This window comes from Zeus faber (assembly GCF_960531495.2).
Source record: "Zeus faber genome assembly, chromosome: 5".
In the NCBI taxonomy this organism is placed as follows: domain Eukaryota; kingdom Metazoa; phylum Chordata; class Actinopteri; order Zeiformes; family Zeidae; genus Zeus; species Zeus faber.
Window position 1 is genome coordinate 147,169 of NC_137192.1, and position 72,089 is coordinate 219,257.

Here is a 72,089-nt window from a genome sequence, read left to right on the forward strand (position 1 = left end):
CTCCTTTCCCTCATGAAAATGAGGGAGTGGATGAAGGTAGAGTGTACAGCTCGATCCGGCGTAGTAAGTTGAGTAAGTAAAGGACGTTTATGAAAATGAAAGATGAAGTTGGTTAAAACCCATCCCCCCATCCCCAATTGGTTAAAACCAATTAGGATTTTTATTGGAAGAAAACAAAGAAAATAAAAGGAGTTTATTCCAAAAAATGGGTGGAGCTATGCCCCATAAATTCAGATGTGCCGAGGAGCTAACTTCATTCTGAACCTACAGAAGACCCTGACACAAAGTAGGAACACAAGACACCTCTAAATACTTACCTATTAAACGTAACCTTTTATTTTTTTTTTATAATTTACCATACCAACCTTGACATGGCATAATTGCATGAAGCATTAGTAAATTGGTCATTCAAAATTAATGTTTAGCAAAACTCTTAACATAAATCATTCTAAATTAATGCTTAGCAAAACTCTTTGCCTACCCACAATCGAGCATAACCCAAATTGAACTCCAATTGGCTATGGGACACACTCCGAGGCTTGATCAACCACGGGAGGGCCTTCCTCAGGCGAGGGTGTCTAGTGATAATGGTCAAACACCTCATGGTCCTGGGGTCCACTACTGATGATGTGTCCCAAAAATTCAGACCCAATCCTGATACAGAAATACAGTTTCAAAACTGATTTAAAAGCCAGATTAAAAAAATCAGTTCCAATACAAACACAGAAATACAGTTAAAAACCAACTTAAAAGCCATACTAAAAAATTTAGATGCAACCAAAACACGGTTGTTCTGCCTCCCGGTGCGCCCCCCGCGCAGTCAGTATTGCAACATCATAGCATTTGGATGATAGTATAATAATATAATAGTAAAATCAGAACAGGCATAAACAGATCAAGGCACACTCAGCCAATCTGATCATGTCCCAGACCCGGATTAACATCTCTTCCATCAGCCTCTTCACTGCCCTTGAGAAAGCACAATTTGTGAGATAATTCATGTTATTGTTGTATGTATACAATGTGGGAGCTATGACAACGTATTAACACGTTATCTACATCTGCATAGAGATTGATCGTTTATCTGCATATTTCTCTACTGTTCCACAGTTTTACACCGCTTTCATTAACAATACCAAAAGTGCGCTCCTGTCTCTGGGTACTTATTGCAAGAGTGTTTAGCTCGCTGTATAGCCAAGTACAGCTACATGTGGTGAGGGCTTAAGAGTAAAAAGATTGGCCTCACCTCAAGGCATTGCTGAGAGCAATGATGTCAGAACACCCAGGGCCCACGGAACCCTCAGACCCCTCAGAAGGCTGAGGCTCCACAGAACTCGTGGGCCCAAACAGACAGCCAGGCTTGGAGGAACGGGCAAAAGGCCTGGACCGCAGTGGCAGTACAACTTTGAGTGCGCAAAGCGGGCTTGGCAACGCATCCAGCAGGTCCTTCAAGTCGGCCAACAAGGCCATTAAGTCGGGCCAATAAGACCCTTAAATTAGCCAGCAGGTCTATCAAGTCCAGAAGGTGAAACGTCAGTGCAATCACAGTGGCATGCGCTAGAGCCGCAGTTGCACGTATGTAGGCTGTGAGAGAAAAATGCACATGATCAACTATTTGAATGAGGTTTTACATGTTTTATACAGGACAATAGCCTTTTGTATGTTACTTAGTTATAAAACTCGTTGTCTATGGGTTTTTATGAGTCACTCAGAGTTAATATAAAGAGACAAAAAAATTGTCTGTGTGTGTCTGTGTGTAAAAACTGTCTAAAACATTTCAGTTGTAGTATTGGAAAAACCAGACCACATTCCATCCTTCACTTAACCTTGTGTGGAGATAAGGATAAGGACAAGAGGGACTTAAAAGAGCGTTGTGTGTTTGTTTTATGGTACAGTAGGATTGTGTCTGTGACCGAAGTTTGACTGTTAAATCACTGTTTGGGGGAACACCCAGGGATATGACTGAGGATCAGAGTTGTAAATGACACCTGACACACAACCTCTCTTTGGTATAAAGCCCTCTTCGTCAGTAATAGGGGTAGACTGATCAGAACACTGCTTTGAAGCATGACGGTATCTTTCTCTTTATTTTGCAGAATAAATATCTTTAATACTCTCAGTTTTGTTTTCCTGTAGCGGGCAGATTAACCTCACCGACCACCTAGGATAATTTATCCAACAATCTGGCGACGATGATGAGACTCTCTTCATGTCCAGGTTGTGTGCCCAGCGGCAGTCAGAGACCGGCCGTAAGATATCCAACAAGGAGTCGTCTGGACAGGTCCAGCAAAGGCAACACAAGATTCCCGAAAAGTGAAGTTGACGACTCACTGAGATATTGTTCCGATCAGGGAAGATCTGAGTAAGCTTAAAGATTGAATCAATCTAGAGCAGGGGTCGGGAACCTATGGCTCGCGAGCCAATTACGGCTCTTTTGATGACGGTATATGGCTCGCATACAATTTTGAGCTAAAATTTTTCATCACAATTAACAAGTAATAAATTATTATTCTGTGTCATTTTAAAGTAAAACAGGTAAGAGAAATTACAACTTGAAAATAAAATTCAAAATATAAATGTGGCGGACAAAGTAGTCAAGCACCGGCTGCGGACAACATAAAGACTCCGGGGCGCCATTTACTCGGCGCCCTGCCCCTACCGGGTCTCTGCTCAGGCGCAACTTGTGGAAGTCTCTGCCCACAGGTAAGGGCTTAGGGAAGGAGATGGCTGTGGTGCGCCGACATGGCGAAAGTTTTACTGTTCATTTCAACTTGCGGCACGCAGGCCACAATTATATGTATCACTGAGGATCATTATAATAATTGTGGATAATAATGATCCTCTTGGGAGCAGGAGGAATGGCGTTCCACTGCTGGACTGCTTACGAGCCCATGCGCCGATCCCCTCTGTAAGACAGACAAACATTAAGAAAACTCCCTGCCTCGAGTCGGACCAATCAGCTGAACAAAAGTGGACAGAAGTCGAAAAAACTTCAATATGTATGTGACAAATAATCTCTTGAACTTGAACTTGAACTTGAAACTGAAGACCAGCTGATTCTTAAAACTTGGAACGAGCGTCCCGTCACACAGCACACAATGCAGCGTGTGAGTAATGCCGTATTGACCATGTTTGGCTTTACAAATGCATGTGAGCAGTCTTTCTCGCATCTGAGAAACATTAAGACCATCCTACGCTTAAGTTTAACTGATGGAAGCCTCAACGCCTGCATTAAGCTTAACCTCACAACGTATGATCCAGACTAGAAGGCCATCAGCAAAACGAAGGAGCACCAGAAGTTGCATTAATGGTAAAAAGTATTTCATTTATTATTGGTTAGCTACAGTATAAGAACAATATTATGAAGAAGAATAAAGAGAAATGTATTATATAGAGGGCTTTTTTAAGTACTCAGAGATGTGTTGTACATTAAAAATGTATGCCTTACTTATGAAGTAGCCAATTTTGCATTGATCAAGAGAATCGTGGTTTTTGTCTGTTTATTTGCTTTATGTTATCCAATAATAAAATCGACATTATTAAATACATGATTATTATAGATTATTCTTGACCCATCCTAGCAAAAGCGTTGAATGAATGAATCCTTGGGTGATTGAAATGGTGTTTGAGGCGTGTGACCGCCTGGCCGATGGATCACTCTGGAGCACGTATGGATGAGATGAGTTCGGAGACATTTTATCAGTGTCTCGGGGTATGTTTAGCTACATGGCTGATGAAAATCGCGATTAAAAACAAGCAAATGTATAAATGTGAGATACAGTAAGCATAGTATGTGTGTTGTACACAACATGTCAAACTAGTTTCCCACAGGAGTCCTTGGTTTAAAAGTAGCGTTATAATCTAAATATCTGGTAGGATTTCTGGAAAGGATACTGTAAGGCTTTAAATTTATTTGAAAAAAATATAACAAGGCGAGAGAGCTGTAAAGTTAGTTGACAGGCTGAAATGATTATGGAAGTTGATGTGAAAGACAATGAAAGTGGGAAAGTTAGCAAATGATGCATTTGGGATTCTTTGTTAAGGATGGAAGTTGGAGCAAAGAGAGTTGTAAAAGTCATTTTAGTAAAATATTGGTTCAGCAGAGGAAGCTAGCTAACTTATGAGTTAACCCGGACTAACTTCCGGGTGCGCCGTAGTATGGACACACCGGCTCTGCATTCAACTCTTAGTTTTGTGTTTATTACTATTTGTATTGTTCTTATTTTTGCATGCAGTGCACTGTCGCTATTACAATATGAACGACAAGCACTCCTGGACGTCTGTTCGACACCTCATACGGACTTTTTCGCAACTTACCGGAGTACGTACTAAGATCTCTTTGTCCTGCCGCCACTGTGTTTACCAATACGCCGACGGAGGAGAAAGACAAGAGGAAAACCTGCCGGAATTCTATGCAGATCTCGGAGGAGATACTAAAAAAGTGAATAGGTTTGATCTTGAGTGTGTAAAGTTTTGTGATTTTTCGAGTTTCTTAAGGCCCCAAAAGTCAGGTTAACACTTCAATTCAACACAGTGCCATGCCCACATTGTGTGACGAAAACCCAATGTTTTAATAAATTTAATCCCCAAAGTGTCTTGTAGACACTCGCGAACTTTGAAGTCGATCTGATGAATCCCCTAGGAGTTTGCGCACATTAAATCCAATATGGCCACCTTCCTGTTGGTTGGGTGTCGGTCATGGCGGCAATATAATTTTTTTTGAGTCTAGTGATGTTACATTAATATACCCAATTTCATGTTAAAAAGTGAATAGGTTTGATGTTTTGAAATTTTCAACAGGGCGTGTCCGGTCATTTTGCCATGCCCAAGCACGGAACCCATAGAATATCAATTGCCACACTGGGACTGACGAGTGCACAAAGTTTCGTGAATTTCCAAGTATCTTTTGGAACATGAAATTTAACGTGTTGCCACGCCCACACCGTGTGCCAAAAAATATATATATTTTGATAATGTTAAGCTGTGAAGGTGTCTTGTAGACACTCGTCAAGTTTGAAGCCGATCCGATAAATCGCCAAGGAGGAGTTTCGCTAAAGTACAAAACATAAATATGACTAAAAAGTCAGGAAAATTAAAAATGGCCGACTTCCTGTTGGGTTTTGTGAGAAAAAAAAAAATATATATATATATACATATACTATAACTATTACGTACTACATATAACTATACTACTATAACTATAACATTACAGATTGAACTAATCCTCGATAGCAAAACTATATGTGTGTATACTACAGTATACATTACATAAATTTATTCATGTACATTACTATCATTCATATAGTGGGTAATTATGAAATACAGTTTTATTGATCAGTCAGAGCCAAAATTAAAACATGTCTAAAGACACTGGGTGTAACTACGCAACCAGTTAGAAACCGGCACTGAAACGGTTAATCTGGCGCACACACAGCGGGGAGTCTGAAACTAGATACTCGGGAGATGGGAAATAACAAAGGCGGGACCGCCTCGCAAAGGGGGGTCTGTCGTTTGTAACAAAGTGACGAGGAAACAAAGTTTCTGCAGACTCCTGGGTGAAATGTATGCTAGATGAGACACGCAGCTTAGGACTAACCACGTCGACGTAAAACGTTTTTTATTTTTTGGTAGATTCTCAAACCGTCCTATAAACTCTCCGTAGCTCAAAGTTCCAGTTTCATCCCATCATTCCGGATTTGGACATTTTGAACACGACAAATTGGTGACCCCGACGTGATCCCATTACAAGACTGCAGAGGAGTTCCGAAAGCCTGAACGGTTGCGATACTTCCATGGGTACCCGCTAAAAGGTGAGCAGAGCCATTTCATGAAGTCTGCATAGATTAGATAGGAATATTTTAGGTGGAAGTGTTGTACTGTTTAAGGCTGGACGAACAACTTTGTGGTTTTGGGGATGTATTGTTGAATGATGCATGAATAATAATTGTTAAATATTGTGGAGAGGAGAAATTGGATTGTTTGATGAGAACGGTAGTAAGGTAAGTTAAGGGAACGGGTTAGGAAACCCCCCTTCGAAGCGGCTGTGTGTTTAAATTGCGTAGTAATTCCACGTAACGTTTGGGCCCGTGTGTAGAGAATACATCCAGTATGCCTAAACTGAGCGACGTTTTGGTGATGAACAATGTTTAACTCGTGAAGTAATTCCGAATCCCGTTTAGGCCCGGTTGTTGAAAAGACCTCCGAAATGCCTAAACTAAGTGATGTCTGGCGATGAAAAATGTTAAACTCAGCCTTCAGAAGGGTAGTCGATAGTCGGTAATTTCATTTAAGGGTGAAAGGCCCGGAATCATTTTTAAAGTAAAAAGGAAGCCAAGCATTTAGGGGTTAAAGGCCCGGTTCTTAGAGAAACCAAATATTAAAGGGTTAAAGGCCCAATTCACGTGACTTAGCGTAAAATTGTATTGCCGGCTGTGTGAGTGAGAGTGTGCGCAACGAGGTACCTTGTGTGTGTGGAAAGAGAGGTACCATGCGTGTGTGTGAATGTGAGAGAGACCGCGGGCGTGTGTGTGTTTGAGACAGTCTTTGTGTTTAAGAGAGTGTGTGTTTGATAGAGTCTGTGCATGTGTGATAGAGGTTTTGTGTGTGTATGTGTATGAACAACCTCCTCAAATTGCCCTAGATAAAAGGGCAATATATAAAACAAAAATACAAATAAAAAAAAAAAGTTGACCCGTAATAACCTAAAAGACCACTAGTGGCGTAGCTGCACCAGAAACACATTGAGATCCGAACATTTGAGGTTTCCCCCTCCCACTTCTTCCCATGTCTTTTGTTCTCCTGCCATTCAAAAACATAATGGAAAAGACCCCATCCCCCAGACCCGGCACCAGTGAGATTCGTATTGAAGCTGTAGCTGAGCTCAAGAACAGAACAGAGCCAAAGTTCCATGCTTGAGAAACTTGGAAATTCCATAAATATGAACAAAAATGGATCAAAGCAGGGTGGTGGTCGAAAGACACTACCCCGACAGCAGAAAACCGCACCAAGGTGATAGAGGAAGAAAAAAGACTGCTGGCTGAAGCAGGAGTGGATGCAAAAAACAACCCTGGATTAATGGGGGCTTGAAAGCGCAAGTTAAACAAGCAGCGTGCACAATGGGCGCTGGTTCAGCACATAATGACGGCATGGATTCGAGCGGAAATGATTGTCGAACGTCGCAATAAAATCAGAAATGCCGCAACCAAGGCAGTGGTAGAAGCCCAGAAGGAACCCTACCCCCCACAAGAAGACAAGTTACCACCCCTCCCCGAACCCATCCCCCAAGGTCACACCCCACTCCAACCACACACCACCCCATCCCTCTACCCCTCCCTGCTGGCCGATGAAGAAACACATCGGCACCCCCCCTCTCCGTACAACCCTAAGACCGAGCACACACCTGAAGCAACAGCGCCCCCTGTGCTGAGCAACCAGAAAATAGCCACCCCACCCCCGCCAGAAATACAAGCACCCGTATTAGTAATGGAAGGCCCGATCCAAATCCATTTCCGAGTACAGCCCTCCCCAAAGCCATCTGACAGTGAGAACAAGGACAATGATCAGACATCGCCCCCTAACGATCAAACAGACACAAAGAGTTTCTCTCCTCTAATACAGAGGACGACGAATGCACTTGCCAGTCCTACAAACCACAAAAAGACATCAAGAAAGGAAAAAGAAATGTACCACAAGGGTTAGCCACGCAACTGTCACACTGACTGGACAATGTGGCCCACTACCAGAGGATGCCAACACAACCCATGTTCATCTCATAGCACCTCCTGCAGACGCTACAGCCAAACAACAACCCAAAGAAAAACAAAAGACCCGAAGCCAGCCCACACCTTCACCTACCCCTGTAGTCCCCAAATACACCTTTAAGAAAACAAAACAAAGACACCCCACCCCCCTCCGCTCCTGGGAAGAAGAACCCATGTCAGACCACGAGACTAAGACAAAAAAGTGGTCATTCAAAAACAGTGGCAGCTCCCGGGGAGAGTACACAAACGACAACAGAAGAAAAGGAACCCTTATAGCATCATCCAAAAGCCAGGCCAGAAGATCGTCAGCAATAGGGATAGTTACCCGCTCGAAAATTAGACAACGAGAGGAGGAACAAAAGCAGTCCGCCAAAAGAGAAACATTTGTTCCCTGGTACCACCGCGACATGCAGGCCCTCAAAGGCAACCTATCAGCGTTGGACAAAGGAGCTGCAGCATGGATCCGAATCTTCGAAAACCACACAGCGGCTGACACACTAGCCCTAAGAGATGTGCGAGCCATTCTCCGCGCCACAGCAGGAAACATCACCCTGACCTCCCTGGAAAGAGAAGTTAGAACCCTCACCATGGCACACGAGCACCCATTCGACCACATGCGGAATGACATATGGACAGCCATGAGAGAAACCTGGCCGACCAGACGCAACACAGTGGCCCTGGCAGGCCTGAGATTTAAAAATGGGGAAGAACCACACGCCTATCTCACATGAGCAAAGGAGCTCTGGAGTGATAGCACTGTAGAACGTCATGACCCCTGCCTAGTGGGTCTCCCCATGTACATGCAGATGCCAAATGCCAAAATGGCCTCCCAGGAGATGTCAGGCTGTAGCTCGCAGACACAGTTTGACTGTCAGACATGACCGAGAGACAGTGGGAGAGCCATCTCATCCATCACCTGGAAAGACACATCAAAAAGCAAGAAGACGAATTCCTGGAGAAAGATTCCATACAAACCAGACTACTAAAAATGCAGGTAAAAAAACTGGAAGATGAAGTCAATACGGACAAAAAGAAGAAAGCAACTGTGCAAGCAGTAGTCACCACCCCTGAAGCACAGGCCCCGCCCCAAACCGCGCCACTACAATGGACAGGACCACAGCCCCTAACTGTAACCCCCGCCTACCCACCAGCCCAGCACCTACCCCAATGGCAGCAGGCCTGGACTCCCTATGAATATCCCCAGCGGCAGTATCCAGGGGCCCCCGCACCCTCATACCCCCAAGGCCCCCCCCAATGGCAGCAACTGAGAGGGAGAGGACAATTCCAATCCTCTAGAGGATGGGGAGGACCCGAGAAAACTACAGGATGTTTCATCTGTGGCCAAAGTGACCACTGGGCAAGGGAATGCCCCCAGAACCAACAACCCCAGCAATTATATAGAGGATCCTACCGCCCCCCTCAGAGAGGAAGAGGAGCTTCCTCGAGAGGAAAGGGAGGACCCCGCATGGACACCCCGCCATGGCATGGAGCATAGAGGCGCCCAGGGGACATGGAAGTGGTGGTACAGACAAAAATAAATGCCGAACCAGTAGTGCCATGTACAATCCAAGGAATCACTGTCACTCCAAGGAATTACTGTCACTGTCACTGTCACGTGTCTTGCTTGAAGAACCTGGCCGGCAACATACTACGTACTACATACAACTATCCACTCGGAAATTACGGACTGTTGGATTCTCTGGGACGACACAAGTCCTTCACCGCACCCCTCCCTACCAAGATAGGTCCTCACAAAGTCAGACACCAATACCTCTACTCACCAAGCTGCCCCACCAACCTAATGGGAAGGGACCTTCTCCGAAGAACAGGGGCATCTGTGATATGTAACCTCCACGGTCTGGAAGTTAGTTTCTCTGAGCCAAAAGAAGAGCTAATACCCCTCGAACGTATACTCGTCTTAGGTGGAACTCCTGATACCACCCCCGACCCCACACTCACCGGCTGGTGGCATTTTGTAAACCTACCAACTCTGGAAAAAGTCGATGCTGGACCTGTACACTGCACTCTCTGTTTCACACGCCACCGTGATGACATCTATGACGAAGGCTGGGAAGCGAAAAAGGAGGGACGACAAGAACGACTCCAGACAACAGACTTCTATCTGGGCCACGAAGGAGTTGCAGCAGCGGTCCGCCTGACACCAGACCAACAATCCTGGTATCTACTTCACGACACCGCAGTTCCACATGTGACCCTAGCCGTAGAAGCCAACCATGCAGCCAAACAATTGGGCCCCATGGTCAAAAGAGCCCTCGCCAACCCACCTGGGTCCCCACAACGAACCCCCTGTTGCAACACACGCCAGACAAATCGGTTTGGAGAATAGGACACAACAGCTACGAACAAGGCATATATGAAAGAAATGTCCTGGAAAGAACTTATCAAGGAAGCATCGAAGAACACCCCCTGGCAGCAGAAATGTTCGCCCAACTACCGCCAACCCTCTGGACCACCGGCCCCTATCACGTTGGCTGCACACCACACCACAATATACACATCAAAGTGAAAGCCCACGCTGTGCCCATTTGGCAAGGTCAGTACAAGGTCAAGCCCGAGGCAGCTGCTCGAATAGCCTCCACCATTGAAGGCCTCTTACAAGCAGGAGTTCTACGACCAGCGGATTCACCGTGGAACACACAAATTCTACCAGTACCCAAGGCTGGAGGACACTCATGGCGCCTGGTCCACGATCTGCGACGTATCAACCAGGTGGTCCAACCCATTACTGAAAAAGTGCCCAACCCCCATGTCGCCCTGCATGCAGGCTCCCCGAGTCATCAATTTTTCACCGTCATCGACCTGGCCAACGCATTTTTTGGCCTCCCCTTGGCCAAAGAAAGTCAAGATATGTTTGCATTCACATTTAAAAAATGCTCTTAGACCTACACAAGAATGCTACGAGGATTCACATGCACGCCAACCATATTCAACGCCTGCCTGAAGGCAGATCTCAAGGAACTCCTACTCATCCAGTATGTCGACGACATCCTCATGGACATCGCCACAGTAGAAAATTGCCTCACGGCCACCAAATCCCTGCTATGGCGCATCGCAAAATGTGGCTACAAAATCAGGAAGGAAAAAGCACAGGTCTGCCGCACAGAAGTGGTATTCCTGGGAAAAAGGATCACGGGAGATAAGAGATACATCAACCCGGAAAGACAACAGGCAATGCTCCAGTACCCTAAACCCACCACCGTGCAGCAAATGCTAGCATTCCTGGGACTCACTGGCTATAGCAGACACCACATAGCTGATTATGTGGACCACACTGTTCCCCCACGCGAACCCATTGCGGAAGCTGGCCATCGGAACGTCAAGGCACCACTCAACTGGACCACAAGTGCGGAGGAAGCGTTCATAAGATTGAAACAACTCATGGGGAAGGCCGAACACCTATGCACCCCAGACATCTCTTCCTCGTTCCATTTGGACGTTACTGAAAAGCACGGAATTGTCAAGCTGTGCTCTGGCAGCCTCGACACGGTGAGCGCGCGATCCTGGCTCACCACAGTTGCAAACTCGACACAGTGGAACATGGACTCTCCGGATGTGGACGACACACGGCTGCCATCGCACACGCCCTACGAGAACCGACCACATTACTTTCTACCACCCCACCATCGTGCATACCACTCATGGAGTCAAATCCTACCTCGATCAAACGGATTTCACCTTTACCACACCAAAACACAAGATGCGCTTGCATGTCACCCTGGAAAGAGACAATGTCTTGTACACAGCCGATGGAATCAACTTGGCCGGCGGACTACAGTATGCAGATGGCACCCATGACTGCGTACAGCTCATGAAACTGGAAGCAAAGGGCCGCACAGACTTGGATGGAACATCTGACCCCGATGCAGAAATTGTCCTGTTTATAGATGGTTGTTGTTTCAAAGAAGAAGAGGGAAATAGAGCATCATACGCAGCCATTCAACAAATTAATGGACACCACGTCACCCTAAGAAGTGGGATGATAGAACAACCAGCATCAGCACAAAAAGCAGAACTCGACGCCTCGGTGAAAGCATTAAAAATCTCAAAAAACAAAAATGCAAACATATTCACCGACTCAGCATACGCACACGCTGCAGCTCACGTGGATGTAGCCATATGGATGAAAAGAGGACTCCAAACGTCAGCAGGAGCCCCGGTAAAACACAAAGACCTCATACTCGCCCTCCTGGAAGCTATACATCTCCCCCGAAAAATCCAGATCATCAAATGCAAAGGACACTCCAAAGGAAATTCAAACGCAGCCGACACAGCAGCAAAAGAAGCAGGAGGGAACCTAAAAGAAAGCGCAGCAATGATGATTGTATTTACTGAAGACAACGCCCTCAATTTGTCAGAGGAACATCTGAAAGAAGTGCAGAAAGAAGCGAAATGGAACGAACACTCGCAGTGGCAGAAGAAAGGAGCCACATGCACCAGCGGCCTATGGAGAAGCCACGATGGGCGCCCAGTAGCACCAGCCGCACTCCTGGTCTACCTCATCAAGGATGCACATGGACAGACTCATGAAGGACCCAAAAGAACCACCAACAGGCTCAAACAGGACTGGTGGCATCCCTACCTGGAGGAAATGGTGGCCAACCATATTGCAGAATGCGTCGTCTGTCACGAGCTAAATAAGAAGACAGTCTACCAAAGACCTTTGGGAACATTCTCAGTGCCCCCCTACCCCTTCAGAGAAATATGCATAGATTACACCGGCATGGGCAGGGACAACAGAGTACAAGGGTACAGATACCTACTCGTGATGGTAGATCGATTCTCCAAATGGGTAGAAGCAGTCCCTTGCAAAAGAGAGGATGCAGTATCTGTGATTAAATGGTTATGGAAAAAACGCATTCCTCGGTGGGGTTACCCCACAGTTATCTGCTCGGACAATGGATCTCATTTTACCAGCGATAAAAAACTCAGCCAGGTAGAACAGGCATTAGGTATCTCCCATAGATCTGGTTCAGTCTATCACCCCCAGTCAAAAGGCCTAGTTGAAAGTGCAAACCAGACGTTGAAAGAAAAAATGGCCAAGGTGCTGATAGAGACAAAACAGCAACTCAGTATGTCTCTACAGAACATCACAAAAACGACTAAACTAACGTGGGTAGATGCCCTACCCCTAGCATTAATATCCATGCGAGACCTCTCCCCATAGTCAAACACATCTTAGCCCACACGAGATATTAACAGGCCGCCCCATGCCAGGTCCTCACAACCTACCAGCTAAATCACCCGCTTTTGATGATTTCCAGGAAGGTTTACCTGAATATGTCAAAGCACTAACCGCAGTATCTCGAGTTTTGTATTCACAGGTCAAGAACACTGCCCCAGACTGCCCCACACCCTGGTGGTCAGCCCCGGAGACTGGGTCCACATCAAGGTCCACAAACAGAAGTGGCCTGAGCCAAGGTGGACTGGACCTTGGGAGGTAGTGTTGGCCACCTCACATGCAGTAAAGCTCAAAAATAAAACTGGTGCTCCCTGTCACCACCTCTCCCACTGCGCCCCTGTCACCCCACCCGCAAGAACTCTCACAGAAACAAGGATCCAGCTGAAAGACGTAAGCATTCTGTAATTAACCATGTAAAAAAAAAATAATATTTTTTTTGTTTACCCTAGGAGAAGTCCTGGACCCTACACAGTATACATATTCTTACCAAGTGGGACCCCAATTATCGTATGACCAGTATATGACAAAGGTCAAAGAGTGGGGCCGAATGAAAGAAACAGTTCTTGTCATTTATGCCTATGAAGGACAAATCCTGGCATTCAATGTTGATTTCTGTTCCATAATAAAGTGTGATTCCACAGGGTAGGAGCAGTACCAGTGGAATGAGAAATATGCGTGGTCCACCAACCCTAGACTAACAAGTGACTGGTGGCTGGACGAGGTTTAAGGTACCCATATTGATTGTGGGGCATGGAGTAATGTGCTTATAAACACAGGAACCAGTAGGAGGAATTGCTACTCCACTCACGGAGCGTAGAACTAAAAGAAAATGCAGGAATGGATGATCACATCACTGGTTGGTTGGACTCTATGTTTTCCAAATGAAAAGGCCTCATTTTATCATGCATAATCAACGTTGCTATCATTGCTGCTCTGTTAATTGTATGTGGATGTTGTTGTATACCATGCATTTGTACTGTAGTGAAAAATGCATCATGACTGCGTTGGGAAAACCAGAAATACAAGCGTACATGGCATTGAGACAGAAGGAATGTGGCGACACCTATGTTGCTATAGGTATGGGCCTCCTTTCCCCAGCACCAGGACCCCGACATCCTCATCCACGATAACTGCATCTAGTTGATCATTTTGACACGCCCATGTATAGGACCCATAGAATATTAAATGCCACACTGGGACTGAAGAGTGTGCAAAGTTTTGCAATAATTTTGTAGTTTCTCAAGGCCCCAAAAGTCACGTAAACTGTTTTTTTTAACATAAAATTCAACGCGTTGCCACACCCGCATCGTGACGAAAAAAAAATGTTTCAATAACTTTTAATCCCCAATGAGTCTCAATCCAAAAAATCCCCCAGGAGAAGTTCACGAAAGTACAAAGCATAAAAAGTGGATAAAATATTACAAAAACACAGCTTTTTTTGGAACACGAAATCCAACGCTTTGCCACGGCCACATCGTGTGACAATTATTATTTTTTTTAATATCTTTTAATCGTGAAGGTGTCTTGTAGACACTCGCCAAGTTTGAAGCCAGATAAATGGCCTCGGAGGAGTTAACGAAAGTACAAAGCGAGAAAATGAACGGAAAGTGACTAAAATTACACATTTAATCCAAGAAGTTACAAAAGTGTCCCGAATTTTGTTAATTTCATGGTAAAAAGTGAATAGGTTTGATGTTTTGAAATTTTCAACAGGGTGTGTCGGGCCATTTTGCCACGCCCATGCAGGCAACTCATACAATATCAATTGCCACACTGGGACTAACAAGTGCGCAAAGTTTCGTGAATTAGTATCTTTGGAACATGAAATTTTACGTGTTGCCACGCCACCCTAGAAAATAAAATAATAATTTTCTGACCTATTCACCTTTTTCCACGTAAACTCCCAAAATTCGGTACACATTTGTAACCTCTCTAGACTTGGAAAAAATATATATTTCCGCCATGACGGAAACCCAACAGGAAGTCGGCCATTTTGAATTTTCCTGACTTTTTAGTCATATTTATGCTTTGTACTTTCGCGAAACTCCTCCTTGGCGATTTATCGGATCGACTTCAAACTTGACGAGTGTCTACAAGACACCTTCACAGCTAAAACTTATTAAAATACATATATATTTTGGCACACGGTGTGGGCGTGGCAACACGTACAATTTCATGTTCCAAAAGATACTTGGAAATTCACAAATCTTTGCACACTCGTCAGTCCCAGTGTGTCATTTGATATTCTAGTGGTGCCATGCATGGGCGTGTCAAAATGGCCGCCTATTATCTCCTACATATTAGACATTGTGATAATATTATTCTGTTGTTACACGAGTGTGCATACATTCATTTTTGTACTGAGCCTGTAGTCTGCTATTCAACTATTTAACGCCCATTTAACAATCTTGGACCTATACCAAACAATGTTGTCAAAATGTGTCTCTCACCCAAGTGTTAAGTATGTGCCCAGGTCAAAGCAGCCCTACCCGTCCCACTTGAAGGACCTCTACACGGCCGCTGACCAGGTGAATGGGTGGTGATCGCGACTTACAGAGGAAAAGCTGGAACTCTGCCAGATTCCTAGGACCTTTCCAGCAGGGTTAGGGACCCGCACCACTGCAGCAGCAGTTAAGGTGGTAGAACGACCAATATGGATACACGTATCTCATCGCAAGAAAGTTCCTACTCCCCTCTAGGTACTCGTTGAGGAGACAACGTGAGTGTACGCTGAACGCTGCTCACCCTGCAACTGCGATGGAACCACTTCAACCATACCTACATAGGCTACTTGGGTTACTGCCATTCCCCTTACCACAGCCGAAGAAATGTGTGTTTTGGAAGCAGTTATCGAAGGGGCTTTCTACACCAACATTGGCGCCCCACAGACGGCTCCACCGCTGGACTTCTGCTCCACATTTGATTACACCTGGCCACTTCCCACCTTGTTATATGGTCATCATTTTCCTTGGCCCCTCCATCAAAAGGACACAGATAAAACAATATCTCTGTATAAATGTATTGTACTCAATTTATACATCATTTTCTGATCCCTTTGCCTCAATTATATTATACTTAAGCATTATTGCATTTTCCTTTTGTATCATTCCACTGGGAACAACAGAAGGGAGTGTGAGAGAAAAATGATGATCAATGTTAATGAATGATATAATTCTACCACCAAGTGATGTCTGAATGCTGAGGCATATGTTTGTTTGGTGACGCCCGACTCTTTCACAGGAGATCTTACATTCCTGTATATCACTGTCACGAAAGTTTTAGTCGTTATCTCAGTTTTTCTAGATCGTAAAAGGACCATTTGTGTAAACACTCAACGTATGCTTTCCCGGCACTGAAAGTGTTCTACGTTTTTCTTTGTTAAAAAATGTTCTCAGCTATCACCTGTTCCGCTGATAGAAGTGACATCAATTGTTCCCATGACAGAACTGCTAGCGTCAAGCTCTGCTGCAACATCAGAAAACACTGTAGCACTCTCCATATCAGGATAATAAGGAGCAGCATCACTCTGACCTTTGACAAATGTTTGAGAGCGCTGCTATTCCTTCACAAGAACTGGCACATCACTGGCAGGTGTGGCTTTGAAGACACCTCCACAACGGTTGGTGCTGCCTTCCCCTAAAAAAAAGCAAGAGAATGAAATGCATGGACAAAATAAAACTAAAATGAAGTACTACTATCAAAAATGTCATTGAAAAAAGAAGAAAAACAACGAACAAAGCAAACCTGCTCCGTTCCCAGTGTCCTCTTGGAGGCAGTAGCTTTCTGCCAATGTCCCACCGTGGCTTTCCCATGTAAGCAAAGCAAAATTTTCTTGATATAAAATTGATATACAATTGTTGATATAAAAACAATATAAAATTCTCCACACTGGACAGCGCTAGAAAGATGCGATGGAACAAGTTGATAACGGGATGGATCATTCCGGCGACGCTACTGGTGTTGTGTCCACCTGTGAAATCATAGAGCAAAATGTCGATTTAAGACAATGTCTTGACAAAAGGCCAACTAAAAGCACTAACTACTAAACTAAACTCAACTAAACTACTAACTAAAAAGAGAATAAAAAAACCAACAAACTGCAGAAAATCTCCTGGATACAAAACAATAGAGGACGGTTGAGGGGAGCCGACAGCAGAATCAACTGTAGCCCGGAGCGCTCACTGGTAAGTTGTTCAGTTAATTAAAGTGTGTTAGACATGTGTGTGTGTGTGTGTGTGTGTGTGTGTTAATGTCCATATGTTTCATAACAAACATATTAAAATTGTTTAATGAAAATCGGTACACTTTGAGTGAATATCAGAGACTATCACAGTTTCCAGAGGGTCTTACCCCAACAATAACAGTGTGCAACCGATTATCTTTCTGCCCCTTCCAACCAGTCTCCACTCAAAAGGGTTAGGTGAAGGATGAGGCACGATGAGCTCTCCCTTCACAACCACTTTTGGAGAGAATGTTGGAACTGACCTGCCGGGAGAAACCTTTGACTTTCGTGCTGTTGGCGGCGCTGTTGTCTCCAGTTGGCGATAAGCAGCATTTCACAGCAATGTCACAGGGCCATGGTTTCACAACATAGCAAAGTTATTCATAAAATAGCCATCACGTGACATGAAAACAAATTGTACAATTGTACTTACACCATCTCTGCTTCACAGCTCTGGGTGGTTCAATGGGAAGTGGTTGGCTGCAGAAAAGTACTTGATGCCTTAAAACAACGATTAGGACGAATAGAAATATGCATACATAGATGTCAACTTTGTTCATTAGAAATATTTATTGAATTGGTTTGTCTAAAAATATATACTCCGTTATACATTTAACTGTACTAAAATTAAAATATGCTTCCCATGCATGCCGCCACAGGATGGTATTCCTCACGGAGCAAATAGTCAGACGCGGAAGGAAGTCCAGGACAAACACCTATACAAACACACAAAAAAAAAAAGGTGTTTATTACAGTACATTTGTTTTCAAAATGTAAAATATGTTCTGCAGAGCTCACAAAGCAAAAGTATTAATAGTACCAATACTACCAAAAATGTACTAAACATGAAGCGTAACGTTGGCCAGCGACTGCAGACACTGACCAGGAGGCTGCGAAAGTCTACTGCTGCCTCGTCGATGGTCCTGCTGGCCGTCAAGTCGCTGCTAGGGGCTACAACACAAACTGCGTCAGGTCTCCGAGACAAAAAAGCATTCAGTACCTCGGTCCCCTGGCATCTTCACAAATCCATCCACAATGCTCCGTAGATGGGAGTCACCAACAAGAAGTACAAACTAGAAACATAGAAAGTCTTTTTTTTTCATGAAAATCACAACTTTTGTCTTCAAGTATGGTTCATAAATAATCAAACAAAAATACCTTCTTATCTGGAGACTCTGCTGTAATGACCAGCTTGTGGCTTCGTCCAGTCACGGTGGAAATTGGCTACAGGCGCACTTTCTGGTGATCACCTGTTTCTTAACAGACAAAAACCCAAAATAAATACTACTGACTTTCCACGAGGCTTCTAAAAGTGTTGAGGCACAATAGATAAATAAGAACAGCACAAGACACTAATTCGACAATAACATTTTGAAATGGCTCCATAACTTAGAAACTGATCATTTTCTAGAACAAGTGTACTGCAATTTAAAGCATCCAAAAACCTTACTGCTGGCTGTAAAGGTGAAACTATTTTTTCTATTGATTGGTCTATAGACCATCATATCGGTTAGTCAATTAACTCTACAAGTACCAGCAGAATGTAGAGAAATAGCTGTAGCTTGAATGTTATTCTCCCTTGTAAGTCGCTTTGGATAAAAGCATCTGCTAAATGACTAAATGTAAATGTAAATGTAAATAACAAGAATATAAACAATTAACAAAATGCGGACAAATAAAAGACAGGAATACGAAGGTACGCCCCCCATTGCATGCTGGGGTTTTCACATGGCATAGCCCATGCTAACGCGTCCTTGTGTCTCGTAAAATGTTTAGTGTTGAGTACATAAATCACGGATCATTTTTTGATGATACAAAAACTACTTTAAAAAATGATAACCCTCAAAAAGATTTTAGACCTGAATTTTTGAGCCTCATGGGAACCCCATCTGACTTTTTGATTACACAGGGGACCCACCATGTTATGGTCTACTGACATGCAAACTTTGACACTGAACACTTTTTTTAATCAATAGGTCAGATTCTGATTGAAAAATATAAACCTTCCAAAAGTATAATTATTAATTTGAAAGGATATACAACCAATTTAAGAAATCAGGCCTCAGGCCAACACCACTTAAACATATCAAAAATTGGAAAGTAAAGATTATTTTTCTACCTAAGCACGCTGTAAGTAAATGTAGTAAATTTGAGCATATTATGCAGATCATTTTCGACTTAAATACCGGTTCATCAATTGATTTCCAGATAAGTATGACAAATACCACATATACTTTAAAAGAGAGCACAGAATCAATTGTTATTTAATTTGATGGTTTTGACAGTATAATATTTTCTTCCAAACTTAATCGAACGGGGAATAAACCTACACCCACTGTACAAAATGTAGATAAAAAATTACAATTATTTATTATAAAATAAAAAGGAGCAGATGGCACAAGAAAACAAACAAGGGCTCACACAGGGCTCAGTAAGTCTCCTGATATGCTTTGTAACAAAGAAAAAGTGCAATGTATTCACGCGGGGGAAGAGTAGTATGGTGGTAAACCCTGACCTTTGGCCTTTGCCTGCACCTAACTATCCATTTTCAATTAATCTGCTGATAAAAACCTACCCTACGGTGGTCGGCACGAAAACTCACTGCAAATAGACAAAACACAAGCAAATTCAGAAAACATCATCATCAATTTGACAACACAGGCAAGAGATGCAAAACAATGGAAACATTTGCACAGAAACAAACTTAAAAGCAATTCACCACGGACACTTCATTTGGGGAATATATCAGATATGATACACAAACATTTCTTGATGTTTTTATTTTAAGTTTGTTCCTTCGTGAACTTTTCCATTGTGTTGTTGCCTGTGTTGTCAAATTGATGATGACATTTTCTAAATTTGCTTGCGTTTTGTCTATTTACATGTATTTTCTTTAGTTGCAGAGTTTTCCCGTTGGCCACCGTAGAGTCAGTTGTTATCAGCAGATGAATTGACTTGCGGCCTTTGACTGCACCTAACTACTAATTATCAATGTTTTCGCCTGATAAAATCAATAACTAGTTGAACTCCAGTGTATACCTGGGTACTCAGGATGCCAACGAACAACACAAACATCATCAAAAATGAAGTTGCATCAAATGAACCAACATTTTTGAGCAACGTGAACCAACATGTTTGAGCAAATGCTTTAACAACTCTATTAATAAATTCTTCTCGCACTTTCGCATTGGATGGCAGTGATACGATTTTTTACATAGTACTTCAATGCAGTCCAGCTTCGCTGGTTTAGAGCTTCAGGTGAAGCTCTAATACATGCATCACACTCAGTCCTTCCCGGCACTTTACCACTTTCAATGAAAGCCTTCAGGTTCTTTTCCACCGCATGGACCTCCTCAGGTAACCACCTCCTTCTCTCAGAGATTTCTAAGATAGAAATAGAAATGTAAAAGGACAAATACAATTAGGAGTGTAGACCAGGTCTTTCAATCGCTGTATCTTTTGGTTACTCTATTCTCAATTCAGAATCAGAAATGGAAAAAATGGGGTATGAGTGGTTTTCAAATTTTGCTCTTTTGGAGATACAAAAATCAAAATTGAAAAATTATTTTTCCATTTCATGACCAAAGGATGAGTGAAATTTAAAATCAGGTTTGACTTTCATTTTTTTTTATTTCAATAGGAAAAAATAAAATCACAACAACATCATACAACAACATACACACCGATCAGCCACAACATTAGAACCAGTTACAACTATTTAGGACTCCAAAATTCAGTGGTACATTTCTCATGCTGCTAAATCACCTCCATACAGCAATGTGTATGAACCAGCAAAATGGGATGCTGTGATTGTTCCAGATGTCCCACATGATCGCGACTTTATAAATGTTATCTTTTACTGTTTATCCTTAAAGTCAGGCACTGCCCGAGGATAACAGATATCATTGCAGAAAATATTCTATTTCAGCAGGCAACCACTTGTACAGCCGGCCCACCCAAATGACAGAGAGCACATATTGCTTTCATAAGTTAAAAAACAAAAAAACAAAATGCACAGCACAAACACAGTAAATATGAAAAAAAAATCGATAAGCCACGAACAACGTGCACACACGATGTAGGTCGCCCGCTGACTGACGCCGACGCGCCAACTACAAATTTCCACGGTCGTATCTTGGAGCAGTCAGTCGTAAGACGATGCTAATTTTCGCGACTATCGTATCTTGGATTAGTAAGTAGATGCAGTCATAAGTCGAGGTACCATTGTACCTTCAAATAAAGTCTAAACTGGCAAAAAACAGTCCGGACTCTCTTAGCACGCTTTGGTGGAGAACCGATCAAGTGAAACTTAGCTAGCGGGTCCGTCTGTCTGTTTGAAAACCGTCTCTCTCTCACAGTACCGTCTCCCTGCACCAACACACAGTAAACTAAATCTAAATGCTAGTTAACACTCCACTCCAACACACATTTAACTAAAGCTAGATACTGTGCATGTTAAAAACGGCTTTATAAAATAAAACAAAGTCATTAACTTTTGCATGCATAATCTCTCCGTGTTATATCGTGTTATAACACAAAACTGCTAGCATTTAACAGCAAAAACGTGTAACAATTGAAAAGTTAACTTTCTAAAACATTTTTTTTTCGTGCACTTACTCTATATCCATTTTATTGCCCCCGTTCTTCTTCTGCTGTTTCAATATTGGGCACAGTCACGGCATGAGGAGATAGGGTAAATATAGTGTGCTTCTCTCAGACGTTCTCCTCCCGCAATGCGGAAGCTTCTCCAAAAAATTACTCCATCCAAATAAATTATTTTAATATATTTTAATAATGCATTCCCAAAATTATTATTACATCATGCTAATGTGATCGTACAAAATATACCATTAAGATATTAAAAAAAACGTCTATAATGACGCATTTTGATAACCAAATTATTATTTATTATTATGAATACGTGGATTATTCTTTGTAAAGAAGAACGATTGGGCATTAATTTAATGAGATTAAGTTTATCGCTGTTCGGCATAATTATTAAAATTACTACTATTCATTGTAGGATAAGATAGTAATCTTTATTAATGAGGGCATCAGACTCCCTGGACTCCTGCCGAAACGCTGACGGAGGGAGAGCGAGGGGTAACGCAGGTAGCCGAGCTCGCTAATGATCCTTCCCCGTAAACACCCCGTGGAGGTGATTTAGCTACGTCGCCTTCAGCCGTGCGCCACATTTCCCGGCCCCGCTCCTTGTAAAGCTCTGAGTCTGCCTACCCCCACCACCCGACTCCACTACCGCCGCCAAGCTTGCACGTCAATGCCGGGCTTCGTCATCGTCGACAGGTGAACCCAACTTGGCCCCTGTAACCCGTGAGATTGTTCCGCCACACACACACTTTGTTTATCCCCCCTATTATAAAAAAAAAACAACACAACGGGCCGTGTCGGCCAGGGGATGTGTGCAGCGGTGGACTCTGGCCACACACAGAAGCAGGATGGCAAGCTCCCTGCTAAAGGGGGGGGGGGGGGGGGGGGGGGGGGGTCAGAAGGACCCTGGATGGCAGGGGAGCTCGGAGGGTGGGGGCAAACGAGCGTCCGCCCGCTGAACGTTGACAGCCTTTAGCAGCAGAACAACTGCACGGCAGCTCTGCTGGGACACGAGGAGCTGCTGGAGAGCTACTGGAGAGCTGAAGGCTGCGGCATGAGAGGAATTCATAACACAAGGCGGCTTCAGCTGTGTTGATATGACTTGCATCATTGTGTGTGTGTGTGTGTGTGTGTGTGTGCCGGGACGGTTTGTTATGTGAATGTGTGTGGTGGGAGAGGATATACACAGTGCTGTGAGTGCATATGGGTAGTACGTAGTCCTGTTTAAACCACAGTGTATAGGTTAACATGACTGTGTGTGTATACATACTGGATGTACTGTCACGACCAGAACAGGGAGGAACCCAAACGCACGACACAGGGACACGGGAGGCAGGCAAATAATAAAGTGATGTTTATTAACCGGGACGGTGGAGCTGGCCGGGGGGACCTGGTCGGGGGGGGATGGAGCAGGGCAGGACAGGGACGATGATGACCAGGAGATGGGGTCCAGGATCCGGGTGGAGAGACGGGGAACCAGGCTGGGTGGAGAGTCCTGGTCGACCAGCGGAGACAGACAGGTGAAGGGAAGGCGAGACAACAAGACATAAACTAGGAACTTGGAACTTGGAACTGGGAACTAGGAACTAGGAAGGGAGCCAATCGCTGACGCGGCTGACGCGGCTGACGCGGCGATGCAACTCGGGGAAAGCTAGTTGCTAACCTCCCGTTAATTAGGGCCTGGAAGACCGCTGGGGCATTTGACAGCCCAAAGGGCATAACAAGGTACTCAAAGTGACCGAGCGGGGTGTTAAAGGCAGTCTTCCACTCGTCCCCTTTGCGGATGCGGACCAGGTGGTAAGCGTTGCGGAGGTCCAGCTTGGAAAAGTGGGTGGCCCCCTGGATGGGGACGAAGACTGAATCCATCAGGGGCAAGGGGTACTTGTCTTTGATCGTGATATCGTTCAGTCCCCTGAAATCGACGCAAGGACGGAGGGTCTTGTCCTTCTCCGCAACAAAGAAGAACCCTGCGCCTAGCGGAGAAAACGAGGGACGAGTAATCCTGGCAGCGAGAGAGTCGCGGATGTGAGTCTCCATGGCCTCCTGTTCAGACCGGGAGACGTTATACAGGCGACTGCAGGGGAGGGGGGCGCCTGGCAGGAGGTTGATTGCGCAGTCATAGGGGCGATGACGTGGTAAGGAGCGGCCGGAGCGTAGCCCTACCGAGGAGTCGCCCTCTCGTGGCCGGACCGGGCAGGTGGCTCAGAGGTGTCCCAGCCGACCGCAATACAGAGAGGCACCGGTCTGTAGGCGGTGTGCTCGCTCCTCTGGGTAGATCCGGGAGCGACCAAGCTGCATTGGCTCGGCATCGGAGAGAGTCGGGGGACTTGTGCGGCGCCCAAGAGTAGCGGGCGCTGGAGACTGGGGCGTGGCCGCCCAGGCGGGAGGCACGGACTGGAGGCTCGCCCCCTCCCTCTCGCGATGGCGCTCCCGTAGCCGGTTGTCCAGGCGGATTGAGGTCTCCACTAGTTGGTCCAGGTCCGTGGGCTCGTCCCGCCGTGCCAGCTCGTCCCGCAACTCGTCGTTCAGGGCACGCTGGAACACGTCCTGCAGGGCTCCGTCATTCCAGCCCCTTTCCGCGGCTAGAGTCCGGAACTCGACGACGAGGGAGGCGACGCTACGGGAACCCTGGCGGAGGGAGAGGAGTCTTCTGGCGGCCTCCTTGCCGCAAACTGGGTGGTCGAAGACTCTCCTCATTTCGCGGGTAAACAGATCGTAGGAGAGACTCACGGGACCCCCCTGACTCCAAACCGCGGAACCCCAGCCGAGAGCCGCCCCTCTCAGGCAGGAGATGAGGAACGCGATGTGGGCACTATCGGAGTCGTACGACGACAGCCGCTGTTGGAAAACCACCGCGCACTGCACAAGGAAGGCGCGGCAGGTGCCGAAATCGCCGTCGTAAGGCGCTGGAGCCGGAACGTGGGGCTCAGGGGGAACGAGAGAGGCGCTGGGAGCCCTGGTGGGGGAAGGAGGGCAGGTCGGAGGAGCAGGGGAGGCCACGGGGGCCGGAGGGCCCTGCAGGCTGCTGACGGCCGCAGAGATGGTCCGGAGGTGTTCCGCGATGTCCCGGAGGACCCGGTCATGTTGCCCAAGCAACACTCCTCTGTCCCGGAGTGCGCGGCGGAGCCCTTCTGTGTCGGCTGGGTCCATGTTTTCCTGGCCAGACCGTACTGTCACGACCCGAACAGGGAGGAACCCAAACGCACGACACAGGGACACGGGAGGCAGGCAAGGGATGTTTATTAACTGGGACGGTGGAGCTGGCCGGGGGGACCTGGTCGGGAGGGGATGGAGCAGGGCAGGGCAGGGACGATGATGACCAGGAGATGGGGTCCAGGATCCGGGTGGAGAGACGGGGAACCAGGCTGGGTGGAGAGTCCTGGTCGACAAGCGGAGACAGACAGGTGAAGGGAAGGCGAGACAACAAGACATAAACTAGGAACTTGGAACTGGGAACTGGGAACTAGGAACTAGGAACTAGGAACTAGGAACTAGGAAGGGAGCCAATCGCGATGCAACTCGGGGAAAGCTAGTTGACGGTCTGGCAAGGAATGGCTAGGAAGCTGGGGCTAAATACAGTGCGGGTAATTGATCCCAGGTGTGTGCAATTGGGTCTGAGTAGGGAGCTGCAGATGGGGCAAGGGCGGCCTCTAGTGGCGCTGGGAGGCCGTGGGCCTAACATGTACGGGTACATTTATTCCTGTGCTAGTGTGTGTGTGTGTGTGTGTGTGTGTGTGTGTGTGTGCATGTACGCATGTGTGTGTGGGTGTTGGGAGGATTGGTCATGTGAATGTGTGTGGGGTGGGAGGGGAGAGATGCAAGTGTGTATGGCATTTAATCCATAGGACAAATGATTTTTTTAAAGTGACTAGTACTCATTTTTTTTAAATCTTTCTTTCAATCTTTGTTTCTTTCAATCTTATTTTCAATCTTTCTTTCAATCTTATCATAGAACAATAAACACAATGGGGTTGTGCTGATGTTAATGGATCAACCTTTCTTTCGTTCTCCTTTATTTCAATCGTTCTTTCAATCTTTCTTTCAATCTTATCATAGAACAATAAACACAATGGGGTTGTGCTGATGTTAATGGATCAACCTTTCTTTCGTTCTCCTTTATTTCAATCGTTCTTTCAATCTTTCTTTCAATCTTTCAATCTTTCTTTCAATTTTTCTTTCTTTCTTTCAATCTTTCTTTCAATCTTTCTTTCATTCTTTCTTTCAGTCTTTCAATATTTCTTTCAATCTCTCTTTCAATCTATCTTTCAATCTTTCTTTCATTCTTTCTTTCAGTCGTTCAATCTTTCTTTTAATCTTTCTTTCAATCTTTCTTTTTTCAATCTTTCAATCTTTCTTTCATTCTTTCTTTCAATCTTTCTTACTTTCAATCTTTCTTTCTTTCAATATTTCTTTCAATCTTTCTTTCAATCTTTCTTTCAATCTTTCTTTCATTCTTTCTTTCATTCTTTCATTCTTTCTTTCAATCTTTCTTTCTTTCAATCTTTCTTTCAATCTTTCAATCATTCAATCTTTCTTTCATTCTTTCTTTCAATCTTTCTTACTTTTAATCTTTCTCTCTTTCAATATTTCTTTCAATATTTAAATCTTTCTTTAAATCTTTCTTTCAAACTTTCAATCTTTCTTTCAATCTTTCTTTCAATCTTTCAATCTTTCAATCGATCTTTCAATCTTTCATTCAATCTTTCAATCTCTCTTTCATTCTTTCTTTCAATCTTTCAATCTTTCTTTCAATGTTTCTTTCAATCTTTCATTCTTTCTTTCAATCTTTCAATCGTTCTTTCAATCTTTCTTTTATTCTTTCTTTCAATCTTTCATTTTTTCAATCTTTCTTTCAATCTTTCAATCTTTCTTTCAATCTTTCATTCTTTCTTTCAATCTTTCAATCGTTCTTTCTTTCAATCTTTCAATCTTTCTTTCATTCTTTCTTTCAATATTTCAATCTTTCAATCTTTCTTTCATTCTTTCTTTAAATCTTTCAATCTTTCTTTCATTCTTTCTTTCAATCTATCTTACTTTCAATCCATCTTTCTTTCAATATTTCTTCCAATCGTTCAATCTTTCTTTCATTCTTTCTTTCAATCTTTCTTTTGTTATTTCTTTCAATCTTTCTTTCAATATTTCTTTCAATCTTTCTTTCTTAAATCTTTCTTTCAATCTTTCTTTCAAACTTTCAATCATTATTTCAATCTTTCATTCTTTCCATTTTTCTTGCAATCTTTCTTTCAATTGTTTAATCTTTCAATGTTTCTTTCATTCTTTCTTTCAGTCTTTCAATCTTTTTCTCAATCTTTCTTTCATTCTTTCTTTCAATATTTCAATCTTTCAATCTTTCTTTCATTCTTTCTTTAAATCTTTCATTCTTTCTTTCATTCTTTCTTTCAATCTATCTTTCTTTCAATATTTCTTCCAATCGTTCAATCTTTCTTTCATTATTTCTTTCAATCTTTCTTTTGTTATTTCTTTCAATCTTTCTTTCAATATTTCTTTCAATCTTTCTTTCTTTAAATCTTTCTTTCAATCTTTCTTTCAAACTTTCAATCTTTATTTCAATCTTTCAATCTTTCAATCTTTCTTTCAATCGTTCTTTAGATCTTTCAATCTTTCTTTCATTCTTTCTTTCAATCTATAAATCTTTCAATCTTTCTTTAATTCTTTTATTCATTCTTTCTTTCAGTCTTTCAATCTTTCTTTAAATCTTTCTTTCAATCTTTCTTTCAATCTTTCAATCTTTCAATTTTTCTTTCATTCTTTCTTTCAATCTTTATTACTTTCAATCTTTCTTTCAATCTTTCAATCTTTCATTCTCTCTTTCTTTCAATATTTCTTTCAATCTTTCAATCTTTCTTTCATTCTTTCTTTCAATCGTTCTTTCATTCTTTCTTTCAATTTTTCATTCTTTCTTTCAATCTTTCAATCTTTCAATCTTTCTTTCAATCTTTCTTTCTTTCAATCTTTCTTTCAATCTTTCTTTCAATCTTTCTTTTATTCTTTCCTTCAGTCTTTCAATCTTTCTTTCAATCTTTCTTTTTTTCAATCTTTCTTTCAATCTTTCTTTCATTCTTTCTTTCAATCTTTCTTTCAATCTTTCAATCTTTCTTTCAATATTTCTTTCAATCTTTCTTACTTTCAATCTTTCTTTCTTTAAATCGTTCTTTCAATCTTTCTTTCAAACTTTCAATCATTATTTCAATCTTTTAATCTTTCAATCTTTCTTTCAATCTTTCAATCTTTCTTTCAATATTTCTTTCAATCTTTCTTTCTTTAAATCTTTCTTTCAATCTTTCTTTCAAACATTCAATCTTTCTTTCAATATTTCAATTTTTCAATCTTTCTTTCAATCTTTCTTTCAATCTTTCAATCTTTTTTTCATTCTATCTTTCAATATTTCAATCTTTCAATCTTTCTTTCATTCTTTCTTTCAATCTTTCAATCTTTTTATCATTCTTTCTTTCAATCTTTCTTACTTTCATTTTTTCTATCTTTCAATATTTCTTCCAATCTTCCAATCTTTCTTTTATTTCTTTCAATCTTTTTTTCTTTCAATCTTTCTTTCATCTATCTTTCAATCTTTCTTTCATTCTTTCTTTCAATCTTTCTTTTTTCAATCTTTCTTGCAATCTTTCTTTCAATTGTTTAATCTATCAATCTTTCTTTCATTCTTTCTTTCAGTCTTTCAATCCTTTTTTCAATCTTTCTTTAAATCTTTCAATCTTTCTTTCATTCTTTCTTTCAATATTTCAATCTTTCAATCTTTCTTTCATTCTTTCTTTCAATCTTTCAATCTTGCTTTCATTCTTTCTTACTTTCAATTTTTCTATCTTTCAATATTTCTTCCAATCGTTCTATCTTTCTTTCATTATTTCTTTCAATCTTTCTTTCTTTCAATCTTTCTTTCCAACTTTCTTTCAATCTTTCTTTCATTCTTTCTTTCAATATTTCTTTTTTCAATCTTTCTTGCAATCTTTCTTTCAATTGTTTAATCTTTCATTCTTTCTTTCGTTCATTCATTCTTTCTTTCAATCGTTCTTTCATTCTTTCTTTCAATCTTTCAATCTTTCTTTAAATATTTCTTTCGATCTTTAATACTTTCAATCTTTTTTCAAACATTCAATCTTTCTTTCAATATTTCAATCTTTCAATCTTTCAATCTTTCTTTCATTCATTCTTTCAATCTTTCTTACTTTCAATTTTTCTATCTTTCATTATTTCTTTCAATCTTTCTTTTGTTATTTCTTTCAATCTTTATTTCTTTCAATCTTGCTTTCCATCTTTCTTGCAATCTTTCTTTCAATTGTTTAATCTTTCAATGTTCCTTTCATTCTTTCTTTCAGTCTTTCAATCTTTTTTTCAATCTTTCTTTCATTCTTTCTTTCAATCTTTCTGTCCGTCATTCTTTCTTTCAATCTTTCTTTCAATCTTTCTTTCATTCTTTATTTCAATCTTTGTTTCATTCTTTCTTTCAATCTTTCTTTCAATCTTTCTTTCTTTCTTTAAATCTTTCTTTCAATCTTTCTTTCAAACTTTCAATCTTTATTTCAATCTTTCAATCTTTCTATCAATCTTTCTTTCATTATTTTAATCTTTCTTACTTTCAATTTTTCTATCTTTCATTTTTTCTTTCAATCTTTCTTTTGTTATTTCTTTCAAACTTTATTTCTTTCAATCTTACTTTCCATCTTTCTTGCAATCTTTCTTTCAATTGTTTAATCTTTCAATGTTTCTTTCATTCTTTCTTTCAGTCTTTCAATCTTTTTTTCAATCTTTCTTTCATTCTTTCTTTCAATCTTTCTGTCCGTCATTCTTTCTTTCAGTCTTTCTTTCAATCATTCAATCTTTCAATCTTTCTTTCTTTCAATCTTTCTTTCAATCTTTTTTTCATTCTTTATTTCAATCTTTGTTTCATTCTTTCTTTCAATCTTTCTATCAATCTTTCTTTCAATATTTCTTTCTTTCTTTAAATCTTTCTTTCAATCTTTATTTCAAACTTTCAATCTTTATTTCAATCTTTCAATCTTTCTTTCAATCTTTCTTTCAATCTTTCTTTCAATCTTTCAATCTTTCTTTCATTCTTTCTTTCAATATTTCAATCTTTCAATATTTCTTTCATTCTTTCTTGCAATCTTTCAATCTTTCTTTCATTCTTTCTTTCAATCTTTCTTACTTTCAATCTTTCTTTCAATCTGCCTTTCATTCTTTCTTTCAGTCTTTCAATCTTTCTTTAAATCTTTCTTTCAATCTTTCTTTCAAACTTTCAATCTTTCAATCTATCTTTCTTTCAATATTTCTTCCAATCGTTCAATCTTTCTTTCATTATTTCTTTCAATCTTTCTTTCTTTAAATCTTTCTTTCAATCTTTCTTTCAATATTTCTTTCAATCTTTCTTTCTTTAAATCTTTCTTTCAATCTTTCTTTCAAACTTTCAATCTTTATTTCAATCTTTCAATCTTTCAATCTTTCTTTCAATCTTTCTTTCAATCTTTCAATCTTTTTTTCATTCTATCTTTCAATATTTCAATCTTTCAATCTTTCTTTCATTCTTTCTTTCAATCTTTCAATCTTTTTATCATTCTTTCTTTCAATCTTTCTTACTTTCATTTTTTCTATCTTTCAATATTTCTTCCAATCTTCCAATCTTTCTTTTATTTCTTTCAATCTTTTTTTCTTTCAATCTTTCTTTCATCTATCTTTCAATCTTTCTTTCATTCTTTCTTTCAATCTTTCTTTTTTCAATCTTTCTTGCAATCTTTCTTTCAATTGTTTAATCTATCAATCTTTCTTTCATTCTTTCTTTCAGTCTTTCAATCCTTTTTTCAATCTTTCTTTAAATCTTTCAATCTTTCTTTCATTCTTTCTTTCAATATTTCAATCTTTCAATCTTTCTTTCATTCTTTCTTTCAATCTTTCAATCTTGCTTTCATTCTTTCTTACTTTCAATTTTTCTATCTTTCAATATTTCTTCCAATCGTTCTATCTTTCTTTCATTATTTCTTTCAATCTTTCTTTCTTTCAATCTTTCTTTCCAACTTTCTTTCAATCTTTCTTTCATTCTTTCTTTCAATATTTCTTTTTTCAATCTTTCTTGCAATCTTTCTTTCAATTGTTTAATCTTTCATTCTTTCTTTCGTTCATTCATTCTTTCTTTCAATCGTTCTTTCATTCTTTCTTTCAATCTTTCAATCTTTCTTTAAATATTTCTTTCGATCTTTAATACTTTCAATCTTTTTTCAAACATTCAATCTTTCTTTCAATATTTCAATCTTTCAATCTTTCAATCTTTCTTTCATTCATTCTTTCAATCTTTCTTACTTTCAATTTTTCTATCTTTCATTATTTCTTTCAATCTTTCTTTTGTTATTTCTTTCAATCTTTATTTCTTTCAATCTTGCTTTCCATCTTTCTTGCAATCTTTCTTTCAATTGTTTAATCTTTCAATGTTCCTTTCATTCTTTCTTTCAGTCTTTCAATCTTTTTTTCAATCTTTCTTTCATTCTTTCTTTCAATCTTTCTGTCCGTCATTCTTTCTTTCAATCTTTCTTTCAATCTTTCTTTCATTCTTTATTTCAATCTTTGTTTCATTCTTTCTTTCAATCTTTCTTTCAATCTTTCTTTCTTTCTTTAAATCTTTCTTTCAATCTTTCTTTCAAACTTTCAATCTTTATTTCAATCTTTCAATCTTTCTATCAATCTTTCTTTCATTATTTTAATCTTTCTTACTTTCAATTTTTCTATCTTTCATTTTTTCTTTCAATCTTTCTTTTGTTATTTCTTTCAAACTTTATTTCTTTCAATCTTACTTTCCATCTTTCTTGCAATCTTTCTTTCAATTGTTTAATCTTTCAATGTTTCTTTCATTCTTTCTTTCAGTCTTTCAATCTTTTTTTCAATCTTTCTTTCATTCTTTCTTTCAATCTTTCTGTCCGTCTTTCTTTCTTTCAGTCTTTCTTTCAATCATTCAATCTTTCAATCTTTCTTTCTTTCAATCTTTCTTTCAATCTTTCTTTCATTCTTTATTTCAATCTTTGTTTCATTCTTTCTTTCAATCTTTCTATCAATCTTTCTTTCAATATTTCTTTCTTTCTTTAAATCTTTTTTTCAATCTTTCTTTCAAACTTTCAATCTTTATTTCAATCTTTCAATCTTTCTTTCAATCTTTCTTTCAATCTTTCTTTCAATCTTTCAATCTTTCTTTCATTCTTTCTTTCAATATTTCAATCTTTCAATATTTCTTTCATTCTTTCTTGCAATCTTTCAATCTTTCTTTCATTCTTTCTTTCAATCTTTCTTACTTTCAATCTTTCTTTCAATCTGCCTTTCATTCTTTCTTTCAGTCTTTCAATCTTTCTTTAAATCTTTCTTTCAATCTTTCTTTCAAACTTTCAATCTTTCTTTCATTCTTTCTTTCAATCTATCTTTCTTTCAATATTTCTTCCAATCGTTCAATCTTTCTTTCATTATTTCTTTCAATCTTTCTTTTGTTATTTCTTTCAATCTTTCTTTCAATATTTCTTTCAATCTTTCTTTCTTTAAATCTTTCTTTCAATCTTTCTTTCAAACTTTCAATCTTTATTTCAATCTTTCAATCTTTCAATCTTTCTTTCAATCGTTCTTTAGATCTTTCAATCTTTCTTTCATTCTTTCTTTCAATCTATAAATCTTTCAATCTTTCTTTAATTCTTTTATTCATTCTTTCTTTCAGTCTTTCAATCTTTCTTTAAATCTTTCTTTCAATCTTTCTTTCAATCTTTCAATCTTTCAATTTTTCTTTCATTCTTTCTTTCAATCTTTATTACTTTCAATCTTTCTTTCAATCTTTCAATCTTTCATTCTCTCTTTCTTTCAATATTTCTTTCAATCTTTCAATCTTTCTTTCATTCTTTCTTTCAAACGTTCTTTCATTCTTTCTTTCAATTTTTCATTCTTTCTTTCAATCTTTCAATCTTTCAATCTTTCTTTCAATCTTTCTTTCTTTCAATCTTTCTTTCAATCTTTCTTTCAATCTTTCTTTTATTCTTTCCTTCAGTCTTTCAATCTTTCTTTCAATCTTTCTTTTTTTCAATCTTTCTTTCAATCTTTCTTTCATTCTTTCTTTCAATCTTTCTTTCAATCTTTCAATCTTTCTTTCAATATTTCTTTCAATCTTTCTTACTTTCAATCTTTCTTTCTTTAAATCGTTCTTTCAATCTTTCTTTCAAACTTTCAATCATTATTTCAATCTTTTAATCTTTCAATCTTTCTTTCAATCTTTCAATCTTTCTTTCAATATTTCTTTCAATCTTTCTTTCTTTAAATCTTTCTTTCAATCTTTCTTTCAAACATTCAATCTTTCTTTCAATATTTCAATCTTTCAATCTTTCTTTCAATCTTTCTTTCAATCTTTCAATCTTTCTTTCATTCTATCTTTCAATATTTCAATCTTTCAATCTTTCTTTCATTCTTTCTTTTAATCTTTCAATCTTTTTATCATTCTTTCTTTCAATCTTTCTTACTTTCATTTTTTCTATCTTTCAATATTTCTTCCAATCTTCCAATCTTTCTTTTATTTCTTTCAATCTTTTTTTCTTTCAATCTTTCTTTCATCTATCTTTCAATCTTTCTTTCATTCTTTCTTTCAATCTTTCTTTTTTCAATCTTTCTTGCAATCTTTCTTTCAATTGTTTAATCTATCAATCTTTCTTTCATTCTTTCTTTCAGTCTTTCAATCCTTTTTTCAATCTTTCTTTAAATCTTTCAATCTTTCTTTCATTCTTTCTTTCAATATTTCAATCTTTCAATCTTTCTTTCATTCTTTCTTTCAATCTTTCAATCTTGCTTTCATTCTTTCTTACTTTCAATTTTTCTATCTTTCAATATTTCTTCCAATCGTTCTATCTTTCTTTCATTATTTCTTTCAATCTTTCTTTCTTTCAATCTTTCTTTCCAACTTTCTTTCAATCTTTCTTTCATTCTTTCTTTCAATATTTCTTTTTTCAATCTTTCTTGCAATCTTTCTTTCAATTGTTTAATCTTTCATTCTTTCTTTCGTTCATTCATTCTTTCTTTCAATCGTTCTTTCATTCTTTCTTTCAATCTTTCAATCTTTCTTTAAATATTTCTTTCGATCTTTAATACTTTCAATCTTTTTTCAAACATTCAATCTTTCTTTCAATATTTCAATCTTTCAATCTTTCAATCTTTCAATCTTTCAATCTTTCTTTCATTCATTCTTTCAATCTTTCTTACTTTCAATTTTTCTATCTTTCATTATTTCTTTCAATCTTTCTTTTGTTATTTCTTTCAATCTTTATTTCTTTCAATCTTGCTTTCCATCTTTCTTGCAATCTTTCTTTCAATTGTTTAATCTTTCAATGTTTCTTTCATTCTTTCTTTCAGTCTTTCAATCTTTTTTTCAATCTTTCTTTCATTCTTTCTTTCAATCTTTCTGTCCGTCATTCTTTCTTTCAATCTTTCTTTCAATCTTTCTTTCATTCTTTCTTTCAATCTTTCTGTCCGTCATTCTTTCTTTCAATCTTTCTTTCAATCTTTCTTTCATTCTTTATTTCAATCTTTGTTTCATTCTTTCTTTCAATCTTTCTTTCAATCTTTCTTTCTTTCTTTAAATCTTTCTTTCAATCTTTCTTTCAAACTTTCAATCTTTATTTCAATCTTTCAATCTTTCTATCAATCTTTCTTTCATTATTTTAATCTTTCTTACTTTCAATTTTTCTATCTTTCATTTTTTCTTTCAATCTTTCTTTTGTTATTTCTTTCAAACTTTATTTCTTTCAATCTTACTTTCCATCTTTCTTGCAATCTTTCTTTCAATTGTTTAATCTTTCAATGTTTCTTTCATTCTTTCTTTCAGTCTTTCAATCTTTTTTTCAATCTTTCTTTCATTCTTTCTTTCAATCTTTCTGTCCGTCATTCTTTCTTTCAGTCTTTCTTTCAATCATTCAATCTTTCAATCTTTCTTTCTTTCAATCTTTCTTTCAATCTTTCTTTCATTCTTTATTTCAATCTTTGTTTCATTCTTTCTTTCAATCTTTCTATCAATCTTTCTTTCAATATTTCTTTCTTTCTTTAAATCTTTCTTTCAATCTTTCTTTCAAACTTTCAATCTTTATTTCAATCTTTCAATCTTTCTTTCAATCTTTCTTTCAATCTTTCCTTCAATCTTTCAATCTTTCTTTCATTCTTTCTTTCAATATTTCAATCTTTCAATATTTCTTTCATTCTTTCTTGCAATCTTTCAATCTTTCTTTCATTCTTTCTTTCAATCTTTCTTACTTTCAATCTTTCTTTCAATCTGCCTTTCATTCTTTCTTTCAGTCTTTCAATCTTTCTTTAAATCTTTTTTTCAATCTTTCTTTCAAACTTTCAATCTTTCTTTCATTCTTTCTTTCAATCTTTCTTTCATTCTTTCTTTCAATCTTTCTGTCCTTCAATCTTTCTTTCAATCTTTCTTTCTTTCTTTAAATCTTTCTTTCAATCTTTCTTTCAAACTTTATACTTTATTTCAATCTTTCAATCTTTCTTTCAATCTTTCTTTCAATCTTTCAATCTTTCATTCTCTCTTTCTTTCAATATTTCTTTCAATCTTTCAATCTTTCTTTCATTCTTTCTTTCAATCGTTCTTTCATTCTTTCTTTCAATTTTTCATTCTTTCTTTCAATCTTTCAATCTTTCAATCTTTCTTTCAATCTTTCTTTCTTTCAATCTTTCTTTCAATCTTTCTTTCAATCTTTCTTTTATTCTTTCCTTCAGTCTTTCAATCTTTCTTTCAATCTTTCTTTTTTTCAATCTTTCTTTCAATCTTTCTTACTTTCAATCTTTCTTTCTTTAAATCGTTCTTTCAATCTTTCTTTCAAACTTTCAATCATTATTTCAATCTTTTAATCTTTCAATCTTTCTTTCAATCTTTCAATCTTTCTTTCAATATTTCTTTCAATCTTTCTTTCTTTAAATCTTTCTTTCAATCTTTCTTTCAAACATTCAATCTTTCTTTCAATATTTCAATCTTTCAATCTTTCTTTCAATCTTTCTTTCAATCTTTCAATCTTTCTTTCATTCTATCTTTCAATATTTCAATCTTTCAATCTTTCTTTCATTCTTTCTTTCAATCTTTCAATCTTTTTATCATTCTTTCTTTCAATCTTTCTTACTTTCATTTTTTCTATCTTTCAATATTTCTTCCAATCTTCCAATCTTTCTTTTATTTCTTTCAATCTTTTTTTCTTTCAATCTTTCTTTCATCTATCTTTCAATCTTTCTTTCATTCTTTCTTTCAATCTTTCTTTTTTCAATCTTTCTTGCAATCTTTCTTTCAATTGTTTAATCTATCAATCTTTCTTTCATTCTTTCTTTCAGTCTTTCAATCCTTTTTTCAATCTTTCTTTAAATCTTTCAATCTTTCTTTCATTCTTTCTTTCAATATTTCAATCTTTCAATCTTTCTTTCATTCTTTCTTTCAATCTTTCAATCTTGCTTTCATTCTTTCTTACTTTCAATTTTTCTATCTTTCAATATTTCTTCCAATCGTTCTATCTTTCTTTCATTATTTCTTTCAATCTTTCTTTCTTTCAATCTTTCTTTCCAACTTTCTTTCAATCTTTCTTTCATTCTTTCTTTCAATATTTCTTTTTTCAATCTTTCTTGCAATCTTTCTTTCAATTGTTTAATCTTTCATTCTTTCTTTCATTCATTCATTCTTTCTTTCAATCGTTCTTTCATTCTTTCTTTCAATCTTTCAATCTTTCTTTAAATATTTCTTTCGATCTTTAATACTTTCAATCTTTTTTCAAACATTCAATCTTTCTTTCAATATTTCAATCTTTCAATCTTTCAATCTTTCAATCTTTCTTTCATTCATTCTTTCAATCTTTCTTTTGTTATTTCTTTCAATCTTTATTTCTTTCAATCTTGCTTTCCATCTTTCTTGCAATCTTTCTTTCAATTGTTTAATCTTTCAATGTTTCTTTCATTCTTTCTTTCAGTCTTTCAATCTTTTTTTCAATCTTTCTTTCATTCTTTCTTTCATTCTTTAATTCAATCTTTGTTTCATTCTTTCTTTCAATCTTTCTTTCAATCTTTCTTTCTTTCTTTAAATCTTTCTTTCAATCTTTCTTTCAAACTTTCAATCTTTATTTCAATCTTTCAATCTTTCTATCAATCTTTCTTTCATTATTTTAATCTTTCTTACTTTCAATTTTTCTATCTTTCATTTTTTCTTTCAATCTTTCTTTTGTTATTTCTTTCAAACTTTATTTCTTTCAATCTTACTTTCCATCTTTCTTGCAATCTTTCTTTCAATTGTTTAATCTTTCAATGTTTCTTTCATTCTTTCTTTCAGTCTTTCAATCTTTTTTTCAATCTTTCTTTCATTCTTTCTTTCAATCTTTCTGTCCGTCATTCTTTCTTTCAGTCTTTCTTTCAATCATTCAATCTTTCAATCTTTCTTTCTTTCAATCTTTCTTTCAATCTTTCTTTCATTCTTTATTTCAATCTTTGTTTCATTCTTTCTTTCAATCTTTCTATCAATCTTTCTTTCAATATTTCTTTCTTTCTTTAAATCTTTCTTTCAATCTTTCTTTCAAACTTTCAATCTTTATTTCAATCTTTCAATCTTTCTTTCAATCTTTCTTTCAATCTTTCTTTCAATCTTTCAATCTTTCTTTCATTCTTTCTTTCAATATTTCAATCTTTCAATATTTCTTTCATTCTTTCTTGCAATCTTTCAATCTTTCTTTCATTCTTTCTTTCAATCTTTCTTACTTTCAATCTTTCTTTCAATCTGCCTTTCATTCTTTCTTTCAGTCTTTCAATCTTTCTTTAAATCTTTCTTTCAATCTTTCTTTCAAACTTTCAATCTTTCTTTCATTCTTTCTTTCAATCTTTCTTTCATTCTTTCTTTCAATCTTTCTGTCCGTCAATCTTTCTTTCAATCTTTCTTTCTTTCTTTAAATCTTTCTTTCAATCTTTCTTTCAAACTTTATACTTTATTTCAATCTTTCAATCTTTCTTTCAATCTTTCTTTCAATCTTTCAATCTTTCTTTCATTCTTTCTTTCAATATTTCAATCTTTCAATATTTCTTTCATTCTTTCTTGCAATCTTTCAATCTTTCTTTCATTCTTTCTTTCAATCTTTCTTACTTTCAATCTTTCTTTCAATCTGCCTTTCATTCTTTCTTTCAGTCTTTCAATCTTTCTTTAAATCTTTCTTTCAATCTTTCTTTCAAACTTTCAATCTTTATTTCATTCTTTCTTTCAATCTTTCTTTCATTCTTTCTTTCAATCTTTCTTTCATTCTGTCTGTCAATCTTTCTTTCAGTCTTTCTTTCAGTCATTCAATCTTTCAATCTTTCCTTCAATATTTATTTCTTTCAATCTTTCTTTCATTCTTTCCTTCAGTCATTCAATCATTCTTTCAATCTTTCTTTTTTTCAATCTTTCTTTCAATCTTTCTTTCATCCTTTCTTTCAATCTTTCGTTCAATATTTCTTTCAATCTTTCTTACTTTCAATCTTTCTTTGTTTAAATCTTTCTTTCAAACTTTCTTTCAAACTTTTAATCATTATTTCAATCTTTCATTCTTTCCATCTTTCTTGCAATCTTTCTTTCAATTGTTTAATCTTTCAATGTTTCTTTCATTCTTTCTTTCAGTCCTTCAATCTTTTTTCAATCTTTCTTTCATTCTTTCTTTCAATCTTTCTGTCCGTCATTCTTTCTTTCAGTCTTTCTTTCAATTATTCAATCTTTCAATCTTTCTTTCTTTCAATCTTTCTTTCAATCTTTCTTTCTTTCTTTAAATCTTTCTTTCAATCTTTCTTTCAAACTTTCAATCTTTATTTCAATCTTTCAATCTTTCTTTCAATCTTTCAATCTTTCTTTCATTCTTTCTTTCAATATTTCAATCTTTCAATATTTCTTTCATTCTTTCTTGCAATCTTTCAATCTTTCTTTCATTCTTTCTTTCAATTTTTCTTACTTTCAATCTTTCTTTCAATCTGCCTTTCATTCTTTCTTTCAGTCTTTCAATCTTTCTTTCATTCTTTCTTTCAATCTTTCTTTTGTTATTTCTTTCAATCTTTCTTTCTTTCCATCTTTCTTTCAATCTTTCTTTTATTCTTTCTTTCAATCTTTCTTTTTTCAATCTTTCTTGCAATCTTTCTTTCAATTGTATAATCTTTCAATCTTTCTTTCATTCTTTCTTTCAATCTTTCTTTCATTCTTTCTTTCAATCTTTCTGTCGGTCAATCTTTCTTTCAGTCTTTCTTTCAATCATTCAGTCTTTCAATCTTTCTTTCAATCTGCCTTTCATTCTTTCTTTCAGTCTTTCAATCTTTCTTTAAATCTTTCTTTCAATCTTTCTTTCAAACTTTCAATCTTTCTTTCATTCTTTCTTTCAATCTTTCTTTCATTCTTTCTTTCAATCTTTCTGTCCGTCAATCTTTCTTTCAATCTTTCTTTCTTTCTTTAAATCTTTCTTTCAATCTTTCTTTCAAACTTTATACTTTATTTCAATCTTTCAATCTTTCTTTCAATCTTTCTTTCAATCTTTCAATCTTTCTTTCATTCTTTCTTTCAATATTTCAATCTTTCAATATTTCTTTCATTCTTTCTTGCAATCTTTCAATCTTTCTTTCATTCTTTCTTTCAATCTTTCTTACTTTCAATCTTTCTTTCAATCTGCCTTTCATTCTTTCTTTCAGTCTTTCAATCTTTCTTTAAATCTTTCTTTCAATCTTTCTTTCAAACTTTCAATCTTTATTTCATTCTTTCTTTCAATCTTTCTTTCATTCTTTCTTTCAATCTTTCTTTCATTCTGTCTGTCAATCTTTCTTTCAGTCTTTCTTTCAGTCATTCAATCTTTCAATCTTTCCTTCAATATTTATTTCTTTCAATCTTTCTTTCATTCTTTCCTTCAGTCATTCAATCATTCTTTCAATCTTTCTTTTTTTCAATCTTTCTTTCAATCTTTCTTTCATCCTTTCTTTCAATCTTTCGTTCAATATTTCTTTCAATCTTTCTTACTTTCAATCTTTCTTTGTTTAAATCTTTCTTTCAAACTTTCTTTCAAACTTTTAATCATTATTTCAATCTTTCATTCTTTCCATCTTTCTTGCAATCTTTCTTTCAATTGTTTAATCTTTCAATGTTTCTTTCATTCTTTCTTTCAGTCCTTCAATCTTTTTTCAATCTTTCTTTCATTCTTTCTTTCAATCTTTCTGTCCGTCATTCTTTCTTTCAGTCTTTCTTTCAATTATTCAATCTTTCAATCTTTCTTTCTTTCAATCTTTCTTTCAATCTTTCTTTCTTTAAATCTTTCTTTCAATCTTTCTTTCAAACTTTCAATCTTTATTTCAATCTTTCAATCTTTCTTTCAATCTTTCAATCTTTCTTTCATTCTTTCTTTCAATATTTCAATCTTTCAATATTTCTTTCATTCTTTCTTGCAATCTTTCAATCTTTCTTTCATTCTTTCTTTCAATTTTTCTTACTTTCAATCTTTCTTTCAATCTGCCTTTCATTCTTTCTTTCAGTCTTTCAATCTTTCTTTCATTCTTTCTTTCAATCTTTCTTTTGTTATTTCTTTCAATCTTTCTTTCTTTCCATCTTTCTTTCAATCTTTCTTTTATTCTTTCTTTCAATCTTTCTTTTTTCAATCTTTCTTGCAATCTTTCTTTCAATTGTATAATCTTTCAATCTTTCTTTCATTCTTTCTTTCAATCTTTCTTTCATTCTTTCTTTCAATCTTTCTGTCGGTCAATCTTTCTTTCAGTCTTTCTTTCAATCATTCAGTCTTTCAATCTTTCCTTCAATATTTCTTTCTTTCAATCTTTCTTTCAATCTTTCTTTCATTCTTTTCTTCAGTCGTTCAATCTTTCTTTCAATCTTTCTTTTTTTCAATCTTTCTTTCAATCTTTCTTTCATCCTTTCTTTCAATCTTTCGTTCAATATTTCTTTCAATCTTTCTTACTTTCAATCTTTCTTTGTTTAAATCTTTCTTTCAATCTTTCTTTCATTCTTTCTTTCAATCTTTCTGTCCGTCATTCTTTCTTTCAGTCTTTCTTTCAATTATTCAATCTTTCAATCTTTCTTTCTTTCAATCTTTCTTTCAATCTTTCTTTCAATCTTTCTTTCAATCTTTCTTTCTTTCTTTAAATCTTTCTTTCAATCTTTCTTTCAAACTTTCAATCTTTATTTCAATCTTTCAATCTTTCTTTCAATCGTTCAATCTTTCTTTCATTCTTTCTTTCAATATTTCAATCTTTCAATATTTCTTTCATTCTTTCTTGCAAACTTTCAATCTTTCTTTCATTCTTTCTTTCAATTTTTCTTACTTTCAATCTTTCTTTCAATCTGCCTTTCATCCTTCTTTCAGTCTTTCAATCTTTCTTTCATTCTTTCTTTCAATCTTTCTTTTGTTATTTCTTTCAATCTTTCTTTCTTTCCATCTTTCTTTCAATCTTTCTTTTATTCTTTCTTTCAATCCTTCTTTTTTCAATCTTTCTTGCAATCTTTCTTTCAATTGTTTAATCTTTCAATCTTTCTTTCATTCTTTCTTTCAATCTTTCTTTCATTCTTTCTTTCAATCTTTCTGTCGGTCAATCTTTCTTTCAGTCTTTCTTTCAATCATTCAATCGTTCAATCTTTCCTTCAATATTTCTTTCTTTCAATCTTTCTTTCATTCTTTTCTTCAGTCGTTCAATCTTTCTTTCAATCTTTCTTTTTTTCAATCTTTCTTTCAATCTTTCTTTCATCCTTTCTTTCAATCTTTCGTTCAATATTTCTTTCAATCTTTCTTACTTTCAATCTTTCTTTGTTTAAATCTTTCTTTCAATCTTTCTTTCATTCTTTCTTTCAATCTTTCTGTCCGTCATTCTTTCTTTCAGTCTTTCTTTCAATTATTCAATCTTTCAATCTTTCTTTCTTTCAATCTTTCTTTCAATCTTTCTTTCAATCTTTCTTTCTTTCTTTAAATCTTTCTTTCAATCTTTCTTTCAAACTTTCAATCTTTATTTCAATCTTTCAATCTTTCTTTCAATCTTTCAATCTTTCTTTCATTCTTTCTTTCAATATTTCAATCTTTCAATATTTCTTTCATTCTTTCTTGCAATCTTTCAATCTTTCTTTCATTCTTTCTTTCAATTTTTCTTACTTTCAATCTTTCTTTCAATCTGCCTTTCATTCTTTCTTTCAGTCTTTCAATCTTTCTTTCATTCTTTCTTTCAATCTTTCTTTTGTTATTTCTTTCAATCTTTCTTTCTTTCCATCTTTCTTTCAATCTTTCTTTTATTCTTTCTTTCAATCTTTCTTTTTTCAATCTTTCTTGCAATCTTTCTTTCAATTGTTTAATCTTTCAATCTTTCTTTCATTCTTTCTTTCAATCTTTCTTTCATTCTTTCTTTCAATCTTTCTGTCGGTCAATCTTTCTTTCAGTCTTTCTTTCAATCATTCAATCTTTCAATCTTTCCTTCAATATTTCTTTCTTTCAATCTTTCTTTCAATCTTTCTTTCATTCTTTTCTTCAGTCGTTCAATCTTTCTTTCAATCTTTCTTTTTTTCAATCTTTTTTTCAATCTTTCTTTCATCCTTTCTTTCAATCTTTCGTTCAATATTTCTTTCAATCTTTCTTACTTTCAATCTTTCTTTGTTTAAATCTTTCTTTCAATCTTTCTTTCAATCTTTCGTTCAATATTTCTTTCAATCTTTCTTACTTTCAATCTGAGTCGAGCTAACTCTGAGTCGAGCTCTAGTGCTGAGGTTGCTGTGTAGTGTATCACTGCTCGTATTGTAGTATTGCAACTTGGACTACTGGATTGACTCTGTACATTTCACTGCTATTTGCTGATCTGCCAACAAGCTTGTGTTCCAGACACACCCCCTATTCAGGTAAGTCCTCTCTTATGTGGGCGTGCTCTTAGCCAGGTGCAACCCTAATCACACGAGCAGCTGTATTCTATCACCTATTTATGGTCCTGCCCTTCAAGCGTTGGCCCATTTGTAGTCGCTCTCGTGTGAAGACGCTCTGTGTAAAGACGCACGTCTACCTCTGCACGTCAACCGAAGCAAGGACACCGAACAAGGCAAACCTGCCTTCTTTCTCTCACTCCATACAAAGTGTGCTACTACCGCATCCCTACAACTTCAAGGTCACCCAGAAAGCGTCGTTATACCATACGCCGATGCAATCCGGGTAACCTCAGGTCCCTGCAGCAAACATCTTCTGCAAAGACCTCCTTCTCTGTTGGCTTGTGGAATTGTCGATCTGCAGTTAACAAGGCAGACTTCATTTCTGGTCATGCCAACCAACTCTCCTTAGAGCTCCTTGCTCTCACTGAGACATGGATTAAACCGGAAGATAGCGCAACCCCGGCTGCACTCTCCACTAACTACTCATTCTCCCACACATCCAGACCATCTGGCCGTGGTGGTGGGACTGGCCTGCTAATTTCCAACACATGGAAATTTAATCCACTGCTGCCTTTAAACAACTTTGCCTCCTTTGAATATCACGCCGTCTTGGTGACTGCTCCGGTGAAAGCCTATGTGGTCGTCATCTACCGTCCACCAGGACAACTAGGTGACTTCCTACATGAGCTTGACACCCTGCTGTCATCAATCCCTGAGCACGAGTGTCCCATGCTCGTCCTCGGAGACATGAACATTCACTTGGACAGTGCGAGCTCGGCTGACTTCCTGTCTTTGGTTCGCTCGTTCGACCTAAGACAGATCCCGACTCCACCGACTCACAAGGCTGGCAAAGAGCTTGATCTCATTCTTGCTCGGAGCTGTACCACCGACAACCTATGGGTCACTCCTCTTCATCTCTCTGACCACTTCTTCATCCACTTCAATGTCCAGCTACCAAAACAACCCCCCACCTCCCCACCCATGGTTACTATCCGCAGCAATCTCCGCAACTTGTCTCCCACCCACTTCTCCTCTGTGCTCTCCTCTTCTCTTCCACCCCATGGCACTTTCTCCTCTCTGCAGGTTAATGATGCCACTGACTCCCTCTGCTCCACCTTGAGCTCATGTCTGGATATCCTGTGTCCACTATCCACCACACCTGCTCGTTCAACCCAGTCGCACCCTTGGCTGACTGACACCCTCCGGACAATGCGCACTGACCTCAGAGCAGCCGAGAGGAAATGGCACAAATTCAAAACAACTGAGGATCTTGCTAGCTACCAGACACTGCTGTCCTCCTTCTCTTCCGGCATCACTGCTGCCAAGAAGGCCTTCTTCAACGATAGGATCAACGGTGCCACAGACACACGTACGTTATTCACCACCTTCAAGTCTCTGCTTTACCCTCCACCACCTCCCCCAGCTACTAACCTCACTGCTGACTGCCTTGCCTCCTTTTTTACTAACAATGTGGCAGCCATCAGCAGCCAATTCACTAAACAACTTACTCACAACCTGTCTTCTCCAGCCCTAGGCTCATCGTTCCCTGGTTTCGCCCCCCTCGCTGAAAGTGAGGTATCTAAACTACTTGACTATCTGGCGAAAACGGAACTGCTGGTCTTCCCGGCCAAACAAGGTATTTATCACAACATTGATATTAAAATCGACTCTCTATCTCTTGTTCCTACCAAGGCTGCAAGGAATCTTGGTGTCATTATTGATGACCAACTGACATTCTCGGACCATGTTGCCGCCGTCTCCCGGTCCTGCCGCTTCGCACCAGCCAAAGAGGGCACATGTCACTCCGCTGCTCATCGAGCTCCACTGGTTACCTGTAGCCGCCCGCATCAAGTTCAAGTCTCTTATGCTGGCCTACAGAGTGATTGTTGGGAATGCTCCCGCCTACTTAAATGCTCTTGTAAGAGCACATGTTGCCCCCCGGATGCTGCCCTCGTCTAATGAGTGTCGCCTGGCTCTGCCGGCCATACAGCCACGGCAATCCAGGCTATTCTCATTTGTAGTTCCACGTTGGTGGAACGAGCTGCCAAAAATGACCAGAGCGGGGACCTCCCTCTCTGTCTTTAAGAAGCACCTGAAGACCCAGCTCTTCAGTGAGTACCTCCTGTCCTAATCTACAATTACTGAGCACCACCTTGCAGTATTTATTGTTACACCAATGTTGTTGTTACACTAATCTCTGTCGCAATGTAGCTGAATGTTATTCTCCCTTGTAAGTCGCTTTGGATAAAAGCGTCTGCTAAATGACTAAATGTAAATGTAAATGTAATCTTTCTTTGTTTAAATCTTTCTTTCAATCATTCTTTCAAACTTTCAATCATTATTTCAATCTTTCATTCTTTCCATCTTTCTTGCAATCTTTCTTTCAATTGTTTAATCTTTCAATGTTTCTTTCATTCTTTCTTTCAGTCTTTCAATCTTTTTTTCAATCTTTCTTTCATTCTTTCTTTCAATCTTTCTGTCCGTCATTCTTTCTTTCAGTCTTTCTTTCAATCATTCAATCTTTCAATCTTTCTTTCTTTCAATCTTTCTTTCAATCTTTCTTTCATTCTTTATTTCAATCTTTGTTTCATTCTTTCTTTCAATCTTTCTTTCAATCTTTCTTTCAATCTTTCTTTCTTTCTTTCAATCTTTCTTTCAATCTTTCTTTCAAACTTTCAATCTTTATTTCAATCTTTCTTTCAATCTTTCTTTCAATCTTTCTTTCAATCTTTCTTTCATTCTTTCTTTCAAAATTTCAATCTTTCAATATTTCTTTCATTCTTTCTTGCAATCTTTCAATCTTTCTTTCATTCTTTCTTTCAATCTTTCTTACTTTCAATCTTTCTTTCAATCTGCCTTTCATTCTTTCTTTCAGTCTTTCAATCTTTCTTTAAATCTTTCTTTAAATCTCTCTTTCAGTCATTCTTTCAAACTTTCAATCTTTATTTCAATCTTTCAATCTTTCAATCTTTCTTTCAATCTTTCAATCTTTCTTTCATTCTTTCTTTCAATATTTCAATCTTTCAATCTTTCTTTAAATCTTTCAATCTTTCTTTCATTCTTACTTTCAATCTATCTTACTTTCAATCTTTCTTTCTTTCAATATTTCTTCCAATCGTTCAATCTTTCTTTCATTCTTTCTTTCAATCTTTCTTTTGTTATTTCTTTCAATCTTTCTTTCTTTCTATCTTTCTTTCAATCTTTCTTTTATTCTTTCTTTCAATCTTTCTTTTTTCAATCTTTCTTGCAATCTTTCTTTCAATTGTTTAATCTTTCAATATTTCTTTTATTCTTTCTTTCAATCATTCTTTCATTCTTTCTTTCAATCTTTCTGTCTGTCAATCTTTCTTTCAGTCTTTCTTTCAATCATTCAATCTTTCAATCTTTCCTTCAATATTTCATTCTTTCAATCTTTCTTTCAATCTTTCTTTCATTCTATCCTTCAGTCGTTCAATCTTTCTTTCAATCTTTCTTTTTTTCAATCTTTCTTTCAATCTTTCTTTCATCCTTTCTTTCAATCTTTCGTTCAATATTTCTTTCAATCTTTCTTAATTTCAATCTTTCTTTGTTTAAATCTTTCTTTCAATCTTTCTTTCAAACTTTCAATCATTATTTCAATCTTTCATTCTTTCAATCTTTCTTTCAATCTTTCTTTCAATCTTTCAATCTTTCTTTCATTCTTTCTTTCAATATTTCAATCTTTCAATCTTTCTTTCAATCTTTCTTTCAATCTTTCAATCTTTCTTTCAGTCTTTCTTTCAATCTTTCTTTCAAACTTTCAATATTTATTTCAATCTTTCAATCTTTCAATCTTTCTTTCAATCTTTCTTTCATTTTTTCTTTCAATCTTTCAATCTTTCTTTCATTCTTTCTTTCAATATTTCAATCTTTCAATCTTTCTTTCATTCTTTCTTGCAATCTTTCAGTCTTTCTTTCATTCTTTCTTTCAATCCTTCTTACTTTCAATCTTTCTTTCAATCTGCCTTTCATTCTTTCTTTCAGTCTTTCAATCTTTCTTTAAATCTTTCTTTCAAACTTTCAATCTTTATTTCAATCTTTCAATCTTTCAATCTTTCTTTCAATCTTTCAATCTTTCTTTCATTCTTTCTTTCAATCTTTCAATCTTTCTTTCATTCTTTCTTTCAATCTATCTTACTTTCAATCTTTCTTTCTTTCAATATTGTTTCCAATCGTTCAATCTTTCTTTCATTCTTTCTTTCAATCTTTCTTTTGTTATATCTTTCAATCTTTCTTTCTTTCAATCTTTCTTTCCATCTTTCTTTCAATCTTTCTTTCATTCTTTCTTTCAATCTTTCTTTCATTATTTCTTTCAGTCTTTCAATCTTTCTTTCAAACTTTCAATCTTTCTTTCAATCTTTCAGTCGTTCAATCTTTCTTTCAATCTTTCTTTCAATCTTTCAATCTTTCAATCTTTCTTTCAATCTTTCAATCTTTCTTTCATTCTTTCTTTCAATATTTCAATCTTTCAATCTTTCTTTAAATCTTTCAATCTTTCTTTCATTCTTACTTTCAATCTATCTTACTTTCAATCTTTCTTTCTTTCAATATTTCTTCCAATCGTTCAATCTTTCTTTCATTCTTTCTTTCAATCTTTCTTTTGTTATTTCTTTCAATCTTTCTTTCTTTCTATCTTTCTTTCAATCTTTCTTTTATTCTTTCTTTCAATCTTTCTTTTTTCAATCTTTCTTGCAATCTTTCTTTCAATTGTTTAATCTTTCAATATTTCTTTTATTCTTTCTTTCAATCATTCTTTCATTCTTTCTTTCAATCTTTCTGTCTGTCAATCTTTCTTTCAGTCTTTCTTTCAATCATTCAATCTTTCAATCTTTCCTTCAATATTTCATTCTTTCAATCTTTCTTTCAATCTTTCTTTCATTCTATCCTTCAGTCGTTCAATCTTTCTTTCAATCTTTCTTTTTTTCAATCTTTCTTTCAATCTTTCTTTCATCCTTTCTTTCAATCTTTCGTTCAATATTTCTTTCAATCTTTCTTAATTTCAATCTTTCTTTGTTTAAATCTTTCTTTCAATCTTTCTTTCAAACTTTCAATCATTATTTCAATCTTTCATTCTTTCAATCTTTCTTTCAATCTTTCTTTCAATCTTTCAATCTTTCTTTCATTCTTTCTTTCAATATTTCAATCTTTCAATCTTTCTTTCAATCTTTCTTTCAATCTTTCAATCTTTCTTTCAGTCTTTCTTTCAATCTTTCTTTCAAACTTTCAATATTTATTTCAATCTTTCAATCTTTCAATCTTTCTTTCAATCTTTCTTTCATTTTTTCTTTCAATCTTTCAATCTTTCTTTCATTCTTTCTTTCAATATTTCAATCTTTCAATCTTTCTTTCATTCTTTCTTGCAATCTTTCAGTCTTTCTTTCATTCTTTCTTTCAATCCTTCTTACTTTCAATCTTTCTTTCAATCTGCCTTTCATTCTTTCTTTCAGTCTTTCAATCTTGCTTTAAATCTTTCTTTCAAACTTTCAATCTTTATTTCAATCTTTCAATCTTTCAATCTTTCTTTCAATCTTTCAATCTTTCTTTCATTCTTTCTTTCAATCTTTCAATCTTTCTTTCATTCTTTCTTTCAATCTATCTTACTTTCAATCTTTCTTTCAATCTTTCTTTTGTTATTTCTTTCAATCTTTCTTTCTTTCTATCTTTCTTTCAATCTTTCTTTTATTCTTTCTTTCAATCTTTCTTTTTTCAATCTTTCTTGCAATCTTTCTTTCAATTGTTTAATCTTTCAATATTTCTTTTATTCTTTCTTTCAATCATTCTTTCATTCTTTCTTTCAATCTTTCTGTCTGTCAATCTTTCTTTCAGTCTTTCTTTCAATCATTCAATCTTTCAATCTTTCCTTCAATATTTCATTCTTTCAATCTTTCTTTCAATCTTTCTTTCATTCTATCCTTCAGTCGTTCAATCTTTCTTTCAATCTTTCTTTTTTTCAATCTTTCTTTCAATCTTTCTTTCATCCTTTCTTTCAATCTTTCGTTCAATATTTCTTTCAATCTTTCTTAATTTCAATCTTTCTTTGTTTAAATCTTTCTTTCAATCTTTCTTTCAAACTTTCAATCATTATTTCAATCTTTCATTCTTTCAATCTTTCTTTCAATCTTTCTTTCAATCTTTCAATCTTTCTTTCATTCTTTCTTTCAATATTTCAATCTTTCAATCTTTCTTTCAATCTTTCTTTCAATCTTTCAATCTTTCTTTCAGTCTTTCTTTCAATCTTTCTTTCAAACTTTCAATATTTATTTCAATCTTTCAATCTTTCAATCTTTCTTTCAATCTTTCTTTCATTTTTTCTTTCAATCTTTCAATCTTTCTTTCATTCTTTCTTTCAATATTTCAATCTTTCAATCTTTCTTTCATTCTTTCTTGCAATCTTTCAGTCTTTCTTTCATTCTTTCTTTCAATCCTTCTTACTTTCAATCTTTCTTTCAATCTGCCTTTCATTCTTTCTTTCAGTCTTTCAATCTTTCTTTAAATCTTTCTTTCAAACTTTCAATCTTTATTTCAATCTTTCAATCTTTCAATCTTTCTTTCAATCTTTCAATCTTTCTTTCATTCTTTCTTTCAATCTTTCAATCTTTCTTTCATTCTTTCTTTCAATCTATCTTACTTTCAATCTTTCTTTCTTTCAATATTGTTTCCAATCGTTCAATCTTTCTTTCATTCTTTCTTTCAATCTTTCTTTTGTTATTTCTTTCAATCTTTCTTCCTTTCCATCTTTCTTTCAATCTTTCTTTTATTCTTTCTTTCAATCTTTCTTTTTTCAATCTTTCTTGCAATCTTTCTTTCAATTGTTTAATCTTTCAATCTTTCTTTCTTTCAATCTTTCTTTCATTCTTTCTTTCAATCTTTCTGTCCGTCAATCTTTCTTTCAGTCTTTCTTTCAATCATTCAATCTTTCAATCTTTCCTTCAATATTTCTTTCTTTCAATCTTTCTTTCAATCTTTATTTCATTCTTTCCATCAGTCTTTCAATCTTTCTTTCAATCTTTCTTTCAATCTTTCTTTTTTTCAATCTTTCTTTCAATATTTCTTTCAATCTTTCTTACTTTCAATCTTTCTTTCTTTAAATCTTTCTTTCAATCTTTCTTTCAAACTTTCAATCTTTATTTCAATCTTTCAATCTTTCAATCTTTCAATCTTTCTTTCAATCTTTCTTTCTTCTTTCAATCTTTCTTTCATTCTTTCTTTCAATATTTCAATCTTTCAATCTTTCTTTCATTCTTTCTTTCAATCTTTCTTTTGTTATTTCTTTCAATATTTCTTTCATTCTTTCTTTCAATCTTTCTTTTTTCAATCTTTCTTGCAATCTTTCTTTCAATTTTTGAATCTTTCAATCTTTCTTTCATTCTCTCTTTCAGTCTTTCAGTCTGTCAATCTTTCTTTCAGTCTTTCTTTCAACCATTCAATCTTTCAATCTTTCTTTCTTTCAATCGTTCAATCTTTCTTTCATTCTTTCATTCTTTCTTTCAATCTTTCTTTTTTAAATCTTTCTTGCAATCTTTCTTTCAATTGTTCAATCTTTCAATCTTTCTTTCATTCTTTCTTTTAATCTTTCAATCTTTCTTTCAATCTTTCAATCTTTCTTTCATTCTTTCTTTCAATCTTTCTGTCTTTCAATTTTTCATTCAATCTTTCTTTCATTCCTTCTTCAATCTTTCTTTCAAATTTTCTTTCAATCTTTCTTTTTTCAATCTTTCTTTCAATCTTTCTTTCATTCTTTCTTTCAGTCTTTCAAAATTTGTTTCAAACTTTCAATCTTTCTTTCAATCTTTCAGTCGTTCAATCTTTCTTTCAATCTTTCTTTGAATCTTTCAATCTTCAATCTTTCAATCTATCTTTCAGTCTTTCTTTCAATCATTCAATCTTTCAATCTTTCTTTCAATCTTTCTTTCTTTCTATCTTTCTTTCAATCTTTCTTTCAATCTTTCTTTCATTCTTTCCTTCAGTCTTTCAATCTTTCTTTCAATCTTTCTTTCATTCTTTCTTTCAATCTTTCTTTCAATCTTTCAATCTTTCTTTCAATATTTCTTTCAATCTTTCTTACTTTCAATCTTTCTTTCTTTAAATCTTTCTTTCAATCTTTCTTTCAAACTTTCATTCTTTATTTCAATCTTTCAATCTTTCAATCTTTCTTTCATTCTTTCTTTCAATCTTTCTTTCAATCTTTCAGTCTTTCTTTCAATATTTCTTTCAATCTTTCTTTCTTTAAATCTTTCTTTCAATCTTTCTTTCAAACTTTCAATCTTTATTTCAAACTTTCAATCTTTCAATCTTTCTTTCAATCTTTCTTTCAATCTTTCTTTCAATCTTTTAATCTTTCTTTCATTCTTTCTTTCAATCTTTCAATCTTTCTTTAATTTTTTCTTTCAATCTTTCTTACTTTCAATTTTTCTATCTTTCAATATTTCTTCCAATCTTTCAATCTTTCTTTTGTTATTCTTTCAATCTTTCTTTCTTTCAATCTTTCTATCCATGTATCTATCAATCTTTTTTTCATTCTTTCTTTCAATCTTTCTTTTTTCAATCTTTCTTGCAAACTTTCTTTCAATTGTTTAATCTTTCAATCTTTCTTTCATTCTTTCTTTCAGTCTTTCAATCTCTTTTTCATTCTTTCTTTCAATATTTCAATCTTTCAATCTTTCTGTCATTCTTTCTGTCAATCTTTCAATCTTTGTTTCATTCTTTCTTTCAATCTTTCTTACTTTCAATTTTTCTATCTTTCAATATTTCTTCCAATCGTTCAATCTTTCTTTTATTATTTCTTTCAATCTTTCTTTCTTTCAATCTTTCTTTCATTCTTTCTTTCAATCTTTCTTTTTTCAATATTTCTTTCAATCTGTCAATTTTTCTTTCATTCTTTCATTCTTTCTTTCAATTGTTCTTTCATTCTTTCTTTCAATCTTTCTTTCTTTCAATCTTTCAATCTTTCTTTCATTCTTTCATTCTTTCTTTCAATCTTTCTTTTTTAAATCTTTCTTGCAATCTTTCTTTCAATTGTTGAATCTTTCAATCTTTCTTTCATTCTTTCTTCCAGTCTTTCAATCTTTTTTTAAATCTTTCTTTCAATCTTTCAATTTTTCAATCTTTCTTTCATTCTTTCTTTTAATCTTTCAATCTTTCTTTCAATCTTTCAATCTTTCTTTCATTCGTTCTTTCAATCTTTCTTTCAAATTTTCTTTCAATCTTTCTTTTTTCAATCTTTCTTTCAATCTTTCTTTCATTCTTTCTTTCAGTCTTTCAAAATTTGTTTCAAACTTTCAATCTTTCTTTCAATCTTTCAGTCGTTCAATCTTTCTTTCAATCTTTCTTTGAATCTTTCAATCTTCAAGCTTTCAATCTATCTTTCAGTCTTTCTTTCAATCATTCAATCTTTCAATCTTTCTTTCAATCTTTCTTTCTTTCTATCTTTCTTTCAATCTTTCTTTCATTCTTTCCTTCAGTCTTTCAATCTTTCTTTCAATCTTTCTTTCAATCTTTCTTTCAATCTTTCTTTCATTCTTTCTTTCAATCTTTCTTTCAATCTTTCAATCTTTCTTTCAATATTTCTTTCAATCTTTCTTACTTTCAATCTTTCTTTCTTTAAATCTTTCTTTCAATCTTTCTTTCAAACTTTCATTCTTTATTTCAATCTTTCAATCTTTCAATCTTTCTTTCATTCTTTCTTTCAATCTTTCTTTCAATCTTTCAGTCTTTCTTTCAATATTTCTTTCAATCTTTCTTTCTTTAAATCTTTCTTTCAATCTTTCTTTCAAACTTTCAATCTTTATTTCAAACTTTCAATCTTTCAATCTTTCTTTCAATCTTTCTTTCAATCTTTCTTTCAATCTTTCAATCTTTCTTTCATTCGTTCTTTCAATCTTTCTGTCTTTCAATTTTTCATTCAATCTTTCTTTCATTCCTTCTTCAATCTTTCTTTCAAATTTTCTTTCAATCTTTCTTTTTTCAATCTTTCTTTCAATCTTTCTTTCATTCTTTCTTTCAGTCTTTCAAAATTTGTTTCAAACTTTCAATCTTTCTTTCAATCTTTCAGTCGTTCAATCTTTCTTTCAATCTTTCTTTGAATCTTTCAATCTTCAAGCTTTCAATCTATCTTTCAGTCTTTCTTTCAATCATTCAATCTTTCAATCTTTCTTTCAATCTTTCTTTCTTTCTATCTTTCTTTCAATCTTTCTTTCATTCTTTCCTTCAGTCTTTCAATCTTTCTTTCAATCTTTCTTTCAATCTTTCTTTCAATCTTTCTTTCATTCTTTCTTTCAATCTTTCTTTCAATCTTTCAATCTTTCTTTCAATATTTCTTTCAATCTTTCTTACTTTCAATCTTTCTTTCTTTAAATCTTTCTTTCAATCTTTCTTTCAAACTTTCATTCTTTATTTCAATCTTTCAATCTTTCAATCTTTCTTTCATTCTTTCTTTCAATCTTTCTTTCAATCTTTCAGTCTTTCTTTCAATATTTCTTTCAATCTTTCTTTCTTTAAATCTTTCTTTCAATCTTTCTTTCAAACTTTCAATCTTTATTTCAAACTTTCAATCTTTCAATCTTTCTTTCAATCTTTCTTTCAATCTTTCTTTCAATCTTTCAATCTTTCTTTCATTCTTTCTTTCAATCTTTCAATCTTTCTTTAATTTTTTCTTTCAATCTTTCTTACTTTCAATTTTTCTATCTTTCAATATTTCTTCCAATCTTTCAATCTTTCTTTTGTTATTCTTTCAATCTTTCTTTCTTTCAATCTTTCTATCCATCTATCTATCAATCTTTTTTTCATTCTTTCTTTCAATCTTTCTTTTTTCAATCTTTCTTGCAAACTTTCTTTCAATTGTTTAATCTTTCAATCTTTCTTTCATTCTTTCTTTCAGTCTTTCAATCTCTTTTTCATTCTTTCTTTCAATATTTCAATCTTTCAATCTTTCTGTCATTCTTTCTGTCAATCTTTCAATTTTTGTTTCATTCTTTCTTTCAATCTTTCTTACTTTCAATTTTTCTATCTTTCAATATTTCTTCCAATCGTTCAATCTTTCTTTTATTATTTCTTTCAATCTTTCTTTCTTTCAATCTTTCTTTCCATCTTTCTTTCAATCTTTCTTTCATTCTTTCTTTCAATCTTTCTTTTTTCAATATTTCTTTCAATCTGTCAATTTTTCTTTCATTCTTTCATTCTTTCTTTCAATTGTTCTTTCATTCTTTCTTTCAATCTTTCTTTAAATATTTCAATCTTTCAATCTTTCTTTCAATCTTTCAATCTTTCTTTCATTCTTTCTTTCAATCTTTCAATCTTTCTTTCATTCGTTCTTTCAATCTTTCAATCTTTCAATTTTTCTATCTTTCAATATTTCTTCCAATCATTCAATCTTTCTTTCATTATTTCTTTCAATCTTTCTTTTGTTATTTCTTTCAATCTTTCTTTCCATCTTTCTTTCAATCTTTCTTTCATTCTTTCTTTCAATCTTTCAATCTTTCTTTCAAACTTTCAATCTTTCTTTCCATCTTTCTTTCAATCTTTCTTTCCATCTTTCTTTCAATCTTTCTTTCATTCTTTCTTTCAGTCTTTCAATCTTTCTTTCAAACTTTCAATCTTTCTTTCAATCTTTCAGTCGTTCAATCTTTCTTTCAATCTTTCTTTCAATCTTTCAATCTTCAGTCTTTCAATCTTTCTTTCAAACTTTCAATCTTTCTTTCAATCTTTCAGTCGTTCAATCTTTCTTTCAATCTTTCAATCATTCAATCTTTCAATCATTCAATCTTTCAATCTTTCTTTCTTTCAATCTTTCTTTCAATCTTTCTTTCATTCTTTCCTTCAGTCTTTCAATCTTTCTTTCAATCTTTCTTTCAATCTTTCTTTCATTCTTTCTTTCAATCTTTCTTTCAATCTTTCAATCTTTCTTTCAATATATCTTTCAATCTTTCTTTTGTTATTCTTTCAATCTTTCTTTCTTTCAATCTTTCTATCCATCTATCTATCAATCTTTTTTTCATTCTTTCTTTCAATCTTTCTTTTTTCAATCTTTCTTGCAAACTTTCTTTCAATTGTTTAATCTTTCAATCTTTCTTTCATTCTTTCTTTCAGTCTTTCAATCTCTTTTTCATTCTTTCTTTCAATATTTCAATCTTTCAATCTTTCTGTCATTCTTTCTGTCAATCTTTCAATCTTTGTTTCATTCTTTCTTTCAATCTTTCTTACTTTCAATTTTTCTATCTTTCAATATTTCTTCCAATCGTTCAATCTTTCTTTTATTATTTCTTTCAATCTTTCTTTCTTTCAATCTTTCTTTCCATCGTTCTTTCAATCTTTCTTTCATTCTTTCTTTTTTCAATATTACTTTCAATCTGTCAATTTTTCTTTCATTCTTTCATTCTTTCTTTCAATTGTTCTTTCATTCTTTCTTTCAATCTTTCTTTCTTTCAATCTTTCAATCTTTCTTTCATTCTTTCATTCTTTCTTTCAATCTTTCTTTTTTAAATCTTTCTTGCAATCTTTCTTTCAATTGTTGAATCTTTCAATCTTTCTTTCATTCTTTCTTCCAGTCTTTCAATCTTTTTTTAAATCTTTCTTTCAATCTTTCAATTTTTCAATCTTTCTTTCATTCTTTCTTTTAATCTTTCAATCTTTCTTTCAATCTTTCAATCTTTCTTTCATTCTTTCTTTCAATCTTTCTGTCTTTCAATTTTTCATTCAATCTTTCTTTCATTCCTTCTTCAATCTTTCTTTCAAATTTTCTTTCAATCTTTCTTTTTTCAATCGTTCTTTCAATCTTCTTTCATTCTTTCTTTCAGTCTTTCAAAATTTGTTTCAAACTTTCAATCTTTCTTTCAATCTTTCAGTCGTTCAATCTTTCTTTCAATCTTTCTTTGAATCTTTCAATCTTCAATCTTTCAATCTATCTTTCAGTCTTTCTTTCAATCATTCAATCTTTCAATCTTTCTTTCAATCTTTCTTTCTTTCTATCTTTCTTTCAATCTTTCTTTCAATCTTTCTTTCATTCTTTCCTTCAGTCTTTCAATCTTTCTTTCAATCTTTCTTTCATTCTTTCTTTCAATCTTTCTTTCAATCTTTCAATCTTTCTTTCAATATTTCTTTCAATCTTTCTTACTTTCAATCTTTCTTTCTTTAAATCTTTCTTTCAATCTTTCTTTCAAACTTTCATTCTTTATTTCAATCTTTCAATCTTTCAATCTTTCTTTCATTCTTTCTTTCAATCTTTCTTTCAATCTTTCAGTCTTTCTTTCAATATTTCTTTCAATCTTTCTTTCTTTAAATCTTTCTTTCAATCTTTCTTTCAAACTTTCAATCTTTATTTCAAACTTTCAATCTTTCAACCTTTCTTTCAATCTTTCTTTCAATCTTTCTTTCAATCTTTCAATCTTTCTTTCATTCTTTCTTTCAATCTTTCAATCTTTCTTTAATTTTTTCTTTCAATCTTTCTTACTTTCAATTTTTCTATCTTTCAATATTTCTTCCAATCTTTCAATCTTTCTTTTGTTATTCTTTCAATCTTTCTATCCATCTATCTATCAATCTTTTTTTCATTCTTTCTTTCAATCTTTCTTTTTTCAATCTTTCTTGCAAACTTTCTTTCAATTGTTTAATCTTTCAATCTTTCTTTCATTCTTTCTTTCAGTCTTTCAATCTCTTTTTCATTCTTTATTTCAATATTTCAATCTTTCAATCTTTCTGTCATTCTTTCTGTCAATCTTTCAATCTTTGTTTCATTCTTTCTTTCAATCTTTCTTACTTTCAATTTTTCTATCTTTCAATATTTCTTCCAATCGTTCAATCTTTCTTTTATTATTTCTTTCAATCTTTCTTTCTTTCAATCTTTCTTTCCATCTTTCTTTCAATCTTTCTTTCAATCTTTCTTTCATTCTTTCTTTCAATCTTTCTTTCAATCTTTCAATCTTTCTTTCAATATTTCTTTCAATCTTTCTTACTTTCAATCTTTCTTTCTTTAAATCTTTCTTTCAATCTTTCTTTCAAACTTTCATTCTTTATTTCAATCTTTCAATCTTTCAATCTTTCTTTCATTCTTTCTTTCAATCTTTCTTTCAATCTTTCAGTCTTTCTTTCAATATTTCTTTCAATCTTTCTTTCTTTAAATCTTTCTTTCAATCTTTCTTTCAAACTTTCAATCTTTATTTCAAACTTTCAATCTTTCAATCTTTCTTTCAATCTTTCTTTCAATCTTTCTTTCAATCTTTCAATCTTTCTTTCATTCTTTCTTTCAATCTTTCAATCTTTCTTTAATTTTTTCTTCAATCTTTCTTTCAAATTTTCTTTCAATCTTTCTTTTTTCAATCGTTCTTTCAATCTTCTTTCATTCTTTCTTTCAGTCTTTCAAAATTTGTTTCAAACTTTCAATCTTTCTTTCAATCTTTCAGTCGTTCAATCTTTCTTTCAATCTTTCTTTGAATCTTTCAATCTTCAATCTTTCAATCTATCTTTCAGTCTTTCTTTCAATCATTCAATCTTTCAATCTTTCTTTCAATCTTTCTTTCTTTCTATCTTTCTTTCAATCTTTCTTTCAATCTTTCTTTCATTCTTTCCTTCAGTCTTTCAATCTTTCTTTCAATCTTTCTTTCATTCTTTCTTTCAATCTTTCTTTCAATCTTTCAATCTTTCTTTCAATATTTCTTTCAATCTTTCTTACTTTCAATCTTTCTTTCTTTAAATCTTTCTTTCAATCTTTCTTTCAAACTTTCATTCTTTATTTCAATCTTTCAATCTTTCAATCTTTCTTTCATTCTTTCTTTCAATCTTTCTTTCAATCTTTCAGTCTTTCTTTCAATATTTCTTTCAATCTTTCTTTCTTTAAATCTTTCTTTCAATCTTTCTTTCAAACTTTCAATCTTTATTTCAAACTTTCAATCTTTCAACCTTTCTTTCAATCTTTCTTTCAATCTTTCTTTCAATCTTTCAATCTTTCTTTCATTCTTTCTTTCAATCTTTCAATCTTTCTTTAATTTTTTCTTTCAATCTTTCTTACTTTCAATTTTTCTATCTTTCAATATTTCTTCCAATCTTTCAATCTTTCTTTTGTTATTCTTTCAATCTTTCTATCCATTTATCTATCAATCTTTTTTTCATTCTTTCTTTCAATCTTTCTTTTTTCAATCTTTCTTGCAAACTTTCTTTCAATTGTTTAATCTTTCAATCTTTCTTTCATTCTTTCTTTCAGTCTTTCAATCTCTTTTTCATTCTTTATTTCAATATTTCAATCTTTCAATCTTTCTGTCATTCTTTCTGTCAATCTTTCAATCTTTGTTTCATTCTTTCTTTCAATCTTTCTTACTTTCAATTTTTCTATCTTTCAATATTTCTTCCAATCGTTCAATCTTTCTTTTATTATTTCTTTCAATCTTTCTTTCTTTCAATCTTTCTTTCCATCTTTCTTTCAATCTTTCTTTCAATCTTTCTTTCATTCTTTCTTTCAATCTTTCTTTCAATCTTTCAATCTTTCTTTCAATATTTCTTTCAATCTTTCTTACTTTCAATCTTTCTTTCTTTAAATCTTTCTTTCAATCTTTCTTTCAAACTTTCATTCTTTATTTCAATCTTTCAATCTTTCAATCTTTCTTTCATTCTTTCTTTCAATCTTTCTTTCAATCTTTCAGTCTTTCTTTCAATATTTCTTTCAATCTTTCTTTCTTTAAATCTTTCTTTCAATCTTTCTTTCAAACTTTCAATCTTTATTTCAAACTTTCAATCTTTCAATCTTTCTTTCAATCTTTCTTTCAATCTTTCTTTCAATCTTTCAATCTTTCTTTCATTCTTTCTTTCAATCTTTCAATCTTTCTTTAATTTTTTCTTTCAATCTTTCTTACTTTCAATTTTTCTATCTTTCAATATTTCTTCCAATCTTTCAATCTTTCTTTTGTTATTCTTTCAATCTTTCTTTCTTTCAATCTTTCTATCCATCTATCTATCAATCTTTTTTTCATTCTTTCTTTCAATCTTTCTTTTTTCAATCTTTCTTGCAAACTTTCTTTCAATTGTTTAATCTTTCAATCTTTCTTTCATTCTTTCTTTCAGTCTTTCAATCTCTTTTTCATTCTTTCTTTCAATATTTCAATCTTTCAATCTTTCTGTCATTCTTTCTGTCAATCTTTCAATCTTTGTTTCATTCTTTCTTTCAATCTTTCTTACTTTCAATTTTTCTATCTTTCAATATTTCTTCCAATCGTTCAATCTTTCTTTTATTATTTCTTTCAATCTTTCTTTCTTTCAATCTTTCTTTCCATCTTTCTTTCAATCTTTCTTTCATTCTTTCTTTCAATCTTTCTTTTTTCAATATTTCTTTCAATCTGTCAATTTTTCTTTCATTCTTTCATTCTTTCTTTCAATTGTTCTTTCATTCTTTCTTTCAATCTTTCTTTAAATATTTCAATCTTTCAATCTTTCTTTCAATCTTTCAATCTTTCTTTCATTCTTTCTTTCAATCTTTCAATCTTTCTTTCATTCGTTCTTTCAATCTTTCAATCTTTCAATTTTTCTATCTTTCAATATTTCTTCCAATCATTCAATCTTTCTTTCATTATTTCTTTCAATCTTTCTTTTGTTATTTCTTTCAATCTTTCTTTCCATCTTTCTTTCAATCTTTCTTTCATTCTTTCTTTCAATCTTTCAATCTTTCTTTCAAACTTTCAATCTTTCTTTCCATCTTTCTTTCAATCTTTCTTTCCATCTTTCTTTCAATCTTTCTTTCATTCTTTCTTTCAGTCTTTCAATCTTTCTTTCAAACTTTCAATCTTTCTTTCAATCTTTCAGTCGTTCAATCTTTCTTTCAATCTTTCTTTCAATCTTTCAATCTTCAGTCTTTCAATCTTTCTTTCAAACTTTCAATCTTTCTTTCAATCTTTCAGTCGTTCAATCTTTCTTTCAATCTTTCAATCATTCAATCTTTCAATCATTCAATCTTTCAATCTTTCTTTCTTTCAATCTTTCTTTCAATCTTTCTTTCATTCTTTCCTTCAGTCTTTCAATCTTTCTTTCAATCTTTCTTTCAATCTTTCTTTCATTCTTTCTTTCAATCTTTCTTTCAATCTTTCAATCTTTCTTTCAATATATCTTTCAATCTTTCTTTTGTTATTCTTTCAATCTTTCTTTCTTTCAATCTTTCTATCCATCTATCTATCAATCTTTTTTTCATTCTTTCTTTCAATCTTTCTTTTTTCAATCTTTCTTGCAAACTTTCTTTCAATTGTTTAATCTTTCAATCTTTCTTTCATTCTTTCTTTCAGTCTTTCAATCTCTTTTTCATTCTTTCTTTCAATATTTCAATCTTTCAATCTTTCTGTCATTCTTTCTGTCAATCTTTCAATCTTTGTTTCATTCTTTCTTTCAATCTTTCTTACTTTCAATTTTTCTATCTTTCAATATTTCTTCCAATCGTTCAATCTTTCTTTTATTATTTCTTTCAATCTTTCTTTCTTTCAATCTTTCTTTCCATCGTTCTTTCAATCTTTCTTTCATTCTTTCTTTTTTCAATATTACTTTCAATCTGTCAATTTTTCTTTCATTCTTTCATTCTTTCTTTCAATTGTTCTTTCATTCTTTCTTTCAATCTTTCTTTCTTTCAATCTTTCAATCTTTCTTTCATTCTTTCATTCTTTCTTTCAATCTTTCTTTTTTAAATCTTTCTTGCAATCTTTCTTTCAATTGTTGAATCTTTCAATCTTTCTTTCATTCTTTCTTCCAGTCTTTCAATCTTTTTTTAAATCTTTCTTTCAATCTTTCAATTTTTCAATCTTTCTTTCATTCTTTCTTTTAATCTTTCAATCTTTCTTTCAATCTTTCAATCTTTCTTTCATTCTTTCTTTCAATCTTTCTGTCTTTCAATTTTTCATTCAATCTTTCTTTCATTCCTTCTTCAATCTTTCTTTCAAATTTTCTTTCAATCTTTCTTTTTTCAATCGTTCTTTCAATCTTCTTTCATTCTTTCTTTCAGTCTTTCAAAATTTGTTTCAAACTTTCAATCTTTCTTTCAATCTTTCAGTCGTTCAATCTTTCTTTCAATCTTTCTTTGAATCTTTCAATCTTCAATCTTTCAATCTATCTTTCAGTCTTTCTTTCAATCATTCAATCTTTCAATCTTTCTTTCAATCTTTCTTTCTTTCTATCTTTCTTTCAATCTTTCTTTCAATCTTTCTTTCATTCTTTCCTTCAGTCTTTCAATCTTTCTTTCAATCTTTCTTTCATTCTTTCTTTCAATCTTTCTTTCAATCTTTCAATCTTTCTTTCAATATTTCTTTCAATCTTTCTTACTTTCAATCTTTCTTTCTTTAAATCTTTCTTTCAATCTTTCTTTCAAACTTTCATTCTTTATTTCAATCTTTCAATCTTTCAATCTTTCTTTCATTCTTTCTTTCAATCTTTCTTTCAATCTTTCAGTCTTTCTTTCAATATTTCTTTCAATCTTTCTTTCTTTAAATCTTTCTTTCAATCTTTCTTTCAAACTTTCAATCTTTATTTCAAACTTTCAATCTTTCAACCTTTCTTTCAATCTTTCTTTCAATCTTTCTTTCAATCTTTCAATCTTTCTTTCATTCTTTCTTTCAATCTTTCAATCTTTCTTTAATTTTTTCTTTCAATCTTTCTTACTTTCAATTTTTCTATCTTTCAATATTTCTTCCAATCTTTCAATCTTTCTTTTGTTATTCTTTCAATCTTTCTATCCATCTATCTATCAATCTTTTTTTCATTCTTTCTTTCAATCTTTCTTTTTTCAATCTTTCTTGCAAACTTTCTTTCAATTGTTTAATCTTTCAATCTTTCTTTCATTCTTTCTTTCAGTCTTTCAATCTCTTTTTCATTCTTTATTTCAATATTTCAATCTTTCAATCTTTCTGTCATTCTTTCTGTCAATCTTTCAATCTTTGTTTCATTCTTTCTTTCAATCTTTCTTACTTTCAATTTTTCTATCTTTCAATATTTCTTCCAATCGTTCAATCTTTCTTTTATTATTTCTTTCAATCTTTCTTTCTTTCAATCTTTCTTTCCATCTTTCTTTCAATCTTTCTTTCAATCTTTCTTTCATTCTTTCTTTCAATCTTTCTTTCAATCTTTCAATCTTTCTTTCAATATTTCTTTCAATCTTTCTTACTTTCAATCTTTCTTTCTTTAAATCTTTCTTTCAATCTTTCTTTCAAACTTTCATTCTTTATTTCAATCTTTCAATCTTTCAATCTTTCTTTCATTCTTTCTTTCAATCTTTCTTTCAATCTTTCAGTCTTTCTTTCAATATTTCTTTCAATCTTTCTTTCTTTAAATCTTTCTTTCAATCTTTCTTTCAAACTTTCAATCTTTATTTCAAACTTTCAATCTTTCAATCTTTCTTTCAATCTTTCTTTCAATCTTTCTTTCAATCTTTCAATCTTTCTTTCATTCTTTCTTTCAATCTTTCAATCTTTCTTTAATTTTTTCTTTCAATCTTTCTTACTTTCAATTTTTCTATCTTTCAATATTTCTTCCAATCTTTCAATCTTTCTTTTGTTATTCTTTCAATCTTTCTTTCTTTCAATCTTTCTATCCATCTATCTATCAATCTTTTTTTCATTCTTTCTTTCAATCTTTCTTTTTTCAATCTTTCTTGCAAACTTTCTTTCAATTGTTTAATCTTTCAATCTTTCTTTCATTCTTTCTTTCAGTCTTTCAATCTCTTTTTCATTCTTTCTTTCAATATTTCAATCTTTCAATCTTTCTGTCATTCTTTCTGTCAATCTTTCAATCTTTGTTTCATTCTTTCTTTCAATCTTTCTTACTTTCAATTTTTCTATCTTTCAATATTTCTTCCAATCGTTCAATCTTTCTTTTATTATTTCTTTCAATCTTTCTTTCTTTCAATCTTTCTTTCCATCTTTCTTTCAATCTTTCTTTCATTCTTTCTTTCAATCTTTCTTTTTTCAATATTTCTTTCAATCTTTCAATCTTTCTTTAATTTTTTCTTTCAATCTTTCTTACTTTCAATTTTTCTATCTTTCAATATTTCTTCCAATCTTTCAATCTTTCTTTTGTTATTCTTTCAATCTTTCTTTCTTTCAATCTTTCTATCCATCTATCTATCAATCTTTTTTTCATTCTTTCTTTCAATCTTTCTTTTTTCAATCTTTCTTGCAAACTTTCTTTCAATTGTTTAATCTTTCAATCTTTCTTTCATTCTTTCTTTCAGTCTTTCAATCTCTTTTTCATTCTTTCTTTCAATATTTCAATCTTTCAATCTTTCTGTCATTCTTTCTGTCAATCTTTCAATCTTTGTTTCATTCTTTCTTTCAATCTTTCTTACTTTCAATTTTTCTATCTTTCAATATTTCTTCCAATCGTTCAATCTTTCTTTTATTATTTCTTTCAATCTTTCTTTCTTTCAATCTTTCTTTCCATCTTTCTTTCAATCTTTCTTTCATTCTTTCTTTCAATCTTTCTTTTTTCAATATTTCTTTCAATCTGTCAATTTTTCTTTCATTCTTTCATTCTTTCTTTCAATTGTTCTTTCATTCTTTCTTTCAATCTTTCTTTAAATATTTCAATCTTTCAATCTTTCTTTCAATCTTTCAATCTTTCTTTCATTCTTTCTTTCAATCTTTCAATCTTTCTTTCATTCGTTCTTTCAATCTTTCAATCTTTCAATTTTTCTATCTTTCAATATTTCTTCCAATCATTCAATCTTTCTTTCATTATTTCTTTCAATCTTTCTTTTGTTATTTCTTTCAATCTTTCTTTCCATCTTTCTTTCAATCTTTCTTTCATTCTTTCTTTCAATCTTTCAATCTTTCTTTCAAACTTTCAATCTTTCTTTCCATCTTTCTTTCAATCTTTCTTTCCATCTTTCTTTCAATCTTTCTTTCATTCTTTCTTTCAGTCTTTCAATCTTTCTTTCAAACTTTCAATCTTTCTTTCAATCTTTCAGTCGTTCAATCTTTCTTTCAATCTTTCTTTCAATCTTTCAATCTTCAGTCTTTCAATCTTTCTTTCAAACTTTCAATCTTTCTTTCAATCTTTCAGTCGTTCAATCTTTCTTTCAATCTTTCAATCATTCAATCTTTCAATCATTCAATCTTTCAATCTTTCTTTCTTTCAATCTTTCTTTCAATCTTTCTTTCATTCTTTCCTTCAGTCTTTCAATCTTTCTTTCAATCTTTCTTTCAATCTTTCTTTCATTCTTTCTTTCAATCTTTCTTTCAATCTTTCAATCTTTCTTTCAATATATCTTTCAATCTTTCTTTTGTTATTCTTTCAATCTTTCTTTCTTTCAATCTTTCTATCCATCTATCTATCAATCTTTTTTTCATTCTTTCTTTCAATCTTTCTTTTTTCAATCTTTCTTGCAAACTTTCTTTCAATTGTTTAATCTTTCAATCTTTCTTTCATTCTTTCTTTCAGTCTTTCAATCTCTTTTTCATTCTTTCTTTCAATATTTCAATCTTTCAATCTTTCTGTCATTCTTTCTGTCAATCTTTCAATCTTTGTTTCATTCTTTCTTTCAATCTTTCTTACTTTCAATTTTTCTATCTTTCAATATTTCTTCCAATCGTTCAATCTTTCTTTTATTATTTCTTTCAATCTTTCTTTCTTTCAATCTTTCTTTCCATCGTTCTTTCAATCTTTCTTTCATTCTTTCTTTTTTCAATATTACTTTCAATCTGTCAATTTTTCTTTCATTCTTTCATTCTTTCTTTCAATTGTTCTTTCATTCTTTCTTTCAATCTTTCTTTCTTTCAATCTTTCAATCTTTCTTTCATTCTTTCATTCTTTCTTTCAATCTTTCTTTTTTAAATCTTTCTTGCAATCTTTCTTTCAATTGTTGAATCTTTCAATCTTTCTTTCATTCTTTCTTCCAGTCTTTCAATCTTTTTTTAAATCTTTCTTTCAATCTTTCAATTTTTCAATCTTTCTTTCATTCTTTCTTTTAATCTTTCAATCTTTCTTTCAATCTTTCAATCTTTCTTTCATTCTTTCTTTCAATCTTTCTGTCTTTCAATTTTTCATTCAATCTTTCTTTCATTCCTTCTTCAATCTTTCTTTCAAATTTTCTTTCAATCTTTCTTTTTTCAATCGTTCTTTCAATCTTCTTTCATTCTTTCTTTCAGTCTTTCAAAATTTGTTTCAAACTTTCAATCTTTCAGTCGTTCAATCTTTCTTTCAATCTTTCTTTGAATCTTTCAATCTTCAATCTTTCAATCTATCTTTCAGTCTTTCTTTCAATCATTCAATCTTTCAATCTTTCTTTCTTTCTATCTTTCTTTCAATCTTTCTTTCATTCTTTCCTTCAGTCTTTCAATCTTTCTTTCAATCTTTCTTTCAATCTTTCTTTCAATCTTTCTTTCATTCTTTCTTTCAATCTTTCTTTCAATCTTTCAATCTTTCTTTCAATATTTCTTTCAATCTTTCTTACTTTCAATCTTTCTTTCTTTAAATCTTTCTTTCAATCTTTCTTTCAAACTTTCATTCTTTATTTCAATCTTTCAATCTTTCAATCTTTCTTTCATTCTTTCTTTCAATCTTTCTTTCAATCTTTCAGTCTTTCTTTCAATATTTCTTTCAATCTTTCTTTCTTTAAATCTTTCTTTCAATCTTTCTTTCAAACTTTCAATCTTTATTTCAAACTTTCAATCTTTCAATCTTTCTTTCAATCTTTCTTTCAATCTTTCTTTCAATCTTTCAATCTTTCTTTCATTCTTTCTTTCAATCTTTCAATCTTTCTTTAATTTTTTCTTTCAATCTTTCTTACTTTCAATTTTTCTATCTTTCAATATTTCTTCCAATCTTTCAATCTTTCTTTTGTTATTCTTTCAATCTTTCTTTCTTTCAATCTTTCTATCCATCTATCTATCAATCTTTTTTTCATTCTTTCTTTCAATCTTTCTTTTTTCAATCTTTCTTGCAAACTTTCTTTCAATTGTTTAATCTTTCAATCTTTCTTTCATTCTTTCTTTCAGTCTTTCAATCTCTTTTTCATTCTTTCTTTCAATATTTCAATCTTTCAATCTTTCTGTCATTCTTTCTGTCAATCTTTCAATCTTTGTTTCATTCTTTCTTTCAATCTTTCTTACTTTCAATTTTTCTATCTTTCAATATTTCTTCCAATCGTTCAATCTTTCTTTTATTATTTCTTTCAATCTTTCTTTCTTTCAATCTTTCTTTCCATCTTTCTTTCAATCTTTCTTTCATTCTTTCTTTCAATCTTTCTTTTTTCAATATTTCTTTCAATCTTTCAATCTTTCTTTAATTTTTTCTTTCAATCTTTCTTACTTTCAATTTTTCTATCTTTCAATATTTCTTCCAATCTTTCAATCTTTCTTTTGTTATTCTTTCAATCTTTCTTTCTTTCAATCTTTCTATCCATCTATCTATCAATCTTTTTTTCATTCTTTCTTTCAATCTTTCTTTTTTCAATCTTTCTTGCAAACTTTCTTTCAATTGTTTAATCTTTCAATCTTTCTTTCATTCTTTCTTTCAGTCTTTCAATCTCTTTTTCATTCTTTCTTTCAATATTTCAATCTTTCAATCTTTCTGTCATTCTTTCTGTCAATCTTTCAATCTTTGTTTCATTCTTTCTTTCAATCTTTCTTACTTTCAATTTTTCTATCTTTCAATATTTCTTCCAATCGTTCAATCTTTCTTTTATTATTTCTTTCAATCTTTCTTTCTTTCAATCTTTCTTTCCATCTTTCTTTCAATCTTTCTTTCATTCTTTCTTTCAATCTTTCTTTTTTCAATATTTCTTTCAATCTGTCAATTTTTCTTTCATTCTTTCATTCTTTCTTTCAATTGTTCTTTCATTCTTTCTTTCAATCTTTCTTTAAATATTTCAATCTTTCAATCTTTCTTTCAATCTTTCAATCTTTCTTTCATTCTTTCTTTCAATCTTTCAATCTTTCTTTCATTCGTTCTTTCAATCTTTCAATCTTTCAATTTTTCTATCTTTCAATATTTCTTCCAATCATTCAATCTTTCTTTCATTATTTCTTTCAATCTTTCTTTTGTTATTTCTTTCAATCTTTCTTTCCATCTTTCTTTCAATCTTTCTTTCATTCTTTCTTTCAATCTTTCAATCTTTCTTTCAAACTTTCAATCTTTCTTTCCATCTTTCTTTCAATCTTTCTTTCCATCTTTCTTTCAATCTTTCTTTCATTCTTTCTTTCAGTCTTTCAATCTTTCTTTCAAACTTTCAATCTTTCTTTCAATCTTTCAGTCGTTCAATCTTTCTTTCAATCTTTCTTTCAATCTTTCAATCTTCAGTCTTTCAATCTTTCTTTCAAACTTTCAATCTTTCTTTCAATCTTTCAGTCGTTCAATCTTTCTTTCAATCTTTCAATCATTCAATCTTTCAATCATTCAATCTTTCAATCTTTCTTTCTTTCAATCTTTCTTTCAATCTTTCTTTCATTCTTTCCTTCAGTCTTTCAATCTTTCTTTCAATCTTTCTTTCAATCTTTCTTTCATTCTTTCTTTCAATCTTTCTTTCAATCTTTCAATCTTTCTTTCAATATATCTTTCAATCTTTCTTTTGTTATTCTTTCAATCTTTCTTTCTTTCAATCTTTCTATCCATCTATCTATCAATCTTTTTTTCATTCTTTCTTTCAATCTTTCTTTTTTCAATCTTTCTTGCAAACTTTCTTTCAATTGTTTAATCTTTCAATCTTTCTTTCATTCTTTCTTTCAGTCTTTCAATCTCTTTTTCATTCTTTCTTTCAATATTTCAATCTTTCAATCTTTCTGTCATTCTTTCTGTCAATCTTTCAATCTTTGTTTCATTCTTTCTTTCAATCTTTCTTACTTTCAATTTTTCTATCTTTCAATATTTCTTCCAATCGTTCAATCTTTCTTTTATTATTTCTTTCAATCTTTCTTTCTTTCAATCTTTCTTTCCATCGTTCTTTCAATCTTTCTTTCATTCTTTCTTTTTTCAATATTACTTTCAATCTGTCAATTTTTCTTTCATTCTTTCATTCTTTCTTTCAATTGTTCTTTCATTCTTTCTTTCAATCTTTCTTTCTTTCAATCTTTCAATCTTTCTTTCATTCTTTCATTCTTTCTTTCAATCTTTCTTTTTTAAATCTTTCTTGCAATCTTTCTTTCAATTGTTGAATCTTTCAATCTTTCTTTCATTCTTTCTTCCAGTCTTTCAATCTTTTTTTAAATCTTTCTTTCAATCTTTCAATTTTTCAATCTTTCTTTCATTCTTTCTTTTAATCTTTCAATCTTTCTTTTAATCTTTCAATCTTTCTTTCATTCTTTCTTTCAATCTTTCTGTCTTTCAATTTTTCATTCAATCTTTCTTTCATTCCTTCTTCAATCTTTCTTTCAAATTTTCTTTCAATCTTTCTTTTTTCAATCGTTCTTTCAATCTTCTTTCATTCTTTCTTTCAGTCTTTCAAAATTTGTTTCAAACTTTCAATCTTTCTTTCAATCTTTCAGTCGTTCAATCTTTCTTTCAATCTTTCTTTGAATCTTTCAATCTTCAATCTTTCAATCTATCTTTCAGTCTTTCTTTCAATCATTCAATCTTTCAATCTTTCTTTCAATCTTTCTTTCTTTCTATCTTTCTTTCAATCTTTCTTTCAATCTTTCTTTCATTCTTTCCTTCAGTCTTTCAATCTTTCTTTCAATCTTTCTTTCATTCTTTCTTTCAATCTTTCTTTCAATCTTTCAATCTTTCTTTCAATATTTCTTTCAATCTTTCTTACTTTCAATCTTTCTTTCTTTAAATCTTTCTTTCAATCTTTCTTTCAAACTTTCATTCTTTATTTCAATCTTTCAATCTTTCAATCTTTCTTTCATTCTTTCTTTCAATCTTTCTTTCAATCTTTCAGTCTTTCTTTCAATATTTCTTTCAATCTTTCTTTCTTTAAATCTTTCTTTCAATCTTTCTTTCAAACTTTCAATCTTTATTTCAAACTTTCAATCTTTCAATCTTTCTTTCAATCTTTCTTTCAATCTTTCTTTCAATCTTTTAATCTTTCTTTCATTCTTTCTTTCAATCTTTCAATCTTTCTTTAATTTTTTCTTTCAATCTTTCTTACTTTCAATTTTTCTATCTTTCAATATTTCTTCCAATCTTTCAATCTTTCTTTTGTTATTCTTTCAATCTTTCTTTCTTTCAATCTTTCTATCCATGTATCTATCAATCTTTTTTTCATTCTTTCTTTCAATCTTTCTTTTTTCAATCTTTCTTGCAAACTTTCTTTCAATTGTTTAATCTTTCAATCTTTCTTTCATTCTTTCTTTCAGTCTTTCAATCTCTTTTTCATTCTTTCTTTCAATATTTCAATCTTTCAATCTTTCTGTCATTCTTTCTGTCAATCTTTCAATCTTTGTTTCATTCTTTCTTTCAATCTTTCTTACTTTCAATTTTTCTATCTTTCAATATTTCTTCCAATCGTTCAATCTTTCTTTTATTATTTCTTTCAATCTTTCTTTCTTTCAATCTTTCTTTCATTCTTTCTTTCAATCTTTCTTTTTTCAATATTTCTTTCAATCTGTCAATTTTTCTTTCATTCTTTCATTCTTTCTTTCAATTGTTCTTTCATTCTTTCTTTCAATCTTTCTTTCTTTCAATCTTTCAATCTTTCTTTCATTCTTTCATTCTTTCTTTCAATCTTTCTTTTTTAAATCTTTCTTGCAATCTTTCTTTCAATTGTTGAATCTTTCAATCTTTCTTTCATTCTTTCTTCCAGTCTTTCAATCTTTTTTTAAATCTTTCTTTCAATCTTTCAATTTTTCAATCTTTCTTTCATTCTTTCTTTTAATCTTTCAATCTTTCTTTCAATCTTTCAATCTTTCTTTCATTCGTTCTTTCAATCTTTCTGTCTTTCAATTTTTCATTCAATCTTTCTTTCATTCCTTCTTCAATCTTTCTTTCAAATTTTCTTTCAATCTTTCTTTTTTCAATCTTTCTTTCAATCTTTCTTTCATTCTTTCTTTCAGTCTTTCAAAATTTGTTTCAAACTTTCAATCTTTCTTTCAATCTTTCAGTCGTTCAATCTTTCTTTCAATCTTTCTTTGAATCTTTCAATCTTCAATCTTTCAATCTATCTTTCAGTCTTTCTTTCAATCATTCAATCTTTCAATCTTTCTTTCAATCTTTCTTTCTTTCTATCTTTCTTTCAATCTTTCTTTCATTCTTTCCTTCAGTCTTTCAATCTTTCTTTCAATCTTTCTTTCAATCTTTCTTTCAATCTTTCTTTCATTCTTTCTTTCAATCTTTCTTTCAATCTTTCAATCTTTCTTTCAATATTTCTTTCAATCTTTCTTACTTTCAATCTTTCTTTCTTTAAATCTTTCTTTCAATCTTTCTTTCAAACTTTCATTCTTTATTTCAATCTTTCAATCTTTCAATCTTTCTTTCATTCTTTCTTTCAATCTTTCTTTCAATCTTTCAGTCTTTCTTTCAATATTTCTTTCAATCTTTCTTTCTTTAAATCTTTCTTTCAATCTTTCTTTCAAACTTTCAATCTTTATTTCAAACTTTCAATCTTTCAATCTTTCTTTCAATCTTTCTTTCAATCTTTCTTTCAATCTTTCAATCTTTCTTTCATTCTTTCTTTCAATCTTTCAATCTTTCTTTAATTTTTTCTTTCAATCTTTCTTACTTTCAATTTTTCTATCTTTCAATATTTCTTCCAATCTTTCAATCTTTCTTTTGTTATTCTTTCAATCTTTCTTTCTTTCAATCTTTCTATCCATCTATCTATCAATCTTTTTTTCATTCTTTCTTTCAATCTTTCTTTTTTCAATCTTTCTTGCAAACTTTCTTTCAATTGTTTAATCTTTCAATCTTTCTTTCATTCTTTCTTTCAGTCTTTCAATCTCTTTTTCATTCTTTCTTTCAATATTTCAATCTTTCAATCTTTCTGTCATTCTTTCTGTCAATCTTTCAATCTTTGTTTCATTCTTTCTTTCAATCTTTCTTACTTTCAATTTTTCTATCTTTCAATATTTCTTCCAATCGTTCAATCTTTCTTTTATTATTTCTTTCAATCTTTCTTTCTTTCAATCTTTCTTTCATTCTTTCTTTCAATCTTTCTTTTTTCAATATTTCTTTCAATCTGTCAATTTTTCTTTCATTCTTTCATTCTTTCTTTCAATTGTTCTTTCATTCTTTCTTTCAATCTTTCTTTAAATATTTCAATCTTTCAATCTTTCTTTCAATCTTTCAATCTTTCTTTCATTCTTTCTTTCAATCTTTCAATCTTTCTTTCATTCGTTCTTTCAATCTTTCAATCTTTCAATTTTTCTATCTTTCAATATTTCTTCCAATCATTCAATCTTTCTTTCATTATTTCTTTCAATCTTTCTTTTGTTATTTCTTTCAATCTTTCTTTCCATCTTTCTTTCAATCTTTCTTTCATTCTTTCTTTCAATCTTTCAATCTTTCTTTCAAACTTTCAATCTTTCTTTCCATCTTTCTTTCAATCTTTCTTTCCATCTTTCTTTCAATCTTTCTTTCATTCTTTCTTTCAGTCTTTCAATCTTTCTTTCAAACTTTCAATCTTTCTTTCAATCTTTCAGTCGTTCAATCTTTCTTTCAATCTTTCTTTCAATCTTTCAATCTTCAGTCTTTCAATCTTTCTTTCAAACTTTCAATCTTTCTTTCAATCTTTCAGTCGTTCAATCTTTCTTTCAATCTTTCAATCATTCAATCTTTCAATCATTCAATCTTTCAATCTTTCTTTCTTTCAATCTTTCTTTCAATCTTTCTTTCATTCTTTCCTTCAGTCTTTCAATCTTTCTTTCAATCTTTCTTTCAATCTTTCTTTCATTCTTTCTTTCAATCTTTCTTTCAATCTTTCAATCTTTCTTTCAATATATCTTTCAATCTTTCTTTTGTTATTCTTTCAATCTTTCTTTCTTTCAATCTTTCTATCCATCTATCTATCAATCTTTTTTTCATTCTTTCTTTCAATCTTTCTTTTTTCAATCTTTCTTGCAAACTTTCTTTCAATTGTTTAATCTTTCAATCTTTCTTTCATTCTTTCTTTCAGTCTTTCAATCTCTTTTTCATTCTTTCTTTCAATATTTCAATCTTTCAATCTTTCTGTCATTCTTTCTGTCAATCTTTCAATCTTTGTTTCATTCTTTCTTTCAATCTTTCTTACTTTCAATTTTTCTATCTTTCAATATTTCTTCCAATCGTTCAATCTTTCTTTTATTATTTCTTTCAATCTTTCTTTCTTTCAATCTTTCTTTCCATCGTTCTTTCAATCTTTCTTTCATTCTTTCTTTTTTCAATATTACTTTCAATCTGTCAATTTTTCTTTCATTCTTTCATTCTTTCTTTCAATTGTTCTTTCATTCTTTCTTTCAATCTTTCTTTCTTTCAATCTTTCAATCTTTCTTTCATTCTTTCATTCTTTCTTTC